Source organism: Hyperolius riggenbachi, chromosome 12 (genome assembly GCF_040937935.1).
Source record: "Hyperolius riggenbachi isolate aHypRig1 chromosome 12, aHypRig1.pri, whole genome shotgun sequence".
NCBI lineage: Eukaryota > Metazoa > Chordata > Amphibia > Anura > Hyperoliidae > Hyperolius > Hyperolius riggenbachi.
This window is the reverse complement of record NC_090657.1, coordinates 68,558,522-68,630,610: the sequence shown is the minus strand read 5'-3', so window position 1 is coordinate 68,630,610 and position 72,089 is coordinate 68,558,522. Positions and strand designations below refer to the sequence as shown.

The 72,089-nt window shown below is 45.0% G+C and overlaps 1 long non-coding RNA gene across 1 annotated transcript; it reads right to left on the bottom strand.

The window, feature by feature from the left end:
• Nucleotides 1-32,840: 32,840 nt before the first annotated feature.
• Nucleotides 32,841-56,686, bottom strand: LOC137542255 (uncharacterized). The gene is made up of 3 exons (XR_011025388.1): nt 56,610-56,686; nt 54,278-54,346; nt 32,841-32,913 (listed from the first exon to the last, which is right to left on the bottom strand). It is a non-coding gene; the product is annotated as an uncharacterized lncRNA (long non-coding RNA).
• Between the last annotated feature and the right edge of the window lie 15,403 nt (nt 56,687-72,089).

Sequence of the window (72,089 nt, the reverse complement as noted above, 5' to 3'; positions counted from 1 at the left end):
AAACCAGCTCTCCGAAGACAACTGCTTTTTTAAAAAGTTGTAAGGAGAGGAAAGTGATTAATGACTACTACTATTCAAGGCACATAGAGAGTTGGTCATTACCACTATAGCACCAATACAGAGCTAAAGGTCCGTACACACGCCGGACTGGAGGCAACGACGGACCCGTAGTTGCCTCCAGTCCGGCGGTGTGTACGGACCTTAATACAGAAACTGAAGCCAAGCCCTCTATTGCTATGCCACTGATGCAAGACATACACTTTATAAGTTGTAACTTATGGGGGGGGGGCACTGCAGGGGGCCCATGGTCATAGGGGGTACCAACTAGTCTCTATCCCTTCAATACACGGCCCCAACTGTGCTGTTATGGGGTCAGGGTGGTCACATTTGTTATATCGCCCTTGTCTTATGGGCCCGCTACCAATGCGGGGGTCCACAACAGTGCGGGATGGGGAAGGTGGTGCGACAGAAGTGATAATTGGGAGGGGACCAAACCTTAGTATTCCTTGGTGGCCATTGATAAAAACTTAACAAAATACCTTTTTGATCAATTTTCATTTTATTGGTCGAACAATGCCCAAAACATCAACCAAGGAGGAAGGCATCAACCTTTGTGAAACTCTAAATCCCTGTCAGCTTTGGATGGGAGAAAGCGCTGAGGAAGGAAGGAGCAATGCATCAGCCGAAACAAGTGAGATATAAGACTCCACTGTGCACTTTGCATTAAGCAGGAGGAACAGCCATATTATCCCAGGGTCAGGGCCAGGCTGCAACTGCACCACTCTGGCCAGAACGGGGCCCCACTGCACGCAAACGCTGGCCAACAGTGAAAGGGCAAAGGGCAGCCACGCCCTGGACACACAAATGCACAGCAGCTGGAGCCCTTGTGTTGTACTGTTCATTGGGCCCCAGACTCTCTCGGGCCCCATACTCTAGTCCCTGCTGTGATGCCCTGAAGGCGGCCCTGATGAGCACTGCATAAATCAAAAGTGCTCACACATTTTTGGCTTGTGAGGTACTTTAAAAAATTAGCAAGTCAAAATGATCTACCTATGTACAATTTTAGGCGCACACTTGTATATACAGAATGGAAAATGTAGTGGGGTCGGGATCTACCATGAAGTCCTTTACAATCTACCGGTAGATCGCAATCTACCTAATGGGCACCCCTGGCATAGATTATATTTCAACAGCTCATTGAACAGCCCTCAGCCAGTCAGTGAGGAGCAGGAATGTGGGAGGGGTGCGGACAAGCTTCCTTCTTCTCAGCAATGTACCAAATAGAGCCAGGCCGACTGAGATAAGATTTATCAGAGCAGAAACTTTTCTGATTAGATTGGAATGCTTGGAATACAGGGTCAAGTTGCAGGCTGCATAATAAACAGAGCAGTAGGTAAATGGGATTTGATTTTATGGCTGACAATCCCGCTTTAGCACCCCAGGTGTAACCCTTCTCATGGTGATGCCCAGTGTGTTCCACACCCAATAGTGATGCTGAATGGGGTGGGATTTCGAGGCCCCTAGGGGTCCTGGATCTCAGAAGGCTTCATACTAAATAAGCACACAACATTAGTAAAGCAAAAGACAGCACACATACACAAACCAAAGCACTACGATCATACAATGGGGTTGATTCACTATAACAAATAGCGTGCCTTATCAGAGTTATCACACCTTATCAGAGTAGCATAGTGAGTGCTACAAACTTATGCCTGCTAATTGGCAATAATGAGAGCTCCACTCGTCCTGCCCTGAGCACCTGCGGGTCAAATCACTTTAACCACTTCAGGACTCAGCCTTTACCCCCCTCCCCCCCCCCCCTTAAGGACCAGCGCTGATTTCTAAGATCTGTGCTGGGTGGGCTCTACAGCCCCCAGCACAGATCAAATAACAGGCAGAGCGACCTGATCGCCCCCCTTTTTCCCCCACTAGGGGGATGATGTGCTGGGGGGGAGTCTGATCACTCCTGCATGCGTGTGGGTGGCTGGGGGGGGGCACCTCAAAGCCCCCTCCATGGCAGGATTCCCCCTCTCCCTCTTCTCCCTCCCTGCCCCGGAGATCGGAGGCTGCACAGGAACGGATCTGTCCTGTGCAGCCTCTATCAGGCTCCTGCCTGTCATGTGACAGCGATCCCCGGCCGCTGATTGGCCGGGGATCGCTGATTTAGTACAACGCTGCTACTGTTAGCAGCGTTGTAAAAATGTAAACAAAGCAGATTATTATTGTGTTTACATTTAGCCTGCGAGCCGCGATCGGCAGCCCGCAGGCTATTCACGGAGCCCCCCACCGTGAATTGACAGGAAGCGTTTCCTGATTAATTAGCCTGCAGCCGGCGACGCAGATGTGTGTCGCTGGTCCTGCAGCTACCACTTTGCCGACGCACGTTATGAGTGGGCGGTCGGCAAGTGGTTAAAGGGGAACTGAAGTAAGAGGTATACAGAGGCTGCCATATTTATTTCCTTTTAATCAATACCAATTGCCTGGCAGGCCTGCTGGTCTATTTTTCTGCAGTAGTATCTGAATAACACCAGAAACAAGCATGCAGCTAGTCTTGTCAGATCTGACTTCAAAGTCTGAAACACCTGATCTGCTGCATGCTTGTTCAGGGGCTATGGCTAATAGTATTAGAGGCAGAGGATCAGCAGGGCTGCCAGGCAACTGGTATTGCTTAAAAGGAAATAAACATGGCAGCCTCCATATACCTCTCTCTTCAGTTCCCCTTTAAAGGACATTATCCCCGCACTTTGATTGGCCCAATAGGCTGCCTGTCACTAGGCCAATCAAAGTGCAGGGATAATGTCCTTTAAAGTGATTGGACCCGCAGGGGCTCAGGGCAGGACGAGTGGAGCTCTCATCATTGCCAATTAGCAGGCATACGTTTGTAGCGCTTGCTATGCTACTCGAATAAGGCATGTTCACTCTGATAAGGTGTGTTCACTCTGATAAGGCATGCTATTTGTTATAGTGAATCAAACCCCAATGTGTTGCCTACGCCTGAAACAAGTCAGCCTCAAATCTACAGCCATGTGGAGGAGGACACTAATAAACTTATAAGTAACCCCATCGATAACATAAAACATCATAGTATGAAGAGCAGTGCCGTTAAAGTGCTTCTGCAATACATCACTGCAGGATATTAGCATAATAAAGCATGTGTGGCATGCCAATCAGGGGAAAAGTTATTAAATAATAATTTGTGTTTCCAGATGCAGATCCGTGTCCTTCAAACGCTGCTCTAAAACCAACTAATACATGACAACAGTGCTCTCCGGCTGCACTAAGGGGGAATTATTTATGTATTCATCTAATTCATTGATTATTCCTCTGCTGTGTCTTCTGCCTAGGCATGACTTATAAAAGCACTTTCAGCAGAATGTCACTACTTGTTAGAGCAGCGGAGATGGCCCAGGTAATGTAAATCTGAACGCTTCGACTTACTCCATAGGAAACACAGCAGAGCAGACCAGTGTAGCATGTGTTACAGTGCAGGTCCTGGGAATAATTACAGGGGCAGGAAGCATAATAATGGGATCAGGGGCATCACAATGGCCCCCATAACCCCCACTATCCAGGGCCAGATTTCTGAAAAGGCCACGAAGGGCTGGGCCTTGGGCGGCTTTAGCCAAATAGGGCACATGGACATGAAAAAGGGGTTGCTACATATGAAAGAGGAGGCTGAAAATGGAGGACAACACATGAAAAAGGGGCACTGATGTTCAAAGGAAACTGTGCATGAAAGAGAGGGGCTGCAGTACATGGATGATACACATTGAAGAGGGGGCTGCACAAGGATTGGGGAGAGAGAGAGACTATACTTACATCGCTGACTGGGGTGTACCACTGAAGGTATAACCACACTCTGCCAGATGATTGTAATCTGCTAATTACAATAATGCAAAATTTCCCCATACATTTTAGCAACTACGGCCATATGTCATTGCGATTTGGATATTCAATTGATTCTGCGTTATCCACTAGTAATTTGCATAATTTGTGCTTCATTTAGTGCCAACTTTAGCAGTTCATAGCAAAGCCCCCATAGGCACTGTTGTCACCAAAGTTGCTATGTAATAAGGAGGAATAGTGGCAACAAGTCAAAAAAATATTTTTTCAAAAATACCTTGTAAGTTTTTCTATTTTTTTAAACAGATTTTAAGAATGCAAAAAAAGTGTTTTTTTTTAACTGAGCTAAATTAGTTTAACAATGATTTTTCCTTTCCATTTTTAAAATTGATTTTTTCAAAAACTACAAGGTCTTTTTGACCTTGTTCTCACCATTCTCTTTAACATACTGTGTGTAGAAATTGGTAATGATAGTATGGATGGGGCTTTGGTATTAACCCCTGATGTGGTCACAAAATTATGCAAAAATTACACTGAAATGCGAAATTATAATAGCATGACATTAATTACGATTTTCCTCAAAATTTTGCACTATGATTTTGCATCATAATTGCGAATTACGATGCAAAATTATGATTATGCAAAATTCATGCTCATGAATAATAATAACCAATATGGTGGGAAGGCTACATTAGTAAAGTGTAGTATAGCACTCTTGACTACAGCGCTGGGCCCCCAGTTCACATGTGGACCAGGACACTCAATGCATTAACGAGAGAAAGCGTGGCACTGTGTCTAAAAATGCACCTTTATTCAAACAGCGGGTACAGATAAGTGGTGTGCAGTGGGGGTGAGGGGAGCAGTTTCTAAAGAAGCGGATTACCCCCAAAACAGCTGCCAGGATCCCCTCACCTCCACTGCACACCACTTATCTGTACCCGCTGTTTGAATAAAGGTGCATTTTTAGACACAGTGCCACGCTTTCTTTAAAGAGAATCTGTACTGTAAAATTCTTACAATAAAAAGCATACCATTCTATTCATTATGTTCTCCTGGGCCCCTCTGTGCTGTTTCTGCCACTCTCTGCTGCAATCCTGGCTTGTAATTGCCATTTTTATGCAGTGTTTACAAACAAAAGACATAGCAAGTGATAGGCTGAGAGTAGCTCAGTGTGTGAGTCATACAGAGTGTGCAGGGGGCCTGGAGAGGGTGTGTATAGCTTCTATCCAATCACAAGCAGCACAGCATATTCCAGCTTGACTGCCTCAGCCCGACAGACCCGACAGAGGAGAGAAGATTAGATCATATAACAGAGATAATACAGTCACTGTGCAACTAGGAAAGGCTGCAGTTAGACAGACCACATTAGAAAAGGTATAGTACTTATAGGATAGAAGAAATAATGATGAAAATTTTGTTACAGAGTCTCTTTAAGCAATTAATGTTTCTCTGGTGTGTACGTGTTGAAGCACGTATATCATAGCCGCAGGTCTACATTGCCAGCAAGCATCTATTGTCAGGCTTTCGCTCACTTGCTGTGTGTATATTAGGACACTGTCTGCGTGGAGTTTGCATGTTCTCCCCATGCAGTGGTGTAGCTAAGTAGCTATGCGTTCCACTGTGAGTTTTACATGGGGCCCCCTCCAACACTCTTTACATAACTCTTGATATGGAACCCCAACCCTGTCATGGATATCCACAGTCTGAGAGAGGTGTGAGCATGGAGGGGAAGAGATTGTTTTGATTGCCACTATTCAAGGCACATATAGAGGTACACCAGGCCCTTATATTTGCAGAGTGATGCTGCGCCCGCATCTCAGCATTCATATGACCCTGTGGCATAACACCCCCCTGCACACCCCTCGCGCACCCCCCTGCACACCTTTCGCTGCCCCTCACCCAATGACGTACTCGCTGTTGGACAGGAAGTATGGCACTGGGATCCACGGGTTCCGCATCATATTGGCGTCGTTCCGCACATCCGCATTGCGGCCGGCAGCGCATTTACATTTTCTGCAACTCCCATTGACTTACATGCATTCCGTCACTCACCACGGAAGTCTGATGGTAATGCGCTGCTGACTTTGTGTTAGCTTGGCGCAACGCGATGGAATAAGTGTGTGAGGCCCCATAAGACTTACACTGCTGTTGCATTACCCCGCGTGGAGAATGGGTAACGCAATGCAATGAAAGCGTTGTAGTGTAAAAGGGGCTTTGAAGAAAATGTAATTAGTTGCTTTGTTGTGCAAGGGGTGTGATTTAAAAAATGGCGGAGGTTATAGGATGTGTCTAATTCTAAACAGCATTTCCGTAGTAAAAGCCCCCTCTTTTTACTCTAACTTGCCCTGGTGATCTAGTGGTACCCCTTGAATGTATTGATTTCCCTGGGATGTAATGAAGATTTCCGTGAGGTCTAGTGGCCCCCCTCCACTTCATATATTGTTCCCATGTAGTGTAGTGGTCCCCTCTGTCCCTTTAAGGTATTTGCTGGTAGTCTAGTGGCCCTTATCCTTTCTACAGTTCTCCCTGGAAGTCTAGAGGACTCCCTCTTCACCCCAACAGCTTTCTTTTATAGTTCAGTGGTTCTCCCCTTCCCCTTTAAGGCATTCCCTGGAAGTCTAGTGGTAACCCTTTACTGATAGTCTAGTGGTACCTCTGTCTCCTTTAAGGATTTCCTGGTAGTCCAGTGGGTCCCTTTTTCCCTCTAAGAATTCCCTGGCAGTCTAGTGGTACCCCCTTATCCTGGGCATACCGTAGAAGATTGTCTGGTTGTCGTCACTCCTCCTGGTGCCAGCTCTCGCCTCACTTATACTAATGTCAGGCTTATTTTGTCAACATGCATTGGGTCTTGGCTTGATGATGTGTATGGCCACCTTTCTTTACGCAGAGGAGGGCAGGGACATCTAATCTCAAGAAAAAGCCAGTAACAAGTGATGGTGTAGGATGGGGATTGGTCAGGGCAAGGCTGTTTCTGGGCACAGTCCATTCAGGTAAAAGGCCTGCGCTCTAGTACAGGACACAATAATATACTCCCTTGCCTCGTGATGTCTTGAAGATATTCATTGTTTCATATAGTGTAATCCTTGGCTAATGCTACTCCACTCAGTGTCAGAAATGACCCACTGGGTTAGGGCAGTCTAGTGAGTGGGGGATTTGGCGTATTTTTAGGATATCAAGGTTTAAAAATGAGCCCCAATATCATGCTCTTAAATCCAGTGCTGGAAAATCAAAACCAATCAGCTACAGCTATAGCTACAGCTATTTTGGGCCGAGTTCACTAAGCATTACTGCATTCGGTAATACAGAAAACAGCTGATTTTACCAAATATCAGGCCCATTTTCAGGGCTGTGCAGACCATGGCGGAGCAGCTGGGGAGTCCAGCGGCAGGGGACAGCGGGCATAGAGTTTAACAACTCGCCTTCAGCAATTCATGATTTTTCAATCTTCTTACTCCCAGGCCTCTGTCGCTTTGGTAACAGCGCCCCCTGTTATGGCGTAACCGCATGTCATCACAGGGGGCGTTGTTATCAACGTCGTGATGGATGCCTGGAAGGAAGGAGATTGAGGAAGCGTGCATCGAAGGTGAGTTGTTAAGTGCTATACTCGCTCTCCGCCGCCGCTGCCTAGCTACCTATACTGGGAGCAGCTGCCTGGCTATACTGGGAGCATGTTCCTTGGAGGGGGGGGGGTCTGGGCGATTTTTACATCCTTGCCCTGGGTGCAATTTAGCCTAGAAACTGCCCTGCCAAATATCTTGACAAATGTCAATTCACTAAGTCTTTTACCACATTGAAGAGTAAAAATACCGTCTAGTGGGGTAAATAACCGATTTATGCGGTAATAACCTCAATCAGTGTCAATTCCTAAGCGCCCTTTCTGTATTCGGTAAAACAAGTGAGACACTTGGTATTTTAAGACCAGCCTGGAGCTGGGGGTGACAGGCAAAGGAGATGGCCAATATGAAGAGCCACCCCATCCTACTACTCACTCCATTTGATCCGATGTACTGCAAGGTGGGACATTAGGAAGTAAGAAAAAAACATGAGATGCAGGAGCAGGGCACATCCGTAGAAGAGTTCTTGTATCCCTTTAGACATGCAGATCTATAGACTGATAAACAGAAAAGGGACCTCTAGTGGCATGCATATGCATCTAAAGGGATGCCAGGGAGGACTTTTACTCTTGTAAGCTGTCACAGGACAGAAGCAAGAAGGGCTTTTAGGTAGACCACCGATACTTGACGAATCTTTACAATTCTTGCCAGAAGTGAGAGAATATCACTGTAGCAGAACACAGCTTGCTACCAAGACGTTCTCCACAGCTGGTTAGAATTCTACATTTTACCAAGCAGGTGTAAGTGAATAGAAACAAATTTCTGGTTAATTACCAAACTATTACCACATTTGTTGAATTTTTTTTGTTAATTCAGAAAAAAAGTCAGTATTTTACCATCCTATTTTTTGTTTACTGAACAGCCCCCTAGTGCATTGAGGCTTTTGTCAGTAAGGAGGAAGTTTCAAATTCGGCAAAGTGTTTGGGTTATCTATTTGATCCCTTTCGAAAACCACCTTTTTGTAGGTTCGTAGCAGATTAAGTTCATCCATGAGTGATACGAGGGAATTCTTTTGTATGAAGCAGTACAAAACAGCCAGGCGGATCAGATTCTGAGGACTGTGAAAGAGAACAGCCGAGCATCCTCCTCTTGGCTTTCTGACACGGTCATTCAGACGACGGTTTTGTCGTGGGCCGTGGGATGTATTTTCCGATGTATAAGGTGGGGGGGGAATAAAACAGTTCAAAACGTGTCACATTTAGACAGAACTTCATTGGAAATACAGAGGGAGGGTGAATGGGAAAAAAACACACAAAGGTTCCTATAGAGAAGGTTTCAAAGAGAGTGTTTACTTTACTGGTACAGCCTTGACATTTCAGCTGGCTCGCCAACCTTCAGAATGTAATAACAAAATACAAAGAGTGACTACAGAAATCCTCCTCCACTCCATTTATCAGCATTCATAATTGACCCATTAAGTCAGATATATAGAATTACTTATTTTACTCAGCTTGTGCTATATATATATATATCTCAAACTGCAGACAATTGAAATGCCTGCCTATTAGCAATGTCCTGACACAAGTGAATCTGTGATTTTTCTTTCCGAAACAGTGAGAACGTTTCATTCTTCGTACCACGGAATGGTCTAATGCGTAATATTCTCATCAACAGTCTTCAGTGACAAAAGGTGTGAGGGTAGCTCCAATAGTCATGGCTTTATGGCTTAGTAAATTTGTAGAGAAACTGAATGAGAGGCACCAGGTTCGTGTATAATTGATATGGATATCACAATAATAGGAATAAAAGAGGTGACCTACCTCAATAAGGTATCTAGACTTTATGTTGAAAGAAAACTAATTTTTTGCACAATTCACACAACGAGTTTCGTGAGTCAAATGCTCACTTCCTCAGGTCAATAATGTGCCGGAAGTAATGTGTGACAGAACTCAGGGCGCCTCTCATCCAGTTTGTCTAAGAGCTTATTACCCTCCTTTGGAAGGATGGGCCTCTGGCCCAGATCTACTTTTTGTTTAGAGAGAGCGACTGCCAAGAGAGAGATTTCCTCCATAGCCAGAGTGTGGGACGGGTGTTCCCCACGCCACACGCGCAGAAGAATTATTTTCCTTAATTGTACTTTCAGTGTTACTACACCTCACTGTGGGAAAGGGGGAGGGGCACTATAGGGAGAAGCTCCTACTCCTGTAGAGTAGAACAGGTAGCAGTGTTTACCTGCTCCAGCGCTGGGGGTCTCCTCTGTACTTTACTGACAGCCACATGCTCAGTCATTCTCTGTATCCAACATCGAACCAGTTTAATTAAAAATGCTTTTGTGATTATTTTGAATTCAAGAGAAGAATCAGTAGAAACATTTATATTGCACTTTTCTCCTAGCAGACTCAAAGCACCAGAGCTGCAGCCACTAGGGCGTGCTCAGTTGGCAGTAGCAGTGTTAGAGAGTATTGCCCAAGGTCTCCTTACTGAATAGGTGCTGCCAGAACCCTGGTCTCCTGTGTCAGGAGGAATCTTTTGCATCTTTTATTTTTGCACTTCACTCCATTTAATGCAATACAAAATGGTTATGCGATGATACCAGAGGTATAAAAATATCCCCGACTGGGGAGAGAAGCAGATCCCGACTGGGAGAGAAGAAGCGGCATTACCTGCTCCTGGTGACAGAACAGATCCTCCACACTCGTCCTCAGTGTAGCTCATTGGTACACCGTGCAGCTTATCAGCATGTGACTCTTGATGACTTGCATCAAGAGCCGCATGCTGATTGGCTGCATGGCGCTGTTCTGCCTAATGGGTGGGTGGTGAGAAGCAACAACACTTCACTCTGTGACTTTTAGAGAGGTAATTGGAAAATACAGTCACTTGTCGTGGATGGGGGGCAATTGGAAGCCGCTACCACCTGGGCAGGGTCTACCGCAATATTTTTGTTGGGAGGCCAGAAGAACCATAGTTATGCCCCATGTAGGATACAATTCGTAGCTCTGCTTCTTTTCACATGCATAATCAGTAACGAGATGCCGGGGACATCAGGAGACACCTATAAACACTTTGAAAAGGTGACTGAAAGATTGTGTTGGGCAACCTAAGGGGCCTTAGCACACTTAAATTAAACCTGAACTGAAAAAAGAAGCATTAGATACAGGGCCGGATTTACCATAAGGCACTGTAGGCACGTGCCTATAGGCGTCTGATGATGGAAAGGCGGCTTACTCCCCTCCCCCCGGGCACCTCCCTCCTTCCCTATGCAGAGTCCTGATGAGATTGTAATAAAGGAGAGGTTACTCAACCAGCTCTCAGCATTCCACTGACAGGATCTCCCTTCAGTCAGGGACACCTCTAGTATCTTAATAATGATGTTCCTCTAGATACCTAATACTTGGGGGCACCTCTAGCTATTTAATACTGAGAGTACTTTGGCCACCTAATACTAAGGGGCACCTGTAGCTTACCTATGATGGGCAAGCCAAGTAAGGGAGAAGTGACAGCTGGGGCAGCCAGCACACTTGCGGTGCGATTCAGCAGGGGTTTGTAGGTTCATGGAGGGTGAAGTCTAGGGTGCCAGGACATCTGTGCATACAGGCTCCTGTGAGGTAAATCCAGGCCTGGTTAGATATTTACTTAATGCAGAGAGAAGGCTTAGGACCTTAAAGAGCCTTCCTGGTCCTCTTGCCATGTCTCATTCAACCGCTGTTCCCCCAGAAATGTTATTCGACCTGCAAGTTCTTGGGTACTTCTGAAGACAAGTGGCTCTGTACTGTGCATGCATAAGAGTGGACTCGTGCATGCTCAGTCCGGAGTTACTTATCTTTGGAAGCACTCGGGAACCCTAATATGTCCGGACCCTGCCCGAGGAGGGCAGAATACACAGTCGGGGTGAATTTTGAACAGGAAACAGCAGTGGAACAACAGAACAGAGAGAGGACCGGGAAGGCTCAATGTTATCTAGAGCCTTCCCTCTCCACAAGGCCAGCACTTCCATAGAGGCAAAGGGGACAATTGCCCCAGGGCCCCAGGTGCCCCTTCTCCCCTCTAGCTATGGTGACCCATAACAGTAAGGGTTCTGTGTGTTTACTCTGTATAGGAAAGGAAAATGAATACTGGGAACCTCAAAAATGCTTTTTAGGGGACATATAATGGACACCTAATGATATTGTTCTAGTAACAAAATTAACCTGGAAGGCCCCCAACAGACACCCCGACCAAAAATCAGCATTAGGGGCCCATTGTTGCAGCCAAATTTCCCTCCTGAGACCCTGAGCCGGGTGCTGACCCTCCCTCTCAATCACCTCCCAACTTCCCTGGGGACCCTGCGGAGCCTTTGGCAGTGCAGCATCTCACCTGCCCACCAGCACAGGTGAGACTCTACTATGCCAAAGACTCTGAGGCCCCGGGGAGCAACAGTAAAGATGGGGGGAAAGACACTGTGGGGGCCCCTACAGACTCTTGGGCAAGTGCCCCCTTTGCCTCTATGGTAGCGCGGAGCCTAATTGTGTGATTGGGCCCTGGTGGTGATTTGGTTGGAAGGAGAGGATCAGAGTGCCCCCAAAGTTACTTTTGTTCCAGGGCCCCATTGTAGCTAGAACCAGCCCTGCCTCTCCATAGGTAAGTATCAAACCTAAGCAAGTTTTCTCACTTTGGGTTTGCTTTAAGCCTTCACGTCTTCAATATTTCTGCTCTATAGGTAAGATTTTTCTTTCACGATCACTCTCACAGCGCACATTAACAATGTTATTTAAAGCCAGGCAGCCAGGTCCGAGAGTGAGAAAGGAACAAGTGAAAATCAGCTCCCAACTGTTCTTTTTGAAATCAAACATTTTCCACTCTCCATTAGAGAGGGGCGAACCTGAACTGACTCCCCGATTTCCCCTCCCCACGGGATACGGATCCACACCGGCAAAGCAGGATTCTGGAGGCACATCTTACATCCAGGAAGGTGATGCTTTTATGTCTCCAGCATGAGAGGGGAGCCTAAATAGCCCTGATTGAGGATCAGTCCTCCCCTGCCGGGAGGATGGGACAAATCTGCTGAGACGTTCTGGGTTCTCCAGAGCTCAGCTTAGAAATCCACATCGGTAATGCCGTGCATTCTCCACGCCGACAGTGCATGAGCCGGATAAGGCTGCGTTTTACGGAGGGGGGCTTGTAAATCTTGGTGTCTGCTGTTACGCTAGATTCTCTTCCTCCATAAGGCTCGTCAGCATCTTTTGTGTAAATGAGATCGTGCCTGGGAAATACACCTTTCAGTTAACTATTTCTGTAGAGCGAGTCTTGTTCATTGAAAGGCTGTGCTGCCTCGCGACTAACATTTCAGTGATGGGGAGAAGACATGTGGTAGAAATGCTTATATGTGACCAATACAAGATATCTTCAGGGAGGTTTAGGCAGTGCTGGGTGTAATGGAAAAAGCTACGCTTACGGATCATTACGCGTAATTTTACGCTATTACGCATTACGAAATTACGCTTACGGCGTAGACATTCAATTACGGTACATGTCTGTAATTACGCATAGACCTTACGCAATTATGCGTAAGAATACCGTAATTCAGATTGTTACGTTATAGGCTTACGCGTAAAATCCTACTAGCAATTAATGCGTAAGGTCATGCTGCCAAGCGGAAAAGTTGACGCATGGATCAATGTTAGGTAGCCGCCGACTTTAAGTGTTAATAGTGTTAAAAGTGTTAATGCTCTCTTGCTTGAGGCACCTAAATGGTCACCTAAACCCAGTGCTGGGCCGAAATTACGCATTAGCGTAATTACGCATCGTAATTCACTACAAATGCACCGTAAGCGTTACGTGTAATGTTACGGTATTATGCGTAATTAATTACGCGTAGACCGTAGGTTACGTTATTACGCGTAACAAATTACACGTAAGACAGTAAACTCCCATTGAAATTACACAGTCTGCCGTAATTGCGTAATATTACGCTCCCGTATAATATAAAAAAGCCGCCGACTTTAAGGGTTAATTGCAAAGCCCCCTTAATTGCTAAGAGCCTCAAATTTGGAGAATATATTAAGGAGATCAGAAGGAATAAGAGGAAAAAAATTTTTTTCAAAAAGACCTTATAGTTTTTGAGAAAATCGATGTTAAAGTTTCAAAGGAAAAATATATACATTTAAAAACCCGCCGACTTTAACGGTTAATAGCAAAGCCTGCTTAAAATTTAGGAACACCAAATTCACAGGATATATTAAGTGGATCAGTGGGAATAAGAGGAATAAGGGGGGGTGGGCATCTGGGGGACCCCTTTTTAAAGGGGACTCCCACATGCCACCATGAACCCCCCCCCCAGGAAATCGCGGCCTCCACCTCCACCGCCCATCGGAGGTGGAGAAGAGCCCCTTGTCCTTGGATTGGACAAGGGCTCGGAGGGGGAGGGGAAAGCTTGGCTGCCCCTCCCCTTCCGAGACCCCCCAATCCATGGACCATGCGGGCTGGTATAGTCAGGGTGCGGAGCCCCACGCGGCCGGTGCTCCGCATTCTGGCTATCCCAGTCTGCATGGGGGACAAGGGGTTAAAGAGGTCTGGGAGGGGGGACCCCACGTCGTTTTTTTTTAATATTTCCCACACTCAGAACGAAGTAAGTAAAACTCTTCCCACTTGGGGGAATCTATGAAAATAAAACACTATTGTTACCTGTGCAAAAAAAATTGACATCTTCCGCATTTAAAAGACATTTTTGCCCTTGAAACTTAAAAATCGATTTTCTCAAAAACTATAAGGTCTTTTTGAAAAAAAAAAATTCCTCTTATTCCCACTGATCCACTTAATATATCCTGTGAATTTGGTGTTCCTAAATTTTAAGCAGGCTTTGCTATTAACCGTTAAAGTCGGCGGGTTTTTAAATGTATATATTTTTCCTTTGAAACTTTAACATCGATTTTCTCAAAAACTATAAGGTCTTTTTGAAAAAAAAAAATTTCCTCTTATTCCTTCTGATCTCCCTAATATATTCTCCAAATTTGAGGCTCTTAGCACTTAAGGGGGCTTTGCAATTAACCCTTAAAGTCGGCGGCTTTTTTATATTATACGGGAGCGTAATATTACGCAATTACGGCAGACTGTGTAATTTCAATGGGAGTTTACTGTCTTACGTGTAATTTGTTACGCGTAATAACGTAACCTACGGTCTACGCGTAATTAATTACGCATAATACCGTAACATTACACGTAACGCTTACGGTGCATTTGTAGTGAATTACGATGCGTAATTACGCTAATGCGTAATTTCGGCCCAGCACTGGGTTTAGGTGACCATTTAGGTGCCTCAAGCAAGAGAGCACAGGTACCACCCTGTTAGATGGGGAATCAGGAGATTCCAGGACTAGAAAAACAGAAAGAGACAGAAAGCCAGAGCCAGTAATGCAATATGTAACTGCAGGGCCGGTTTAAGCAACAATGGAGCCCCAGGGCAAAATAAACCTGGGGGGCCCCCCCAACATATACCCCGGAACAAAAATCGGCATTAGGGGACCTTTTTTGCAGCTGGTATAGTCAGGGTGTGAAGTCCCAATCGGTCGGAGCTCCACATTCTGGCTATCCCAGCCTGCATGGGGGACAAGGGGTTAAAAAGTTTCAGGAGGGGGGACCCCACATAATTTAAAAAAAAAAAAAAAAACCCACACTCTAAACATAAAAAAAATTGGGAAAATAGGAAAAAATGCCAGGGATCTTCATACAGCCATATTGCGGCTGTATAGCGATCCCTGGCCAAAGCGCTGCAGCTGCGTATAGACCCCCTGGAAACCCCGTCAGGAAATTTATTGCGCTTTTATTTGATGCATGTAAAATTACACTACCGTTAGGTTTGCTACTAAAAGTGACATTTACCGCATTTAAAAGTATACTTTTTTCCTTCTAAACTTTAAAATCGATTTTCTCAAAAACTGTAAAGTCATTTTGAAAAAATGTTTTTTCCTCTTATTCCCAATGATCTCGTTAACATATCCTGCAAATTTAGGATTTCTAGCATTTAAGGTGGATTTTCTATTAACCATTAAAGTCGGCAGGTTTTTAAATGTGTATTTTTTTTTCCTTTGAAACGTTAAAATCGATTTTCTCAAAAACTATAAGGCCGATTTTAAAAAAAAAATGTTTCCTCTTGTAGCCACTGGGGGCCCCTACAAGCTCTGGGGCCCTGGGGCAGCTGCCTCCTTTGCCTTAATGGTAGCGCCAGCCCTGTGTAACTATCAGTAAATTACTCAAACTATTGAGGTTGCAAAAAATCTTCAACCACCAATAAGGCCTACAGAGGAATCTCTGCCTCCAGTCGGGTTGGCGAGGGTCCTCAGAGGCCGCACTCCTGGGAAATTTAAAGCTGTCTCTAGAGACTTACTAAAATACCACCTCCCAAAAGAGGTGTAACAGTAAAAACCGGTTAAAGGATGTACCCAAAAAATATAAAATACTTAAAGTGGTCTGAAACTCAGCATTTCTTCTTTGCTCTAAAAACTATTTACAGCCTTAAACCCATTACCACTAACACACAAAAAATTGTAGCAGAGCAGAATTCAAAGAGTTAATCACAGCATTTCGCTCTTCCATGGAAAGCTCCTTGCTTCAGTGGGCAGCTTCTGGCCGCATCCCAAGAGGTGATAACATCTTTTGTTTAGATTCCTTTGCCAGAGACATTTAGTAAACACACACACACACACACACACACACACACACACACACACACACACACACACACACACACACACACACACACACACACACACACACACACACACACACACACACACACACACACACACACACACACACACACACAATATGACTTTTCCTATTTTTATATTGGTTCCTATGCTTTTGGGTACCCCCATCCACTAGTTTTTATTGATATCACTCTAGTCATGCACTCCACCCAGGTGATGTCCTTGGTGTAGTTATGTCCCTGGGTCCTGGAAGTCCTCAGTGTTGTAATGGTCCTTCCTCAGGCTCTTAACTATCTGGCCATATATATGTGCTGCCATTACTGTATTTTTCTGACTATAAGACGCACCTTTTCTTCCACAAAACTAGGGGTGGAGGTGGAAATGGGTGTGTCTTCTAACATAAATAACATAAATATATGGTAAAAAGTGGTGCAGAGTGCGCAGGGAAGCACTAAATGCATCCAGCTGCCATGCTCCTCTCCCCCTCACTCCGGTCCTGGCTCTGTACACATGCTTTTCGTCTCCTTTGTCTCCAGCTACCGATATACACCACGACCACCTGTCATTATACACCCTTTAGTCCCCCTACTTCCTGGTGGGCTCCATACTTCCTGTTAGTGGATCCCTCTTACACGTGCCTGGGTCACGCATGACGTGTTGGGGAATGTGTGCCGCTGGGTTCACGCAGTAACAGGGAACCTCTAATCAGGAAGTATGTAGTTCACCAGGAAGTATGAGGACCAGAGCGTGTATACCAACAGGCGGCCACAGTGTATAGCAGCAGGTGGAGATGGAGGAGAAGAAGACTGCGTGTACAGCGGCAGGACTAAAGCGAGGGGGAGAGGAGGGCACTGACTGGATCAGGTGAGAGCTTACACTGAAGTGGTAGAGTAGTGTAGTGTAGCTTAGCAGGGGGGATTAGTTTAGTGTAGTGTGTAGTGTAGTGCACTGTAGCTTAGCTGGTTGGGCAGCAGGGGTTAGTGTAGTGTAGTGTGCAGTGCAGTGTAGTCAGTGGCGGCTCCATTTTGGGGGGGGGGGGTGCTACGCAGGTGCTGGACCAATTTCCGGGGGAACTTCGCGCGCCGCGGCAAAAAGGGCGTGGCCATGACCGGATGAGGGCGGAACTAACTGTAATTTAAAGTGAACCCGGGATTAGAGTAATATAGAGGCTGCCATATTTATTTCCTTTTAAACAATACTAGTTGCCTGGCAGCCCTGCTGATCTATTTGGCTGCAGTAGTGAACTGAATTACACCAGAAACAAGCATGCAGCTAATCTTGTCAGTTCTGACAATATTGTCAGAAAACCCTGACCTGCTGCATGCTTGTTCAGGGTCTATGGTTGAAAGAATTAGAGGCAGAGGACCAGCACGGCAGCCAGGCATTGGCAACTGGTATTGCTTAAAAGGAGATAAATATGGCAGCCTCAATATTATTCTCACCTCGGGTTCCCTTTAAAAGTGCAACGCAAAGACAGTGGGCTCAAGTTTTGGTGACCCTTTGCCCAGAAAATTCACATAATTGTGCAGGTTTTCTCAAGAAAATACACGTAATGTGAGCAGATTTGCCCAGAAAATACGTGCAATCATGTGGCAGATTTGAACAGAAAATACGTGCAATCATGTGGCAGATTTGAACAGAAAATATGTGCAATCATGTGGCAGATTTGACCAGAAAATACGTGCAATCATGTGGCAGATTTGACCAGAAAATAGGTGAAATCATGTGGCAGATTTGCCCAGAAAATACATGCAATCATGTAGCAGATTTGACCAGAAAATACGTTCAATCATGTCAGCAGATTTGACTAGAAAATACGTGCAATCATGTCGGCAGATTTGCCCAGAAAATACATGCAATCATGTAGCAGATTTGACCAGAAAATACATGCAATCATGTGCAAGATTTGACCAGAAAATACATGCAATCATGTGGAAGATTTGACCAGAAAATACATGCAATAATGTAGCAGATTTGACCAGAAAATACATGCAATCATGTGGAAAATTTGACCAGAAAATACATGCAATCATGTTGCAGATTTGACCAGAAAATACATGCAATCATGTAAAAGATTTCACCAGAAAATACGTGCAATCATGTGGAAGATTTCACCAGAAAATACAGGCAATCATGTGGCAGACCTGGCCAGAAAACACTTCAGTCATGTAGCAGACCTGGCCAGAAAACACTTCAGTCATGTAGCAGATCTGGCCAGAACATACGCGAATACATGATACACCTGGCTGCTAATATACATAAAAAAAACATTTACTCACCTGAAGCAGTGCTCCTGTCCCGGCCTTCGTCCGGCGCGCAGCTCCCATGATCCCCTGTAGCCAGCAACTGAAACTCCCGCGCTGAGAGCAGGGCTACGGGAAAATGGCGCCCGAAGCCCTGCACTGCAGACTCAAAGTCTCCAGAGCAGGGCTTCGGCCTTTTTACCGTAGCCCTGCTCTGCCGCTGCCGGAGCTGCCGGCTGCTGTTGCGGTGAACTGACGCCGAAAGTCAGTTTACGCTGGGGGGTGCTTTGGGGGTGCTTGGAGAATTTTAGGGGGTGCTTCAGCACCCAAAGCACCCCCCTTGGCGCCGCCACTGAGTGTAGTGTAGTGTAGCTTAGCTGGTTAGGCAGCAAGGGTTGGTGTGGTGCAGTGTAGAGCAGTGCAGTGTAACTGGAGAGGCAGCATGGGACAGTGAAGTGTAGTGCAATGTAGCTTAGCTGGTTGGGCAGCAGGGTTTGGTGTAGTGTATTGTAGTGCAGTGTAGTGTAGTGCAGTGTAACTGGGGAGGCAGCAGGGGTTAGTGTAGGGTAGCTAGGCAGTGTAGCTTAGATAGAGTAGCTTAGAGACAGTTTTGGGGTGAAAATGCCCAAAAAACTCCCCCGCCACATGGAATCACCAGATTAAGTATATTTTTTCCCCTGGTTTGTCTTCTAAACCTAGGTGATTCTTATGGTCCGGAGCATCTTATAGTCCCAAAATACAGTATGTTCCTTTATTATATTTACTTTATCACTTTATATAATAAGGAAAACAAAAGTTTGCTTTCTTAAACCAGAAAGAATTTGCGATAATTCAGGTTGGCGTGAGCTTGAGATGTCTCCCAGTGCATCACTGCTGAACAGGGCCGGCCTTTGACCTGAGCGACCTGTGCGATCGCTCAGGGCGCCGGCTTCCAGGGGGCGCTCCTGCCGCCTGGCCGCACGTGTTTTAATTTGGAAGCTTCAAGCTGGCAAGCTGCGCCCCGGCTGTGTCCGTCTCGCTCCGCTCCGCCCCCCCCCCCTGCCGCTGCTGGAGGTGATAAGGGGCAAACATGAATGATGCCCACCGTGATGGAGGGGGGAGCCGCGGGGAGAGCAGCCCGTCCTCTCCCTCCCTCCTCTCCGGGCGCTCTCCGTGCTCCCCCCTGCAGAGTGCAGACTGCAGCAGTGAGAACAACTCACCTCCCTGGTTCCGATCGCCGGCGCCTCTCACTTGCCGCTGGTCTCCTCTTGTACATTGTCACTGATGCACACTAAACTTCCTGCTTAGCAGGAAGTTTACTGTGTATCAGTGACAATGTACAAGAGGAGACCAGCGGCAAGTGATACACCGTGAGAGGCGCCGGCGATCGGAACCAGGGAGGTGAGATGTTCTCTCTGGCTATGCTGCAGTCTGCATCGGAGGAGGGAGCACGGAGGGTGGGCCGGAGAGGAAGGGAGGGAGAGGTCGGGCTGCCCTCCCCGCGGCTCCCCCTCCACTATGAGGGGAGGGGGGGCACCTACCTACCTAATCTATACTGGGGGCACCTACCTATCTAGCCTATACTGGGGGGGCAGCTACCTATCTAATCTATACTGGGGGCAGCTACCTATCTAATCTATACTGGGGGCACCTACCTATCTAATCTATACTGGGGGCACCTACCTATCTAGCCTATACTGGGGGGGGCAGCTACCTATCTAATATATACTGGGGGCACCTACCTATCTAATCTATACTGGGGGCACCTATCTATCTAACCTATACTGGGGGGGGGGGGCAGCTACCTATCTAACCTATACTGGGGGGGGGGGGGGGGCAGCTACCTATCTAACCTGTACTGGGGGGGCAGCTACCTATCTAATCTATACTGGGGGCACCTACCTATCTAACCTATACTGGGGGGGCAGCTACCTATCTAATCTATACTGGGGGCACCTACCTACCTAACCTATACTGGGGGGGGGGGGCAGCTACCTATCTAATCTATACTGGGGGCACCTACCTATCTAACCTATACTGGGGGGGCAGCTACCTATCTAACCTATACTGGGGGCAGCTACCTATCTAACCTATACTGGGGGCAGCTGCCTATCTATACTATACTGGGGGAACCTACCTATCTAACGTATACTGGGGGGCAGCTACCTATCTAACCTATACTGGGGGGGCAGCTACCTATCTAATCTATACTGGGGGGGCAGCTACCTATCTAATCTATACTGGGGGCAGCAGCTACCTATCTAATCTATACTGGGGGCAGCAGCTACCTATCTAATCTATACTGGGGGCAGCAGCTACCTATCTAATCTATACTGGGGGCAGCTACCTATCTAATCTATACTGGGGGCAGCTACCTATCTAACCTATACTGGGGGGGCAGCTACCTATCTAATCTACACTGGGGGCAGCAGCTACCTATCTAATCTATACTGGGGGCAGCTACCTATCTAATCTATACTGGTGGCAGCTACCTATCTAACCTTTACTGTAGGCAGATCCCCCCTTTAGTGTATATAGGCTTAGGCTACTAGTCTTACAGTCGCAGATCCCCTTTTAGTGTATTTAGGCAGCAGATCCCCCCCCCCCCCCCCAATTAGTGTATGTGTGTGGTGCGCTCACACGCGAAGAGGATGAATTTGGGGGGGGGGGCACCAAAATCTGGTTCTGCTCAGGGCGCTTTGAAACCTAAGGCTGGCCCTGCTGCTGAATACATGCAAATTAACCATTGTTGCCCTTAGAAGCTAAACACACCTCCAGAACCGCTGGAATGCAATGATGTGTCAGCTTGTTAATTTGTACAGAGCCATAATAATCCAACATGCATACATGCATGTTGGATTATTATGGCTCTGTACAAATTAACAAGCTGACACATCATTGCATTCCAGCAAGTAACATCATGCCTCCCATATAACAAGTACATTCATCATGTCTCCCGTATGACAGTGCCTTCAACTCACCAATATAAGGGAAGACACCTTCCTTTATATTGTGTATAAGTAAGGTGAGGTCATTGAAAAGATTTATGGGTCAACCCCCAATTCTCCGACTAGTGTTTATTATTGTCCCACATTTCCTGTTTCTGAGAATGCCAGCTGTCATAGCACAACCGCAAAGCTCCAAGGGTGTCCGTAGGACAGGAAGTGGAGAAACATAATTCCTGAAAACCCCTTTCCACACTTTTCAATGCTAAAACAAAACTGCAAAAAGGCTTTAAAACCTTCTGCCACATCAGTTTTCCCTGGAGTCCTCCCATTTGCAAGTTGCATCTCACTAGGAATCTTCATGTTATCGGTTATCAAAGCAGTTGCCATAAAGACCAAACCAGCAGTTTCCAGTCAGTAAATGAGCAGTGCATGATCACACAGTGCATGTAAATAGGCCAATTAACGGTTTAGCAAACAAGAGCGTGCCATGTGTCATCAATCAGCCATAGTAGGACACGAGAGCCATCTGGGAACACAGATATACTGCACAGTCCACACTCTGCAGTTGTCCAGGGACAGCAGGCTGATCACGGGAGCAGATTAGGTCTATACTGGTACTGCTCCGAGAGGAAAGACTCAATCCCTGGCCAAATTATCATCTGCAAATAGAAGAAAATGGAATAAAACACACACACAAAATTACCAAAGGCAACCTGAATCTTGCATGCATTGTTTGCTTTAAGTACCTGAGATCAATACAAAAATATTTATACTTATCTGGGTCTTAAACTTTTTGGAGGATAACACTACATCCACGAATAGTATCTTAAAACACATTCTGTAGGTTGGAGCTTCCCCTTCAAATAATCATAAATCAATCAATTAGAAGGTAGCACAACAAAGCTTATGAAGTCCACAAGAGCAACAGATCATCAAAGGTCCTTATAACACCTTGGTAGTCTCTTTATTGTAGGTTTTCAAGTTTTTGCATCACTCAGAGTATGGTCCTCTCCACGATCTACACACAAGGATAGCACCACCAACTCACCCTATGAGCTTAAACTTACAAACCGTAAGACCTCCACTCAGGTCTAAGCGCACATTGGGACACCTTGGGCCATCCCTCACCTCTAAGGTTTACACACGGGATAAGCATTAAATATCTTCCCTACATGCAATAATCTTTTCTCCAGCTTCCAGATATTTCATATCTCAAAGGAAAGGCCTCACATAGCGTAAAAACGTAATACATTTATTGGAATCTAAAAATGATTGCACTCACAACCTCCTTTCATCAAAAAACAGCGTAGAGTTTGGTTATGGGCTCTCCCGCCTTATGCAGGGCACCGGCTGGCTCTTGTAGTCCTTTCTGCTGGTGGGTCAGTGTGCACAACAGAAACCGATGTGGTCAGGATGCCGTTGGGGGTTCCCATGCTTCCATTTGCTCTCAGTTCCGCGTCCAGGCTCTGCCAACATGTTTCGTCATGTATGACCCATTATGGGTTCGGAGCCTGTTGCGTTTATAACAGTTAAATAACCTGTAAGGCCTCCCCCTACTTCTGCTTCCTCCCTTTTCCCCTTGCGTTCCACCCCACGTAAATGCGTTCCACCCCACGTAAATGCATTCCACCCCGCATAAATGTACTCTGTGGGCAAGGCGTGACCAGGCCTCACTAACAATGTCCCATCCCTGCAGCACCAACACGTCACCACATAAGTGACATCATCACCACGCCATCCCCGCCATCCCATACAGCCACCGTACTGTCCCCAGTGCGCTCCATTGAGCGAATAGTTTCCTGCTGTTTCCTTCCTAGAGTAATGGCAACATTGTTGTGCACTGTTCATACATTGTAATATAACTGCTGTTTGATGAATTAATGGCTATATGACCAAAGTATTTGAGTTTTAATATCAGCCCTTCTAGTGAATCCTCTGGCCTTATTTCTTTATGTATTGACTGGTTAGATCTTCTAGCAGCCCAGGGAACTCTCAGTAGTTTTCTCCACATTCACAGTTCAAAAGCAACAATTTTATGGTCAACAGCATTTTTTGTTATATTCTCAGATAGGCTAATAAGCTGTTAATCTTATAAACAGAGAGGTAATCTTACTTCTCTTAAAGGGAACCTTAAGTCTGCTAAAAAAAATGACTTTTACTCACCCGAGGCTCCCCTCAGCCTCCTGCAGCTGAACGGTGCCCTCGCCGTGTCCCTCCGATACACCTGGACTCGCCGGCGGCCACTTCCGGTTTGGGCGTTACCGGCCAACAGTTATTATAGAGGGCGCTATTGCGGCTGGGGACGCGGATAATCAGCCGCGTTCCCAGCCTGTCGGCCGGTGACGGCCAAGCCGGAAGTGGCCGCCGGCAAGTCCAGGTGTATCGGAGGGACACGGCGAGGGAACCGTTCAGCTGCAGGAGGCTGAGGGGAGCCTCGGGTGAGTAAAAGTCATTTTTGTTTTGCAGACTTAAGTATACCTTTAAAAAATTTAGACCAGTTTATTGTAAAAAGGTCTTTTATTCGAGCACATAAAATTCACAACACGTTTCGCGGGAGCCTGTCGGCTTTCTCAGGTCGGTGAAAAAACAGGTGCCTTAACTGCTATGGCTGTCTAGCAAACAATGAGCGCCTTTCTGTCCAGGGCTGTGGAGTCGGAGTCGTGGAGTCGGAATCGTGGAGTCGGGCAATTTTGGGTGCCTGGAGTCGGAGTCGGGAAAAAATGCACCGACTCCGACGCCTAATGAATTTGTAACTGTAATTAAAATAGAAAATATGATAAAATGTTCTATTTCTCAGATAATAGTCATTAAAAATAATGTATATATACAGTATATATATAGTAATAGCTGTGCTTAGTCCACAAAAATGAAATAAACCAATCAAAATTAGTTACTTGTGCTGCTTCAATAAAGCAGTCCCCGTATTTCTAAGGTCAGATATACATATCTGATTGTGACTGTATATATGATGTGTACACAGGAATCTCTTATATATACTAAATAACATCTATGCTGTAAGTATAAAGCCTGATGTGTAGCTGTGTCACTAATAGAGATGGTCAATGAGATGGAAATAATTCTGCATTGATGCTGATTTATGCAAATGTATGCACTCCCTTTGCTGATGAAATCAAATAATTTGATATGTTGTTAAAATTTGGTTTGGTGACTACAAATTAAAGGGTAACTGAGATGGATGAAAATAAGGAGATTGTAAACACACAACAACTCTGTGTTCAATGTGCACAGCATTCTCAGTGGATTCCCTGCAGCTCTGTGGTGAGTGCATATGTAGAGTATAGTACTACTGTGTAACAAAGTAAACCTGAGACTGATGAAATTAAAGTTTTATACATACCTGGGGCTTCCTCCAGCCCCCTTCAGGCTAACCAGTCCCTCGCTGTCCTCCACCACCCGGATCTTCTGCTATGAGTCCTGGTAATTCAGCCAGTCAGCGCTGTCCGGCCGCATGCCGCTCCCACAGCCAGGAACATTCTGCACCTGCGCAATAGTGCTGCACAGGTGTATTACGCTCCCGGCAGCGGAGTGTGTGCATGCGCACTACGCCCGACTGGCTCAAGTACCTGGACTCATAGCAGAAGATCCAGGTGGTGGAGGAGGACAACGAGGGACTGATTATCCTGAAGGCGGCTGGAGGAAGCCCCAGGTATGTATAAAACTTTAATTTCATCAGTCTCAAGTTTACTTTGTTACACAGTAGTACTATACTCTACATATGCACTCACCACAGAGCTGCAGGGAATCCACTGAGAATGCTGTGCACATTGAACACAGAGTTGTGTGTTTACAATCTCCTTATTCCCCTGCAGAGTACCTGCACATCATTCTTTTTTTTTTTTTAAACCAAAATAAAGGTTTATTGAAAACATTGCATGTCATATACAAGGCACAAATAGATTACAGTATTACAGTCATGGTGTAATTTTAGCAGTTGTAGTACATAGGTATTCACATGGATAAGCAGGAGGGATCTGCACACAGAAATCAAATAGACATATATAGCGAAGTCAGTGTATAGGTTATCCTAGCTTCTACATAGGTGAAATGTGGACCCATCTTGTAGCCTAACCGAAACAATATGGTTCAAGGGGTTTCAACATAGAGCTTTCCCTACCATCTTAAATCACCGGTTTTTCCACCTGTCCCATATCAAGTGGAGTTTCTTTTGTGATCCCCTGTGAATGTGTACCAGTTTTTTGTAGGGTATTGCAGTGCTGATACGTTTGATCCAATTGTCGTAGGAGGGTGGCGTGGGCGCAAGCCATCTGCACGCCACCTCTTGTCTTCCTATGAATAGCACTTCTGTCAGAAATGATTTAAGTGTACTTTACAATGCTTCATCCTGGATAACTCCAAGAAGACACAGTAGGGGATCATAACTTATGGGACAGCCCATCTTATCATACAAGAATTTAACAATTTGGGCCCAGAAGGATGCCACAGCTGGGCAACTCCAGATAAGGTGGTAGAATGTGGGAGATGGTTCTTGGCATTTGGGGCAGTTATTTGAGAATTGTGGGTTATATTTACAGAGCTGTTTAGGGGTTAGGTAGGCCTGGTGAAGTATATATATTTGTGTGATACGTTCTCGGATACATGGGGATACTTTTTTAGGGGCAAACAGGGCATCATCCCAGTCTTCATCTGTGATATCTAGACCACATGTAACCCATCTGTTGCGTGATTCGATGGTGAGCTCCTCAGCACCAAATTCTAGAAGTGTTTTGTATAGCTCTCCTATCATATGTCTGGTTGGTCCATTTTTAAGCATTTCTGTAATAGGGGAGCCATATAATGTAATGGGTGTTTTAGGGAATTGCTTGCAGAAGGCGTGCTTGAACTGCCAGTATCTAAATTCTTGATTAGCGGGGATAGAATAGGTGGAGATTAAGTAGGTAAAGGATACTATCTGGCCTTTAGTCGTAATATTTTCAAGGAATACTATCCCTTTAGTTATCCAAAAAGAGGGATCGGGAATGGTTTTAAATTCTGGGAGGTTAGGGTTATTCCATAAGGGGGTGTGCTTTCCTATACCTTTGGTGCTGTATATTTTGGTAATAGCTTTCCATACTCGGGCAGCCTGTAGTATAATAGTGTTTCGCTTTTTTTCTTGGGGTATATAGCATCTCAGAGTGTCCATTGCAGGGCTCTCCAGAGCAGGGTCTAAGGGGTATCCAAGTGGTTCTACATTGGTGGTTGAAGGGACTGTAAACCAAGCCGAAATATGTTGCAGTTGTGATGCAAAGTAGTATTTTTGAAATACTGGAAATGCAATTCCTCCTAGGTTCGTTGGGTTTTGCAATAATGCATTCTTAAGTTTAGCCCTGCCCTTGCCCCATAAAAAGCTCAGAAGTGCTGATTTCAATTTTTTAAAGAATACGCTTGGGATGTATATAGGGGAGTGATGTATTATATACAGTATTTTGGGGAGTAGAATCATTTTTATTAAGCTATTCCTGCCCATCACAGTTAGAGGCAGTTTTGCCCAGGTGTTGCATCTGGAGTGCACAAGGGGTAGCAGGTTATATACTTCTTGCTTTAAGTATTGTAGTGGATCAATGTGGATTTGCACACCTAGGTATTTAAAATCAGTGACTATTTGGAGAGGCGGTGGGGTATTTGAGTTGGAAGGAGACCAGGGGTCTAATGGAAGTAGGACTGACTTAGAGACATTGACCCGTAGCCCGGAGTAGTAGCTGGATTCCTCTAAGATTTCAAGGGCACGAGACAGGGATGAAGCCCCATCTGCCAGGAATAAAATAGTGTCATCAGCATACTAATTTTATCCTCCGTGCATTTAGTCTTAAATCCAATAATATCAGGTGATGCTCGGATACGACAGGCCAAGGGTTCCGCCACTAGAGCATATAGTAGTGGAGACAGGGGGCATCCCTGTCTCGTGCCCCTACCCAGGGGGAAGGATCTGGAAATCCAACCATTAGTACTGACTCTAGCTGAGGGATTTGAATAAAGAATACGAACCCATCTCTGGAAGTTTTCACCTATAGCAAACCTGGCAAGGACCGCTGAGAGAAACGACCATTCAACTGTATCGAAGGCTTTGGCCATATCTAATGAGGCAATAACTCGTGCCCCTTTATTCATATGATTGGCTTGTATATTGGTGAATACCCGTCTGATGTTTATTGCCGTGTTTTTCCCCGGCATGAAGCCTGTTTGGTCTTCATGCACAAGGGTCAAAATTACCTCATTAAGCCTTATAGAGAGTACTTTTGCTAGTATCTTAACGTCTGTAGGTAGAAGTGAAATTGGTCTGTAGGAATCACAGTGAAGCGGGTCCTTGCCAGGTTTAGGTAGTACGACTATTAAGGCCTCGTTCATAGAGGAGGGGAGACTCAGCTTCTCAAAGGCTTCTGTGAATACCTCTAGGATGGGCTGGGCTAGTATTTCTGAATATTTTTTATACAGATCTATAGGAATGCCGTCCAATCCCGGGGCCTTTTTTGAAGGGAAACTAGCTATGGCCGCTTCTATTTCTTCTAAAGTAATAGGAAGGTCTAATTGAGTGCGCTGGGCTTCTGATAATCTAGGGAGATTGATTTCAGCCAAATATATTTCTGAGTCTGCTTGAGAGGCTAAAGTATGACTAGTGTATAAGTGTTGATAGTAATCCGCAAATGTGGAGTTCACCTCTTGAGGGGTACTAACTAAGATACCTTGGCTAGAGGTAATTTGAGGGATAACTGGTGGGGAGGAGTAGGTTTTGGCCATTTTGGCTAGTAATGTACCTGCCTTTTCACCTTGTTCATAGAACCTTTGCTTATTAAAGAACATTTTACTTAAGGTTAGTTCTTCAATTAGTTCCTTATGGGCACACTGGGCAGCTTTCCATGCCTTTTTGTTAAGGGGGGAGCTGTCATTGTGATATATGGTTTCCGCTTGGGTGGCCTGAATGGCCAAGGAGTTCAATCTAGCTTTGGTGTCGCCCTTGCATCCAGCCACTGCCTGTATCAGAGCACCCCTCAGGAATGCCTTAAAGGTATCCCATACCAGGGCTCGATTTTCTTCATCTCTATGGATAAAAAAGAATTCTGTGATTTGCTTTATAAGCGGGTTATCATTAGGTAGTAGATCAAGCCAAAAAGGATTGAATTTCCAAAATTTAAAGGGGGGCGAAATGCCCCATTGCATCTTGAGGCATAACGGGGAGTGGTCCGACACCAGGCGCGGCAAGATGGAGATATCAATCACCAGGGGAGGGAGAAATCTGGTAAGTAGGAACATATCTAGGCGGGAGAAGGAGTTGTAGGTGCTAGATTCACATGTATAGCCAGGATTTTGCGGATGCTTGATCCTCCAAATGTCAGTTAGATCTATTTCTTTTAAAAACTGGGAGAATTGAGTCTGTTTGTTAGCCTGTGGGGGAGATCTATCTAGAGCTGTATTGCAGACATTGTTAAAATCTCCCATCCATATTGCGGACACACCTGAGTGCTTGAGCATAAAGTTTAGACCTTCTTTCAATACTTGGGAGCTGTATGGGGGAGGTATATATATTGCCAAAAGCAAAATAGACTCGCTGGCTATAGTACAGTGAATAAATATATAACGACCCATGGGATCCGTCACCACTTCCAGTGCCCTGAATAGGAGATGTCTCCCAATAAGAATCGATACCCCACGTGAATACTGTGAATAAGGAGCATGGAAAGACCAACCAATCCAGCCTCGGCGTAGGGCTAGTAGTTTAGTGCCTGTAAGGTGAGTTTCAGTAAGGGTAATAATATCAGGTTTATGCCCTTTTAAGTATTGCAATACAATATTTCTCTTGATTTTGTCATTGAGCCCACGTACGTTCCAATTGATTACGCTAAGTGACTGCATTTTTGCCTATTTGTTGAGGTAGTAGTGACAGATCCCACTGTGTCCATGCTATCCCATTTAAACTGCAGTGATTTGTGTTCTGATGCTTCTTGCCTTGTATTATTGCATTCAAATACAGTTTAGCCCGAACAGTACCCACCCTGCTCAGCCACAAAACTAGGCCGAGCTTGAACCCAAAACCCAAACAGAACCGAAATACAGCTAGGAACAGGTGCAAAGGCACACCTACGTACACCTGCTGGGGAACCGGTCGATGTGTGGCAGCCACATCTCCTTTTTGCATTAACAAGCGAGGAAATGGAGAATGCAGAAGCACATGTCTACCGGTGCAGGACACATATTATAGTACATGAATCATTAATTATATTATTTCAACCTTTAACCTGGGATACATTCAGATGGTAGCATGAGTCTAAATGAAACAAAAGGGAAGAGGGAAAAAGGAGTCCAGTGACGGCAAGAGATTACAAGATCTCTGCGGTGTAGACAAATGGATAGGGAACATGGAGGTTCGACATAGGGTAAATAGCATAGGATTATTATAATGTACCTTATACAACAGAGTTATCATGTATAGTTTCCCATTGTAGTATTTAGAACATATTTCGACATTATTGCAAGGTCAGCCCAATATCCTGAGTAATAGTAGTGTCACAGCAGCAAACTCCATCACCCCGCTCCCCCTCCATCCACGAACAGAGCACGGGACCTGCAGCGTTCTTGTTGCCGATTATGTGCTGTGTACACGCCACTGTACTTTCCCTCCCCCCCCCATCACCTGCCACGTAGTGTATGTTATATAGCTTTGCAGGGATTAAATGCAGAAAAGCGTCACAGATCGTGTCCACTGTCATTTGTACATCCTGGGAGCATTTTCGTGCTGTGTTTATAGTGGAGTATGCGGATCTATGAGAACCTCGCATTTCTTAACACATATTTGAAAGTCACATGGCGCATTTACGGGGGCAGTTCGGAGAACACAGCGCCTTGGGAGTGTGGGGTGGACATCCCATGTGTAGATAGGTATAGAAAGGGATGCTGACTTGGTAGTTCCACGGGTGTGGAGGGGGGGGGGTCCCTCTATAGAACAAGTGGGGGAGGGCTGGGGCGATAACACGTGGATACGCTGCACGGCCTACAAGGCCTTTTCAGATACTCAGGCACGGGTGAAAACTCACGATTAGTGTTCAAGTATGGAGGATGCATCAGTCTTCTTCCCTGGTTGGAGAGCGGCGAGCCTTGGGTTGTGCTTCCAGCCATTTGGAAACGTCTTTAGGGTGCTCAAAGAAGTGCGTTTTACCTTCCACTTCTATACGCAGCTTGGCGGGAAACAACATGGCGTAAGAGATGGAGGAATCACTTAGAGAACGCTTCACAGAGGCAAACTGCGCACGCCGCTTCTGAACTTCAGTTGAATAATCCGGGTAAAAGGAAATCCTGGTATTTTGGTAAGTAATGTCGCCCTTCATTCTTGCTGCTTTTAGCATCCCGGTCACGGTAATTCAGAACTTTGAATATAAAAGTTCGTGGAGGTAGGCCGGGAGCCGGTACTCTTGGTGAAATGCGATGGGCCCGTTCCACGACGAACACCGCGGAGAAACAGTCACGTCCAAATGTATCTATTAGGAGCTTTTCGGTAAATTCTTCCGGTGCCGTTCCCTCTGCTTTCTCTGGCAGCCCGACTATACGTATATTGGATCGACGGTTACGGTTTTCAAAGTCCTCCTGTCTAGTGCTTGCCATCTTGGCGTCTTGCTGTATAGTACGTATAGCAGAGGGGATAGGTTTTACCTCATCTTCCAGCTTCCCAATGCGGTCTTCCGTGTCCGTCACGCGGGTACGAAGGGTGGACATATCTTGTCTTAGGAGAGACACATCGGTCCTTACCTCCTCCAGTTTAGTATTTATTTTAGCGAGGGTAGTTTGGCAACCCGTGATGGCCTCCATTATTTGCCGGAGGGAAGGCATGGGCGGCTCCTCTTCCGAGGAATCTTCACTGTCTTGGCCGTGCTTAAATTTTTGAAGCTTGGAGGCGGCCTCGGTGTTGCGTATCCGTGACATCTTGGTATCAATTTGTTCAGCGGGGCGAGCGGAGTGCAAATCCAGGATGTTTTACCAGGTAGAGGAGAGATTTAGAGGAATATTTCAGGATTTTGAGTGTCCTGCACGGGAGCTCTCCGGGAAAGCGTCCTCACATCCCAACTTCCGGTCACGCCCCTCCACCTGCACATCATTCTTACATGTTCCCACAGTTACATTGCCTAGGGCCTGATAGATGTTCTTTGTTCCGGTTTGTACCTTTTACAAGTACTCTTACCAAGGACTAGTTTTAGTCTAAAGGGAATAAATATAGTAGTCTACATATCCTTCTCACTTCAGTTGTCTTGTAAAATTCCTAAGCGTTGGCAGTTAAGAGACGAATTTCACGTTACATACTTTTAATCAACAAAATTGTAATATGCAAATTAGAGGAGTCGGAGTCGAGGAGTCGGAGTCGGAGTCGGTGGAATCCTAAACTGAGGAGTCGGAGTCGGTGAATTTTTGGACCGACTCCACAGCCCTGTTTCTGTCTATTTGTGTGAACTGCCTAGTTGTAGAGTGTACCAAGACTCTGGAACCTGTGGGCGAGGACAGGTTGGAGCCGGTGCCAGGAGGCCTTTGTGTGCGGGAGAGAGATATAAGAAAAATGGGCAGCTGATAGGATAAATGCATTTCATAAATACACTTATCTTTTAAAGACCAACTGCAGACAAGTAAATTGAATTATCAATTTTCTATGCATCCGAGTTACTCATAATTCAGTGCGGTTACATCCAGAAGGCTTAAAAAACAACAAAAAACACTGAAACATTGGTTAGCAGTAGCACTTGAAAAGCCATGCAAGTCATTTCTATTATTAAGATTTTGGTACTCAGGGCATTCATTTATTGTTGCCTTATAATAACTAAACTCGTAACATTTCATTAAATCTTATCACAGCCAGCAGCACCCAAATGTTTTAATCAATGCAGAAATACGGAGGCATAACCAAGAGAGCACAACCTCAGGTCAATTAAAGGACCACTATTGGGAAAAATTGTAAAATATAAAATACACGTAAATACATACAAATAAAAAATGTGTTTCTCCCAGAGGAAAATGTGCTATAAATTGCTTTTCCCCCTATGTTGATGTCCCTTACAGTAGGTAGTAGAAATCTGACAGAACTGACAGGTTTTGGACAAGCCCATCTCTACATGGGGAATCTCAGGATTTCCTTTATTTTACAAAACCACTTAGTGAACAGTAGTTGCTCAGTCCAACTGCCAGAATTATGTGCAAACAGGAGGTGGGGATGGGGGCTACATCTTTCTATAGATTGTTTTCAGGAAGTGCTTTTGTAAAGAATAAATAAAATACTGAAAAACCCCTATGAGTAAAAGGACTAGTCAAAAACCTGTCAGTTCTGACATTCTCAGTGAAAATAAAGATGTTTCACGTTTTCACGAATATTAGCCATATTGCAAAAATATAATGTATTTTCGTGAACATTTTCTTGATATCTTAAATGCCATTTTCAATGCAAAAATTACTTTGCCGAAAAATTGCAAACAACACAGGGCAGGAGGCTTAGAGATCTGGTTTACTGTAGAATAGAAGACATAACCTCTAGTCACCTGACCTGCTGCCCCATAAAAGACTTGCTTCAGTAATGATTTCTACATAGCACCACAAACGACAACTCACCTCACTACTATGACAACCTCTGAGGTCCCATCAAGATCCATTGCTCAGAAATCGATTAAATCAGCGTTTATTGCTATCAAGACGACAAAACAAATAGAGATGAATTGATCAAATATTGACAGGAGTTTTTACAGCAGCACTTAAAGGAATGGAGAATGTAAAGGTTGTCCTCTATTGGCTAGACATATATAAAAGGGCACTTCAACCTTTAAAGAGACATCGAAGCGGATAAAAAATTATGATATAATGGGCTTGATTCACAAAAGAGTGCTAACTGTTAGCACGGCCGTTTTCGCGTGAATTTTCGCATTGCGCGCGATCGCGAATTTTCATGCAAAAACGATATCGATTTAGCGGGAAAAATTGCGTTTGCGCGCGAAAACGTTATCGTTTGCAAAAATGCAAAAATTTGCGCAAAAACGGCCGTGCTAACAGTTAGCACTCTTTTGTGAATCAAGCCCATTGAGTTGGTTGTGTAGTACAGATAATTACTAGAACATTAGTAGCAAAGAAAATATTCTGATATTTTTATTACCGTTATATAGTTTTTTTTAATAACATTGCATCATTCTCTTATATTTGCAGTATACACACTACTCAGCATTCTAAATTATTTTACAGAGCAGGCTAGTGATCTTTTGAACTGTCCTCAGCAGAATAAAAAACAATACATTGACTGACAGTTGAGATAATAAGCTTCAGAAGACAGAGCTCTCTGCCACGTTGAAAGTCATGGTGCTCAATGGCTCTTTTGCATAGATAACAACTGGAGTTTTTTAATTCTTCCTGTACTGGAAACAATATTAGACTCATGTCTCTGCTCCTAATGTTTTATTTCTTAGCTGTGCTACACATACAAATCACTATGTCATAATTTTTTTTTTTCGCTTCAGTGTCTCTTTAAAGAGGCTTGTTTCCCTAAACTTCCCTAATTTTGGCAAAATTAATTAATGTATCTATTCCTATTCTTTCTTTTATCTCACCTGTGAAAAGTACCAAACAAAAAAAAATAAATACATAAAATTAATATATTAGTACATAGCAAGGAAATGAGCAGCGCTACTTAAAAACAGACTAGTGCCTACCTGCAAAAGAGTGCAAGCCCCACTTGTAGGGTCGAATACACACCGAGCATACACATGACCCGTCTACCACTAGAGGAGGATGTTGGTTTCCATTAACAGCTTGCATGCAACCTATTAAGTACTCGTCCCTCCCACTGCGAAGAAGTCAATCCTCCATGGGAGGGGCCTAACACTAACTAAATCCTAACCTATGTATATGCATAGCCTGGGTGCGGCTAATCAAATAAAATTGAAAATTGCGCTAAAGGTGGATCAGCGCAACACCAGGCCGCCTCCGAATGGCCTCCATCAGAGATGCGCTGAGCCCCCCCAGGAACTACAAACGCACCTTGAACCCAAACAGAAGCTCTGCATATACACCAAAAGCATGGCTGTTAAGTGGGAGCAGCTGGGGGGGCTCAGCGCATCTCTGATGGAGGCCATTCGGAGGCAGCCTGGTGTTGCGCTGATCCACCTTTAGCGCAATTTTCAATTATAAAATTAATATAAAAAATAAAAATTGTGATAAATGTAATACTGAAGTTAAGTTAATAAATGAAAAAAACTTTTTTGATTGATCTTAGAAAAAGCTTGCTAGTTATTATTTTATAGATAACACGTTGTTCCTGGTTAGTTTAACTTGGCTATTACTTTTTCCACTTCAGTTTTAGTTTTGTTTAATTTTTGTTTTGTTTTATGGTTAAAAGCTTAATATAGATCATATAAATCAGGTAAAAACATGGAATAGTGAGCTAGATCAGGGGACAAAATGTTATCAGTCAACCCATTTAACCTGTGTAGTAATTTGACATATTTGAGGATATGTACTGCTAATTGAAAAAAAAGAAAGAACCAAATGTCACACACATACACCTATTTTTTAAGCGCCGACAATTTGCAAAATCGCCCTAAAAGCGCATGTGCAATGATTCCCTTTGAGAGTGTTCGCATCTGAGCGGTCTGATCTGCTCACCAAATCGCTGCCTGTGCCATTTTCGGGGTGATTTGTCTCAACGGAAGGTATAGGGAAATCGCAAAGCGCTTGAAAAAACGCTTTGTATAACGATTTCCCCAGCGCTTTCATGAATAAATACATCGGACTTGATTCTCAAAGCAGTGATAACTGTTATCACTCTGTGAAAAGTGCTTCGCGCGAAATTTAGCATGAAAACGATTATCGCAAGCAACAATTCGCATGGTAACGCAACCTTTTCACGCGTTAACGTTTTGTGTTCGCGCAATAAATTTGCGTTATCGCGCGAACGTAAACGTTAACACGCGAAAATTCGTGTTTTTCACAGCCGTGATAACAGTTTTGTGAATCAAGCCCATTGTATTTATTCATTTCCGGGTGAAATAGTTCACTTCCTGAATGACGTCTCAGCTGAGCTATCTTGTAACAGGGCACTTAACCTGAAACAGCGGGTTGTAGCTGCTACACAGCATTTTATGGCTCTTCAATAAAGCTGATTTTTATTCGGAAGTGGTGTGGACCTTCAACTTCTACAAGGACAGCTCATGCCTGTGCAGTAGCAAGGCAGCAGAAAAAGCAGAGCCCATTCAATACCACGTTACTGCACAGGTGCAAGCTGTCTGCACCTGCGCAGTGAGGCCATGCTCTATGGACAAGCTTCAGGCGTCCCAGCGCTGGGATGTTAAAGGGGGAAGGGGACAGAGAAGCCTCTAGATTATTCAGGGGCTTTCCTCTACCTAGATAAATACCCATTTTAGGCAATTTTTTTTAATACAGGTACATTTTAAAAGCACATACAAACATAATCCGTACCAACATACAGTAGCACTAATGAAGAGCTAAGACAGCAGTTGAAGGACAGCCGGTGGATAACGAAATCTTAATAACGTTAAATATCATTGTCAAACTTGGTTAACAATAAATACAGTTTTAAAAACAGACAGGAAATAATAACGAAAAGATATTAACGTTAAAAATCATTACACAATTCAACAATACAGCCAGGGCCGGTTTAAGCAACAATGGGGCCCCAGGGCAAAATAAACCTGGGGGCCCCCCCCCCAACATATACCCCGGAACAAAAATCGGCATTAGGGGACCTTTTTTGCAGCTGGTATAGTCAGGGTGTGAAGTCCCAATCCGTCGGATCTCCACATTCTGGCTATCCTAGCCTGCATGGGAGACAAGGGGTTAAAAAGTTTCAGGAGAAGGGACCCCACATAATTTTTTTTTTTTTAAATTCCCACACTCTAAACATAAAAAAAATTGGGAAAATAGGAAAAAATGCCAGGGATCTTCATACAGCCATATTGCGGCTGTATAGCGATCCCTGGCCAAATTGCTGCGGCTGCGTATAGACCCCCTGAAAACCCCGTCAGGAAATTTATTGCGCTTTCATTTGATGCATGTAAAATTACACTACCGTTAGGTTTGCTACTAAAAGTTACATTTAAAATTATACTTTTTTCCTTCTAAACTTTAAAATCGATTTTATCAAAAACTATACGGTCTTTTTGAAAAATTGTTTTTTCCTCTTATTCCTAATGATCTCCTTAACATATCCTGCAAATTTAGGGTTTCTAGCATTTAAGGTGGATTTGCTATTAACCATTAAAGTCGGCAGGTTTTTAAATGTGTTTTTTTTTCCTTTGAAACTTTAAAATCGATTTTCTCAAAGACTATAAGGCCGATTTGAAAAAAAATGTTTTCCTCTTGTAGCCACTGGGGGCCCCTACAAGCTCTGGGGCCCTGGGGCAGCTGCCTCCTTTGCCTTAATGGTAGCGCCGGCCCTGAATACAGCTTAACCCAACCCTATTCTCTAACAGAACCCTCCCCTGGTGGTACTTAAAGCTAACGACTCCGCTGGTGGCGCCTAGTGATGCTCGGATTTCCCCTATCCACGGATTCGAAACCACGGCCGTGATTAAAAAAACCATCCAGAACCGTCGTGATTGCTTTCCGGATTTGAAACTGATCCACGAATTCGGCCGGACTTTAGCTGTGAATGAGTCAATCACGGCCGGATTCACGTCCGGACATGGATTTTCTTTTAACGTTTATAGCAAAGCCCCCATACTTGCTACAATCCCCAAATTTGCATGCATTATAAAGGTGATAAGGGGCTAAAACTTAAAAAAAATCTAAAAGAACTTTAGATCTAAATGGATTTTAAAGTGAAATCAACACTTGAAATGCGGCTATTAATTGGTCATACTTGTTTTTAAACAGGGAAATACATTTTAAGCAGGTGATGGTGGTTCCCAATGGCACCTGGCAGTGGCGGTACCACTGGAGGAAGGAGGATGAGACAAGTGGGTGACGCCACAAAATAAACTCAGAGGTTTTTGTCGATTTTTTTTCTTCCTTGCAGCGATAGCAATGACATGGCAGCAGAGTTGTCACCCTGTTGGACCCTGAGAACGCAGACTTTAGTAGCGTTTTCAGGAGGACTAAGCGGTCAGTGCGGCAGCACAGAATGACCATTGCACCTCACTGGTAGTACCACAGTTTGATAGTGCTGCCCAAAAAAATGATATGCATCCGTGGACCTGGACAGTGGGGACACAGACTTTAGTAGCAACTGAGTCAGGAGGACTAAGCGGTCGGTGCAGCAGCACAGAACAACCATTGCACCTCACTGGTAGTACCATAGTTTGATAGTGCTGCCCAAAAAATTATATGCATCCGTGGACCCTGGCAGTGGGAATGCAGACTTTAGTAGCGACTGAGTCAGGAGGACTAAGCGGCCGGTCAGTGTGGCCGCACAAAAGGACCATGGCAACTCACTGGTAGTACCACAGCCACAAAAATTAACCAAGGCAGGCAGATTCTAGCTTGTTTTGGAAAGGCAGGCATGGTTAAATTGCAGCAGCCACTTCATGTCCCCCTGTTGCCGACAATAGGGGCCAGGAACTCACCTTCCACCCAAGCCTGGTTGATTTTGAGGTAGATGAGTTTATCCACAGAAGCGTGGGACAGCCGAGAGCGCTTCTCTAAGACCATGCCACCGACCACACTGAAGCATCTCTCGGAGAGGACACTGGAAGGGGAGCAGGACAGGACTTCCTGGGCGTACTGGGCAAGCTCACTCCAGATGTCTAGTCTCTTGACTCCATGGGGTCCACGGGGCTGTCGCCAGTGTCAAGCCCGCTGAAGGACCCCATGTAGTCTGTCACCATGCTGGTCAGTCGCTGTTGCTGGTTGGAGGAGGATGCTGTGTCTGCTGGCACCTCTTTTCTGAGCATCTGCACTGCATACAGGCTCTTGCTTAAGCTCCTCAGGTCTCCAGGGCGCCGGCTGCTGCTGGTGCGGCTGGTGGCGGTCTCCGGCACCTGTTGCTGGGTTGGCAGAACAGCAGCTGTGGGGGTGGAAGGCTGGGGGAATGCTTCCAGTAGTCTGCACACAAGGGCCTCCTGCAACTTCCTTGTGCGTTGCTCGGTGGTGGATGGCGTCATGAACTTTCCCAACTTCCCTTTCAGGTGCAGGTCCAGCATCAAGGTGATCCAGATGTCCTCCCTTTGACGCATCTGGATCACCAGGGGATCCCTACGAAGGCAGCGCAACATGTGCACAGCCATGGGGAACACGTGGGCATTGGCAAACACCTCTTCGTCATCATCAACTAATTGGACATGCCTGTCCTCTTCCTGTGCCATGTCCCCCTCCTGATGCCGCCATCCCCTTACAACAGCAGCGGCGCACTGCTCCTCCTTCTCCTCCTCCTCCACATTCAGGTTAGGGACCTCCAACTCCTCCTCCTCCACTATCAGTAAGCCCTCCTGTGAGCTGGACTGTGCTGCCAACTGCTCCTGCTCCACCTGGCTCAGGGCTGCCTCCCCCACTTCCATCAGAATGCACATTGCCCTGTCCAGCAGGCAAACCATGGGCACCCACTTACACCTGGAGGCCCGCTCCTCACTGACCATCTTGGTTGCCTCCAGGAAGGGACTCGGCACCAGGCACACTTGCTGCATCAGTGTCCACTGAGTTGGAGTGATCATGGGGACTTGCTGGTTGCTGGGGATGCTTTGGGCCAAAATGTAGGCCCTGAGAGACACCCTGTGCTGGGACAGCCGCTCCAACATGGCCAGAGTTGAATTCCAGCGAGTTGGCACATCAATTATTAGGCGGTGTTGTGGCTTGCCATATTGCCACTATAGGCCGGACAAGTGGCTTGCTGCTGCTGCGCTCTTGTCCTCTCCCCCTTCCACCAATGTCACCCAGTGCGCCATAAAGGACAGGTAGCGGCCTGCCCCAAATCGGCTGCTCCACGAGTCCATGGTGATGTGCACTCGCCCACGGCGTAGTCCAGCGAACAGGCCACATTTGCCACATGAGTATTAAATTCCAACATCAGCAGCAGGAAGAGGACTAAGGACTCAGAAGCAGCAGCAGCAGCAGCACAGAATGGCAAGGCACCTAACTGGTGGTACTTTATAATAATTGTGCCCAAAAATTGTAAGTATTCGTGGACCCTGGCAGTGGGAACACAGACTTAAGTATTGAATTCCAACATCAGCAGCAGGAGGACTACTAAGGACTCAGCAGCAGCACAGAAAGGAATGGCCCCTCATTGGTAGCACCACTGCATGAGAATTGTACCCAAAAATTGTAAGTATCCATGGACCCTGGCAGTGGAAACACAGACTTTAGTACCTAAACACAAGATACAACATGTTGTCCGGGGTCTGAGGCACATAAAAATGGTCCCGATCATCATCATCATCATCATAGAACTCTTCTCCTAACCCCCCACCACCTCTGCCGACCCAACATCCCCAGACAAAGACCCCTCGACATCTTCAACACTAACTTGGGATGCTGGCCTGAGCCCAACCTCCTCCTCCACATCAGGTCCCACCATCTACTCAACGGCAGCCATCAATACTCGCCCAGATGCTGAAATGAGGGACACACACAGCGCTCTCGTCCGGGGAGGACTGCTGACCACTGGCTGCTGGGGTGGATGTCACAACTTGCGTGGGTGTTGGCTGTTGCTGCTGCTGGGAGTGCTGCTCACAGTGGAGGTCTGTGAGAAACTCGTAATGGGCTACTCCTCTGTCGTCATGTCCATCAATGCCTGTATGACAAATATTTGAAGGTGGAGAAAGTGTGCTGATTTTTACAGTCACTATGTGTGTGGGCCTGGGGACAGACGGAATAGAACAGGGGGCTTTTATTGATTTTTCTGTTAGGGAAAAAAACAAAAACAAAAATTTAAAAAAATGAGTACAGTAATAGAACACGAAAATCAGTGGACAGCGCCGCGGTCTGCCTGCACTATGCACAAAACAAATGGTTGCACGCTAGGAGCGCAGTACAATGTCACTGACTTAACTTAGTGACTGAACAACAGTGGCAGTGACTGTCTGCAAGTAGTGACTGAAGATTATCACTGGCTAATGAGCTGAATATAAGTGATCAGCGATACAGTAAAATAAAATAATAAAGAGCACAAACAGTAGTGGACAGCTGTCTGCCTGCACTATGCGCAAAGCAAATGGTTGCACGCTAGGAGCACAGTACAATGTCACTGACTTCAATTAGTGACAGTGGCAGTGACTGTCTGCAAGTAGTAAGTGAAGAGTATCACTGGCTAATGAGCTGAATATAAGCGATCCGTGATACAGTAAAATAAAATAATAAAGTGCACTATGCGCACAGCAAACTAACAGCCAGGCTGCACACTAGACTAGTACTACACAGTAGAAGGTCACACAATAAACTTAGCGACAGACCAGTGACAGTAACTGCAACTAACTGAAGAGATGATCACTGGCTGACTGGCTGTCTCAGCTAGCTAACAAGTATACAGTACAGCAGTATAAGCAGTCTGAACCTGCCTGCCTGCACTAAGCACAGTAATCACTAGTGCACTCTCTCACTATAACTACACTCACTGACTACAGCTAACTGAAGTACAAACTCACTAACAGGCTAGCTAACTAAATACTACTAACAAGTACCGTATCAGAGCAATGTAAGGACTGAAAACGCTGGGTTTTCACACACAAAACGCTCTTGCTTTAGCAACAAGGGCCTGGAGATGATCCTCTCAGTGCCACAGTCTCAGCAAGGGCGGAGCTTTCCAGTATGGCCGCCGCTTTATATACAGGTGGGGAGGGCATAGCCTCCCCTCCTATGATTGGTTGCTAGGGCCTGGCTGGGGGCCTCTGATTGGCCCAGGGACGTCATTTTCGCCCAATCATTCATGACCTAACCCGGATTTTTGCAGCGTCTACGATCATGAATGGATCCGGATTTTAAAAAAACCACGGCATGTCATGGCTGTGATCCGTGGTTCAATTTCAATCCACAATCCGGATTCCGGAGCTGAATAGTTAAAAAATGCTCGTGTTCCACGGGTATCCGTGGACCACAAGTTTGTGGTGGGCATCACTAGTGGCGCCTAACCCTAACCACCCCTTGAGTGGTGTCTAACCCTAACCTTTACCCGGAGGTGCCTAACCCTAATCCCCCGGGTGGTGCCTAACCCTAACCACCCCCCTGGAGGTGCCTAATGCTAACCACCCCCCTGGTGTTGCCTAACGCTAACCATCCCCCTGGTGGTGCCTAACGCTAACCACCCCCCTGGTGTTGCCTAAAACTAACCACCGCCCACGTGGTGCCTAACCATACCCACCCCCCTGGTGGTGCCTAACCCTAACCACCCCCCTGGTGTTGCCTAAAACTAACCGCCGCCCGGGTGGTGCCTAACCCTAACCACCCCCCTGGTGGTGCCTAACCCTAACCACTCCCTCTGCAGAATCATTCTTTTACACATAGAAATGATAATATCTTTGATAATGTAAAATCTGTACATACAAATGAAATAATATGACAAAAACTGTAAGCTGCAAGCTTCTAAAATGATAACATACTTCAAAAACTGTAATGTTCTAATGCTGTTAAGGATATTTATCAGGCCATTTTTTTCTGCTTTTTTCACCGTATTAACGATACCGTAATTGCATTAGAGTCTATGGTGGCGCCCCTTTCCTCCACCCTCAGCCGGCGCCCTTTTTTCCTGCTCCCGTTTCAACCTTTTGCATTTCCTATTGGTACTCAACTGATAATCCCCTTTCTGTACTGTAGTTGTTTTCATCCACAAACGTACTGAACAGGGAAAGAATCACTGACTTTCTTTACCTTACAAGAGTCATATCTGACCATACCCATATTAGGTTGATATTAAATCTCTTCCAAACTCCCACAGATAAAATGTGGAGACTCTACAGTTGGAGGGTGTAATCATAGAATCAGTAGAATAATATTAGGGATGTAACAATGACTGGGCTGACCACGATATTATCTGAGATGCAGCTGAGCCTGTGATAGCAGGTTTATATATATTTCAAATAACTACTTCAAGAAGAACAGCGCAAATAATTCAGGACTGAACAGAGGAAAGCACAATAAAAAAGAGCAGAAATACAATGTACCAAAAACAACAAATCTTGCTTATAAAGAGTGACAACTTGTATAAGCAGAACTGTCACATAGACAAATAGACACCACAATAAAGGCCTTACTGTCACAATCACAATGCGTATATGGACAGAATGACAAATCAGGGGAATTACTGGTATGGTTAACAGGAGGTCACCACTTCTCAACTAACAGATCCTTTATTCATGACTCTCTCAGTGTTGAGATTTTTCAGATACACAAGGAATCAATTACGTATTTATATCAATTTACCAGCATGCTTTAAAATCACGCCACTCGCCCGAGGATTTACAAAGGAACTATAGCAACATATAGTAGAACGTAATAAATTATTCTTAACAACCATTTTTGCCTTGTTTATCCTAGTTTCAGCGTCAAAAATGCTTTCTATGCCCACATATTACTCTATATTGGTATGTAACTCCACCCTCCCTGTGGTGTTTAGCCTAGGTGGTGATGTCATGCCGCCTTCTCTCCCAGAGGATTCTGGGAGATCATGTGATGTTCACTTTGCCAGCAGTAAAGATGGCAGCATCTTTGATAAATTTTAAAGGACTTACGAGCCCAAATATCAAAAAAAAGACAAGTACCTTAAACACTATTAAATGCACGGAGGACACCGTCCGCGTCCTCCGTACAGCTCCGCCGGGTCCCCGCAGTCTGATTGCCCCCCGTGCCGCTCTCGACTCCACAGACGGGGTCAGGCTCCCCTTCCTCTCATAAGATGGCTGCCGGAGCTGGCCGCAGCTGCACAGTCCGCATACACGTTAGTGCGGCTGCGCAGCTCTAGGGCCTCCCCCCTCGATCCACGCTACTGTGCGTGGATCGGGGGGAGGGCCCTAGAGCTGTGCAGCCGCACTAACGTGTATGCGGACTGCGCAGCCGCGGCCAGCTCCGGCGGCCATCTTATGAGAGGAAGGGGAGCCCGACCCCCTCTGTGGGGTCGGGAGCGGCACGGGGGGCGATCAGACTGCGGGGACCCGGCGGAACTGCACGGAGGACGCGGACGGCGTCCTCCGTGCATTTAAAAGTGTTTAAGGTACTTGTCTTTTTTTTTATATTTGGGCTCGTAAGTCCTTTAAGAATACCTGATGAGAGGAAAAGCTACCTAGGGTAAGAATAGAGGTAAGTATGCTTGTGTTGTATTCACATACCTCTTTGCATTGTCCCTTCCTCTCCTTGTTGCCCCCGCTCCCCATAATCACTCCGTGAAAATGTTTAATTTTGGTTAAAGTTGAATTATCAGAATTTCAGTAGAGCAGTTCATCTCAGCAGCTACAAACATTTTCAAATTGTCTAAATGAAACAACCACTGGGAAATATCATGGAAAATACTATTTAGATCAGGGGTCTCAAACTCAATTTACCTGGGGGGCCGCAGGAGGCAAAGTCAGGATGAGGCTGGGCCGCATAAGGAATTTCACAATCGCGGTGCATCGCCGCCTCTGCCCGCCCCTCTCACTCTTCCTTCACAGAGAGGGGCGGGGCAAGGCAGCGATCCGTGCGGCGATTGATGTCAGGAGGGGCAGATCTGAAGCTGAAAACTCTGCCCCTTTCAGGAAATGCCGGCGGATTGCCCCCCTGGGCGATTTGGGGGCTCTGCAGCCCTCGTTTAGCAGCGGGGATGCGGCGGATTACTTGGGAGCACTGAAGCGAACTATAAGGAAGCTTTTGCCGGCGAGGGCCACAAAATATTGTATCGAGGGCCGCAAATGGCCCGCGGGCCGCGAGTTTGAGACCCCTGATTTAGATGGTATAGAATTCCAAGACAGATAGCTTCATTTTCTGAGACTTCCTAAACTTGTTGGAAATGTAAGAAAGAAATAGGAACATACCTACATATGTTCTGGAGTTGTCACATAATTTCAAGTCTATGGGCCAAAGTTGAAAATTTCATTTGTAATGCCTTGATTCCTAGTTTTACTCTAAGTCCCGAGCTAGCCCTGTTGCTGTAGATATAAATAAGCTTCCTACCTCTACACGCCCTGCGATATGTCACATTATTTGCAGTACTCTATCATTGATCACGGCCAACTGCAAGTCAACAGAAGAATTCTCGTTTTCTCAATTACTAGCCAATACTATAACAATACTATGACTCAATATATCAATGGAACAGAAGGTAAGAGCAAGACTAGGTCTCGGTATAGATAACTATAAATTCCCAGACGGTTATCATTGAAGTCAACCCTAGATAAGTAAATATTCCCAAACAATCATACATTCCATGCTAAGATACACAATCGGGCCATATGCAGAACTACAGAAGAGAAGTTGATTTAATAGTCGATATAATAGTAATATTTTACTAGTTGTTTTATTTAGTTTCATATGCTGTAAAGCAGTTGCTACAACAATGCGGTAGACTCATTTGTTTTCCTAGTCTTTCTTTTTGGGTATAGACTTTAATTTGTTTATGTTTTCTGATACCTAAACTTACCTGGTATTATCAAGCTGAAGTCTGTTACAACTGACAAGGGTCTGTGCTGGCCCACTGGGTTTGTCAGTTTAAGTAACTCTAAAAGCAGCTTTCCCGCTGGCTACCTATTAGGTTGAGTCAATGCCATTGTGGAAGTATTCCGACATGTGCTCATACTTAGGCATAAATGAAGATTATATGCACTGTTACAAAATGATCATTGCTATACCTTACTCTCTGGTCAAGACATTGACTTGTTATATTTGAAATACTTATCATTTGATGTTGTAACTTAATATGTTATATTATTCAATAAAAAGATTATGATGGAAAAAAAAGTTAAATTATCAGACAGGAACAGGGAGGCTTGCTTAGATATTTCCTATCTCCCACCTGTCAGACCCTTTCATACCAAAAGTGCCCCTAACTGCTAGAGGTGGGCAATAAGAGGCAAATAAATCTAGGTGTATGCAAATGTAGTACTGTACTAAGAAAGATAAGCAGATTCTCCCAGGTAGAGTTAAAGTGGCCATACTACAGGCGACTTGGTGGCCGATCGACCATCCAATTCAATTATTATAATCGAATTGGATGAAAATCTTCGCCACCAAGTGCATGCCCAACCAACAATGCGAACAAGTCTCGGGACAGAAATTGTTTGCATTGTGGATTGTGCATGCTGCAAGATGTTGGGCCGACTTGCTTGATGGGGTGCACGGCGGGAACGGTGTGCAATTTTGTGATGATTGATGAACGCCATGAAACCCCGACACTGTCCACCTAATGAAAAATGTCCCCCCGGTGCCGAGTATAAAGTACATTTTTCATTAGGGGACAGCTTGGGGCAGTGGATGCGGCGAACAAGGCCAATTCCGGATCGATTTCAGTATGAAATTGATTGGGAATTGGCATGTGGTGTATGGTCAGCTGACAGATCGCTCTCTAATCAGGTTTGATTAGATTTGTCTCTTGGTCAAATCTACCTATAGTTTTTTTTTATTCAAGTTGACCCTTTGTAATGCTGGGGGGTCATACTTTCTGACCACCCAGCGCAACAAGGCTAAGAGCTGGATAATGGAAGAGGCTCCACAGATGGACACAGGAGTAATGAACAAGGGAGCAAGATTGCCCAGAGCAACTGCAGCTCTGGGCCGCCTGTCAGGCTAGAGCAGGCATGGGCACACTTGGCCCTCCAGCTCTTAAGGAACTACAAGTCTCACAATGCATTGCAGGAGTCTGACAGCCACAGTCATGACTCATAAAGGCAAATGCATTGTGGGACTAGTAGTTCTGTAACAGCTGGAGGGCCGAGTTTCCCCATGCCTGGGCTAGATGCTATGTGATACAATACACAAAAGACGTAGTCGGTAACAGGCTTTGTATTGTATTGTACACATTGTATTGTGTACCGACCTTTGCCTGTCTCTCGACTACGAATCTGCCTAATCCTTCCAATACGACTGACATCATTAACGTGTATGACCCAATACACGTTAATGCAGATGTCAGTCGTATTGGAAGGATTAGGCAGATTCGTAGTCGAGAGACAGGCAAAGGTCGGTACACAATACAATATTACAATTATACAATACTGACTGACTAGAGTACATATATATCGTGCTGATGTGCAATATATGAAATGTAGCTCTCAAATAACTCACTAGCTAAAGCACAAGTAATAATAATTAACAAGGCAGACAACAGACAGATAGACGGAATGCTCAGCCAATTCAGCGACGGGGACGGCAACATTCACACTGAGATAGACAAGACTAACAGGTAGGAGCGAACTAATGGCAACCACTGCTATAGTTCGTCTTCAAGACAAGGCTAGAAGGAATACTGCCAGTCACCAACGTGGTGCTGGCTGAATCTAACTATCAGGATCAGAAGGACTTCACTGACCCCCGCATGTCAGCAAACGTCCAGCAGACATGAAAATACAGAGCAAGGTATTATACATTTACAATAACAGCTTTCACAGCATAGACCCAACGACAACTCAGAGAGCTGAATGCTATGTCAGGTGGGGTATGAAATGGGAGGCATACTTTTATGCTGGCATCAGCCAATGGATGCAGGTATGCAAATTCCCACACAGCTGAATGGTAATAAATCAATCCTGAGCTGGCTTGATTACCATTTGGTAGCCGGCTGTGAATGCAAAGGACTCCCATAAGAAATACATGCAGTATTACGTAACAACATGCATGCAGGAAATCCAGAGCTATCGGGCCGCAGCTCAGCTGCAAAAAGCAATTGGTGGAATGATGACAGCATCCTGAGCTTCCCAGAACTGCAGAGCGATTGCAAATGACAATGAGACTTATTGCGAATGCACAACCGAATGCAAGCAGATAAGCCAGAACTATTTGTTGCTCCACTGCAACGGGCAGAATACGCTACAGGAGGGATCCTTACACCCTGGTTGTCTTTGGATCTGCCAGTCAATGAGTTTGCCTGCTCTAGGAAAAGTCCTGGTGGTTTTGAATTCCTTCAATTATGGATGATGGAGGCCACTGTGCTCATTGGGACCTTCAAAGCAGCAGAAATTTTTCTGTAACCTCCAGTTTTTTGCCTCAAGACAATCCTGTTTAAGAGGTCTACAGACAATTCCTTTGACTTCATACTTGGTTTGTGCTCTGACATGAACTGTCCACTGTGGGACTTTATAAAGACAGTAGTGTTTGCCCTTCCAAATCATGACTATTCCACTGCATTTATCACAGGTGGACTCCAATTAAGCTGCAGAAACATCTCAAGGAAGATCGTAGAACACGGGATGCACCTGAGCTCAATTTTGAGATTCATAGTGAAGGCTGTGAATACTTATGTACATTTTATTTATTTATTGTATTTATAAAGTGCCAACATATTATGCAGCGCTGGACATTAGTTAAAGTTACAGACCATATTTAGGGGTGACATACAGCAAAATACAGGACAACTGACAATACAGTAATACACGCAAACCAGATCACACAGGACATTATAAGTACAAGGTAATGCTTAGTCAGTCACCGGATGGGAGCATGGAGATTAGGCAAGTCGAGTTCACTTAAGAGTTCACTCAGATCCATAGGATGGGTGTACGGTAATGGAGGTGCATGAACTGGTTGGAGACATAAGGAGGAGGACCTTGCCTGAAGGCATACCATCTAGAGGGAGAGGTTGGGACACGAAAGGTAGGGTACCAGAGTTCAGCTGCGGGTTTAGAGCACAAGTGGGTGGGGGGGGGGTGTTTGCCAGAGTGCAAAGGTGAGTTTTGAGGACCTTCTTGAAGATGTTGAAGGAGAGGGAAACCCTAATGGGGGGAGGTAGGGAGTTACATAGTGTTGGAGCAGCTCTTGTGAGGTCGTGGAGGCATATATGTGCTTTCTCATTTTTTTCTTTCTTTTTATTAAATTTGCAAAAATCTCAAACTTTTTTCACATTGTCATTATGGGGTGTTGTGTGTAGAATTCTGAGGAAAAAAATGAATTTAATCCATTTTGGAATAAGGCTGTAACATAACAAAATGTGGAAAAAGTGATTTACTGTGAATACTTTCCGGATACACTGTACATACTCAAATGTTCTGAACGATATCAGTTAAGGATGAGAACACTGTACTTTCCACTTCTGTGCAAGCTTCTGGTGAGAAGGAGACCAAAATCCATGAATCTTTGGCCTCCTATTTATTTATTGAAATTATTTTATCTTCATTTTAGTTTTTTTGATGCAGGCAATGTGAAATGTCATGCACACACTATGATAACACATTTTACAATAAGACATAGAATAAGACCCCATCTAGTCACATCAAACTCCTCCCCCTCCCCCCTCAACTGCTCTCTTGATTCAGAGTCTCTGATACTATCATGTTCCTGAGAAATATTAAAAAGACAATCTAGATCACTGCCGGGGGGCCCAAAGTGCCTAGAAGTTGCTTGGCCTTATATTTTACAAATGTGCTAGCAGGCCACCATCTTGCCTCTGTCTGTGTGTGTCGAGACACGTGCACTATTGTCCTATGCAGTCTTAGGCATGGTTGCAGACGAGCAATAGCTAACACTTATGGCTATATGCTGCCACGTGTCTACTGCTTAGGCGACCAGTGCAGGGGCTAACCCAGGATTTAAGGGGGAGGGGGGGTGGATACCTGAAAGATCTCCCTCAGCCACACACAATACAGTATAATAATTAGGGATGCTCATTCGGATTCCGCGGAAATGCAATTTCCAAAATTCCGATCGGAAATTGCATTTCCGCATCGGAATGCGGAAATCGGTGATGCAAGTGCGGTAGGCGGATTTCAGCCGGAAATCGCGGAAATTTCCGCCGGAAAACGCGGAAATTCCACTCGACTTTAACATCGATTTTCTCAGAAACTATAAGGTCTTTTTGAAAACTCTTTTTTGCATCTTGTTCACAAGATTCAATTTAATAAACCCTGAACATCTGGTGTTTCTTGGACTTAAGGGGGCTTTGGTATTAACCGCTAAAGTCGGCGGATTTTTACTGTAATGTAAAACGCAGAAAATCTGCATCTGCCTATTTTCTGCATTTTACATTACAGTAAAAATCCGCCGACTTTAGTGGTTAATAGCAAAGCCCCGTAAGTCCTAGAAACACCAAATTTTCAGGGTTTATTCAACAGAATCTTCTGAATAAGATGCAAAAAAAAGTTTTCAAAAAGATCTTATAGTTTTTGAGAAAATCGATGTTAAAGTCGGGCGGAATTTCCGCGATTTCCGGTGGAAATTCCGCATTGGAATGCGGAAATTGGTAGCGGAAAGCGGAATCGGTAATTGGCAATGGAGGAATGTGGATTTACCGTGGAATCGGAAATTGGCATTCCGACCATCCCTAATAATAATATGGTAGGACATCAAGCTGGATACACGTAATTCAATTTCCTGTCTGACTGACAGGATTGATTTGACAATTACTGTATTTCCTAAATGTCCGATCTGCTCCCGATCGTCAACGGGATTGATCACGATCAGTTTGGATACAGATAATAATGAGGATAGCCGACAATGCTAATGAAGGGAAAAGTGAAGCATTCACACAGCAGGGCACAGGGCTGTGCTCATACCTGACCCTGTTAAGTTCCCCAGAGATGCTTCATGCTGTGTACACACGCTGCTGCTCCATGCTCTGTACACACGTTGCTGCTCCATGCTCTGTACACACACTGCTGCTCCATCCAAAAGTCAACTGTAGCAGGGAAAGTAAGGGGGCTCTGCTGTGAGCTGCAGGATGCTTGCAGATATTCTGGTGTCTGAACTTCTGCCTCACCCTGGTCTGAGGTGGGATTCTTGGCAGCTGTAATCCCCCCTGCGTTTACCAATGCAGGGCTGCACTAATACAAGTGACTGAGCAGTGCCATTCTTTGCCATTGTAAATCTCCTTCAGTTTTTTCATTATACAGATTAATGATTCTTTCACTGCTTGGATTTAGGATGTATTGTCTTTTCTTTCATTTAGGACCTTCCTTTTCTCTGCCATCCTCCCACCTATGGCTTCTCTTTCTTGGCCTACAGTAGTTCATCCATCCTCTCCTCCCTCTCTTTCCTGTCCCCCTCTTGTTCTCTCTTTCTTCCTCTCTTAATCTGGCATTTTGGAATATTGGTTAAAGGAGACATCAGGGAAATCAGATTTACTTACCTGGGGCTTCCTCCTGCCTCTGGAAGCGTATGTTTCCCTTGCCACAGCTCCATTCCCAGCCGGTCTCCCATGGTCCCCTCCGTAGCAGATGCATGAATTCCGCATAGCTAAACAGCCTATGATAAGCATCAGTGGGATAACTAGGCTACATAACAATATAAAGCAATATATAGATATAGGAAGTGTTTCTGAAGAGAGACCGAGAGCCCACAAAATGTAGTATATTCAAGTCAAGGTGGGTGAGACAAATTGGGTGTGAATAAATACTCATAAAGATGGGTTACCTCCAAGGCAACCATTGTGTAGGCAGGCGGAGATTGGGAGATTCGACCCAACTCTGAATGGGTTAAGAAGTTGCTCTCTGTAAATAAAAGTGTAGAAGGTAACATCCTTCCACCAGGGGTGGACAGCTTGCAGTTGACAGAACAAAACAGAAGCGACAGGAAGATTAAAATACACTAAAAACTGTTTAAAAATAGGCAGTAGTGGTGGAATTACCTCCCCATTGAAGACTCAGATTATCTGTGAAGGTGCTCTTCCTGCTGAGAGTTTGTATAAGTTACTACTGTTATTAGCCTGAGGAAGTGGATGAAATATCAGCAAAACGCGTTGCATTGTTTGCAGCGTTTACAATAAAGTTTTTTCCTGATTCAGGCAATCCTTAGTCTTCAACGGGGAGGTAAGTCCACCACTACCTTTTGTTTTTAAAGTGTCTAAGTTTGGGGAAGTTAAACTAAGATGATCCTTTAGATACTTTTTTATAATAATTATTTTATTATGATTATTATTATTATTATGTCCATGCCTGGTCTGCACTGGCTTGTTTTCCTCACTGTTAAAACTTTCTAAGCTTGAGTTTTTCTCAGAAAGAGAAGGAAAAAAACAAAACAAAAACTAATGTGTATGATGTTCTTGATGGAGCAGAGTGGTCTATACACACAGACAGGCAGGCACCCAGTATAACAAGTTAGAACTCTTTACTGAAGAAAAACATGCAGAAATAACACATACACTACCATCAGGTAATGCAGCTTACTTAGAACAGAGAGGAATACATGAAATCACAATACCATAAAGATCATTGCAGCACATTTTTACAGTGACATCCTATGGTTGCTTTACTATGCTACAGTTTAGGTAATAATGTTGTTAAACCTCTAACAGTTGTGACATCATCACTAAAATTCTCCATATGGTGAAATTGTTAAATTTGTAGTTCAATATACTTTTCTATGAATGTTGTTGTTCTCGGCTATCCAGAAGCTAATGCCACGAGCAGGCTGAAAGCAGATAGAACACTCAGAGGAGATACAGACTCTCACGGGTGTATCTAGATGGCGTTCCTTTGACTTCAACAATCAGAATTCATTATCTCCTCTCATGATTACATATCCTCTTGGAGAATCGGGATAAGCCTGCAAAACTACCTAATTAATGCAGTCTACAGTGACCGTTGCAGCTGTGAATAGCAGAACAATTTGTTCATTTCTGTTGCTAACCTCTAAGCAATTTTGGCTGCTGTAGCAACCATTGTTGGCCACTTGTTAACCATGTCCCTGCTATGATGATTGATCATCCGTGGGTTTAGAAAGTGCTGAATTATCTTCATGCAACCTTTGAGCTAGGTTTAAAAAAAAAAAAAACGAGCGGACCATCTTCCCTTTCTGCACAACAATGAGAAGATCAATGTGATAAGGGCCACTGAAATATTCTGTTTTTTGTGCACTTTAAAAAAAAGCTTTTTATTCAAGAGGAAGCAGCTGGATGTCTCTCAGTCCCAAATGATGAATTCACATCAGGCACAACCTTTGTTTGGCTCTCACTGACAGACTATCAGATGTAGTGGATTGCATTCACCATCTGCAGAATGAATCCTTCATCACATCAGGGATACTGGTGTATAGGCCGGAATCAGACCTTGGCTGACCTTCTAGACGCCTAAATCAGCCCTTTTGTGATCAGCTATAGACTTGAATCGGTTGAAATCAGTCTAAAGCAGCCCCATGTGGCTCTGTACACGGATGATCAAAGTAGTGGTATCTGCCAGTTTTCATTTGGGCAAGCAATTAGTATTGGGTCGGCTTTGTCCTGATGGATACCACTACAATGTATCGGGTTACAAATGTCAAAGAAAGCTCAGACAGTCAGGGTTATTCTAGAGTTTTTGCCTTAGGTTAAGGGACATTTCATGTTACATTTGGGTTTTACAGTGGGCTGAGCGGTGGGATGGTATTAGACATCATTTAAAGAGTTACGGTTAGGGTGAGATGAACGTTTAGGGTATGCAGTTGGTGAAAAAGGAAGGTACAAGTGCTTCAGGTTAGACGTGATAAAGAGGGACACCAGGAGTAGGCATAGGGCATAGATTTAGGTTGATGCTAATGTAGTGCTGGTGGTGTCCAAAGGATTCATGGCTACTACAAAAAAGAAGTTTGCCTTCTTAAAAGAGAAGGTATTTGTGATTATTCAGGTGTGCGTGAGCTTTGAGGTGCCCCACAATGCATCACTGCTGAATATGCAAATCATCTCCTAGTTGTCCTTGATAGCTAAACACACCTCCAGAACCGCTGGAATGCCGCGATGTGTCAGTTTGGTAATATTATGCATGCTGATTGGTCAGTAGCAGTGGCCAGTTAGAGCTGGGCGATCCCTGATCATGTCACTGATATGCATAAGAACACATTAATCTATTGTCAAGCTCCCCAAGGATGACTTTGAAAGAGGAGACTATGCTGCCCCATAATCTAAAAGCTCCGGTAATACTGAAGAAAGAAAACATTATGAGGGCTGGGGCACTCTAGAGCGATTTTGAGCAAGTTTTTGAAGCTCTGACAATTGTCAACGCTTTCAAAAACCCTTTGGTGGTGTAAGTCAATGGTGTTGAACCCCCTAGAGCTCTTGCGATTTTGGAAATTGCAAATGCAGGACATCAGGGGCGTTGCTAGACCCAAAGATCAGTGGCACATGCTCTAGATCTATCCAGGGGTGCCCAGGATGTCCCCTATGCTATGAGGGGACGGCCAGACAACCTCACAGCAGGCCAGGGGCCCAGCAGAAAGCCAGACAAGCCAGCACAGAAGCCAACAAGCTCTGAACTAGTCATGTTTAAGTTTTACTGCCTATTTATGTGGTATGCTGCATTTTTTTTCTTGTATTAATGGATCATCAAACATTTTGCTGTGCAGACCTACTTAGACTGCTGTTAAGTTCATATAAATTTGGCTCCTAGCTCCACCCATGACCATATCCACATTCTGGTGCGTGGCCACACCCATTTTTCAACTGGAGCGCCCCAACGTGCCCTGGATCTCTTACGATCCTAGCAACTCCCCTGCAGGACATGCAAGATTTTGTGAGTGTTTGGGCTCAAAAACAAAGTATATGAGTTACTTAATCGCCGGAAACTACACTAACCTGAAAGCTGGAATAGAGAGTTTCCACCTGCATAAAGGTAATGAGGTGGCACAATGGACCTGTACAGGAGCAACTTACTGACAACAGAATTCAGATGGTTTAGGATGTTTGGCCGGTGGCTTCATTTTCATGTTAGCACTACGGTAGACAATATAGCCGCAGAGAATGGTACAGAGATGAAACCAGTATGACGTGGGTAGAGAAACAAACAACCAATATCAGTGATGTGCACTTTACAGAGTCCAGTTCTTTTGATTTACCATTTGTATGTTGCCTATATTTAGCCGGTTTTACTTTTTGTAATAAATGTCTGTTACACTATGAGATGGAAGGTGACCGGAAGCCTATGCTTCCTAAAATAAAAGAGAAGAAACGCAGAAACAACACAATATAGTGTAGTATATAAAGCAATATGAATACTGTAAATACTAGAAACATGAGATAATCACAAAAAACTTTACTTTACCCAAAAGACTTTCTTGCCTTGGTTAGCATGGCCTCAAATATGGTAATGAACTGAAGTAGCAGGAAATGCCTGCAAAACAAGTTGTCGTAAAAGTGTTCAATATAGTTCCTTATTATTCAATTCCATAGTCCATCATTGAGGTACATACTGTAAGCCACCTCTTGACTGTTTTACACAGTTTTAAGGTATTTTATGTACTTGGATGACCTGTGAGAATTTTTAGGAGCTTTGTTGGTTCCAGTGGATGATATTGAGCCTACGTCAAGTAAGTCCGGCACTCTTTAAAGATGATTCACCTGAACACTTTAATCCAGAATGCAGATTACAGCTATAGTGAATATGCTCAGGGTACACAAGCAACCCCATAGATTTCCAATAAAAGGCATATGTTTCTTTTCAAAAATCTAGCACTGTGCATATATAGGTAACAACAGCCATGGAGGCTACAAAGTTGAAGGTTCACAAGTCCATAATTTGTCCAAAATTGATGTTGACACATGGCCAAGGCTGTTTGGGGCCAACCGTCCATTCTGAAGTCAAAAAGTGTGCACATTTTTTGGCTTGAGTACGGACAGTCAGCCCAAAAGAGCCTTGGTCATGTGTCTGTTGTCATCATTACTGGACAAATTATGGACTTGTGAGCCTTGAACCTTCTTGCCTCCCTGGCTGATGTTACCTATATATGCACAGTGCTGTTTTTTTTTTAAATGAAACATATGCCAATTGTTGGGACTATATGTAATTACAAGTGACACTTTGAGAGTGTGACCAAAGATTGTTATTTACTATTTGATAATATTGAGCCTGATTTGTATCAATTGTGAAATTCAACATTTTTTGTTTGCCTTTGAAAGTGAATTTAAAGTGAACGACCAGGATTTTTCCCCTTTGAATTGCCTTAGAATTTCCACCTTCCTCCAAAAACCTGATAGTCAGCAAAAAACTGCTGGTGAAAATCAGGCAATAACTGTAATGGATAGCGGAGATATGGCCGCAACAGCAAGCGGCATGGCGGCTATCTCCGCGTCACAGCCGGCGGTTTCCGCCGCGCAGTTACACGCTGATGCTTTGACTGGTCCTTCTATTGCTCATAGACTAAGGGCTACGCGCGCGCCATGCGACAGGACCTTTATGCAACTAGAAGGGGAGTCAGCTGATCAGGCGATCAGCTGACTCCAGCTATGCTCCGGATAGGGTGAGTGACTGGGGCGGCGCCGTGGAGCGCTTGCGGTATATATAGGGCAGGTCATTCAGTTGCTCCGTGTCTGCTGTTGCAAATGCTACGTGTTAGCACTCAGACCTAGTCAGATCCCAAAGTGTGCTAGAATCAGCCAGATTCTGTTGATAGCTTAAAGTACTAATTGAATTGTATTATTTGTTATGACCTTCTGCTAGCCTTGACTACTCTTCTGTTTACTGATCCTGTACCTTTGCCTATCTGATATAGTTGCTGACTCTGCCTGAAACACTACTCTGATCTAGATTTCTGTCTCTGTACCGTATCTGTCCGCTCGTTGCCAAACCTGCTTGTCTGACTCTCCTAGCTACTGGTGAGGGATTCTCTGCCAGTATCACCTGCTTCACTGGTGAATACTAGCTGCAGTACTATCTGAATCACCTGCCCCTCAGGTGGTCAGTAGCTGCAGTACAGCCTGAATCTCCTGCTTCTCAGGAGATTACTAGCTGCAGTACTATCTGAATCACCTGCTCCTCAGGTGGTCAGTGGCTGCAGTATAGTCTGAATCACCTGCTCCTCAGGTGGTTTGTAGCTGCAGTACAGTCTGAATCACCTGCTCCTCAGGTGGTCAGTTGCTGCAATTCAGTCTTTATCACCTGCTCCTCAGGTGAATAGTCACTACAGTACTATCCTCTCTACCTGCCCTTCAGGTGATAGTGGCTACAGTACAGTCTGAATCACCTATTCCTCGGGTGATCAGTACGCTTGTTGTAACATAGTTCCACCCGCTCCTCGGGTGAACTATCTCACTATTGTCTGTATCTCCAGCTTGCTGGAGATTGTATTCCTGTGTTATATAGATATATTCCTATCTCCCAGCTCCTCTGGGAATAGCGAGTATCTCTCTCATTACTGTTGCACCAAACACATACCCTTACATTTGTTGTCCTGTGTCTGGCTATACCAGTATTATTGGTGATTCTGCAGATCACACATAATCAGGTATAGCATCTGAATTATTGGTGATACTGCAGATCACCAATGATCAGAGAAATCTGTTCTCGCTGACACCAATCGTTACAATAACACCACATAACATCTTCCATCCAAGGTTCTGGGGTATTCTGGACATGAACCACCATGTTATCAAAGTACCTTGACCTCCTTCGTTGCCATCTTGGTGAGACCATAGCGCATGTAATTGTGACTGTGTGACTGTTACAGAAACTGTCTCTTCCTCCAACTGTAAAAAAATGTACTGAGAATGAGCTATAGTAGTATAGTGTGGTCAAGGAAACATCAGACTAAACAGTAGAGGACAGTGTATTTTCCAGACATTTCACCAAATAAACCAAACTGTGAAATGGTACTTGAAAAATATAAATGGGAAAGGGACCACAAGCCCACTATAGTGTAGTATGGAAATACTCAAACACTCAAAGAATTGTGAATCATGGAATGATCATTGATATGGCTTTGGTTAAGAAGTCGCTTTCTCTAGAGCTGGAAATACGGGTAGACAACCCTCCTCCAAGGGTGAACAACAGATACTGATATAATCGATAAACAGAGGTGCAGGCAGTAAAAAATGCTTCCTCAGGAAAAAAAAGATTGAAGTGTCTGAGAACTGGTCTCTGTGAGCTCACAGAGGCACTGAGCTCAAAGAGACAGGTTCTCAGACACGCCAACCTATTTTACTCTGGGATGCAGGCTTTTTCCTGCGAAATGCATCCCATAATGGATTTGTGTTGAAATAAAATTTGTGTTCTTTGAGATCTTTTGTAGTGTTTTTTGGAGGTAAGTTCACCGATAACTCCTTTTAGCATACAGTATTTTATATTTGTTGGTGCATCTGTTTATCAATTATATCACCAACCTGTGAAATTATTATATTTGGTGCCAAGTGATGTTATATTAACCCTCCTGGCGGTCTATTAGAAACCGCCAGGGGGCAGCGCAGTACTATTTTACTATTTACTATTACTATTTTACATGATAGCCGCTGTACAGCGGCATCCCTCCGCCCGCTTCGATCGCCTCCGGCGATCTTTGATCAGGAAATCAAAAGAACGGGATTTCCTGAAGCGCACGGGGTCTGGGGGGGGGCGGCACGGCGCGGCGATCAGCGGCGATTCAGTGCGGAGCGGCGGCGATCGGAATGCACACGCAGCTAGCAAAGTGCTAGCTGCGTGTTGCAAAAAAAAAGGATGCAAATCGGCCCAGCAGGGCCTGAGAAATCCTCCTGCGTGGCATAGCCCGAGCTCAGCTCGGGCTTACCACCAGGAAGGTTAAGAAGGGCTTATATTTGAACCACCTGTGTTCTTGCTTTAAGAATTTTCTCTATTACACATGAAAGATGACAACTAGAGTTCCATCTATTTGATTGCTTCATTCTAGTGGTTTAACTATAATTCATGACGCGCCCCAGCAAAACTTTGATGGGGCCCCAAATGTTCACACCCCTTCCCTTGCCTCCCTTTGGTGCCCTTCAAAGCCTTAGGACCCATGTCACAAGAGTAATAAAACAAGTGTGGCCATCATCATCTTCACACCTAAAATAAGTGTAGCCACAAAAACACCTAGGCCCATATGCAATTAACTTTTTTTCCTGAGTTTTCATCTTCTATTAAGAATAATTTTTCAGCACTTTCAATTGAAAAAGTACCAAAAAGTAGGATGAAAAGTATTATCAAAACAATTTAAGTATTTTCTTGCTTGCTGGTGATTTAAAAGGTATTTTATTGGCAAGTTTGAAAATATCACTTGGGAGAAAACTCAGGAGAAACTCCTGTATCGGAGAAAGGGAAGGTTGGTAGTGCCCCCCCCCCCCCCACAGCTCTGGGCCCCCCTGAGATCGCAGGTGCTGCAGCCCCCTAGTTACGCCCATGCTTCATTCTTTAATTTTATCTGTAAAAAGACTTTTGGTATAGCTCTTTCCCTATTATGGTTCATCTGACTACACTCTAAGACTCTGATGGTCTACATATGAGGTCACGGTCACAGTCTCTTCTATGCGTATTCTCAACGTCGAGTAGGAGAGGCAGGAGGACCACAGATTCCAAAATTGGTGTGTTCTCTCATATAAGACACTTGTCAAATGTTCATTAAGAGCACTACATTTTAAAGAACATCTAGCAGATGGTATCCCTTGAGGGTGGTTGGGTCATGCTTGCATGTCCTTCTGTCCTCAAATGCCCACAGATAGCATTACAGAACATTCCCAGTAAGGTGCTAAGTGCTGCCCTTTTATCTTACTTTTGTACATAAACTAAGTTGTAATTCAGATTTATCAGCCCTTTAAACACATGTCGTTCTTCTGTAGGCCATCTGTGGATATTTGTCTACCTGACTGATGACGGTAACAAACTTTTATTCAGAAGGAGACTTCAGAGCACTGGACCTATTTATCCTGCGCCGAGGCGTACCTGGAGTTCTCACCCTCTGTTGTTCCAGATGATTAATCTGTGCTGCTGCAGGCAAAACTCTCCTCTCCAGTTGTCTGTATGGCTGCAGATTATTCAACAGGGCCAAAGCAGGACACCAGCTGCTTCTGATGCTGAGCTGATGCTCTCGGGGACGACGCTTATTTCATTTCTGTTACATATCAAAGTTCAAAGTACACAACAGAAAAAAAGCAAAACAAAACAAAAAAACTGTTTAATGTTCTTACATCGGTGCCGTGAAAAGCGAGCTGTGATTTCAGAGCTTCTCTTTATAGAACATTCGCTCGTCCTCCTCTGTTTAGGTTGGACTAGCTGGCACTGGTAATGACCAAGCCGTAAGGCTTAGCCACATACCGCTATTTGTATTGATCTTCAGTCAGACACAAAGGATGCATCCTTACAGCAGAATGACTAACGTCAGAGAGGCAGGTACTCAAGAGAGCAAAAGTACTTTGTAGTTGTTGGTTAATAGGAATGTTTGATCTGTTTATCCAAAATTGTCATTAAACTGATGGCCTCCTCTCCTCCCACTGATTAAAAAGCCCAGTAAATAACATTTAGTAGTAGTGGTGATCATGTGACCATTGCTCATGGTCACAATAAGGTCCTCCACCTCCAGCACTTACAGAGGAACTCCAGTGAAAATAATGTAGTAAAAAAAGTGCTTCATTTTTACCATAATTATGTATAAATGATTTAGTCAGTGTTTGCTCATTGTAAAATCTTTCCTCTCCCCGATTTACATTCTGACATTTATTACATGGTGACATTTTTACTGTGGGCAGGTTATGTAGCTGCTCCTAGCTGTTTTGGCTGTTAGAGACAGCTGTAAACAGCTAATTCCTGTCTGTGAACATTGTTACATTGTGGCAGTTTGCCCAGAGTACCGCGGTACTCAGAGCTTCTTGTGGGAGGGGTTTCAGCACAAAATCAGTCATACAGCGCCCCCTGATGGTCTGTTTGTGAAAAGCATTATATTTCTCATGTAAAAGGGGGTATCAGCTACTGATTGGGATAAAGTTCAATTCTAGGTTGGAGTTTCTCTTTAAGGCAGAGATGTTAAAATGTGCCTCACTTCTTTCCCACCCAATAGAACTTGATTGCTTGCTCGATGCCCAGAGAACTCCCTCCTGCAATCACTTGTTTAGGCTTATATCATTAGGCATTCCCCAGCAATGCCCTTTTTTTCCTGTCTCACCTTCAAAAACCCTGTAAGACCTTGATAACTTGGTCTGTCAGAGGTGCTCCAAGTTGACCCTGTAACAGCTTCTGGTCTGCACACTGTTAAACTGTAATATCGCCCACTTGAGCCATAGGGAAACATTGACATTACCTTGCACATCAGTGAGGTAAGTACCATATTTTTTGGACTATAAGACGCACCTAGGTTTAGAGGACAAAGATCTGGAAAAAATATATACTAAACCTGGTGCGTCTATAGTGCACTGCAGGGGTTTCTTGTAGACCTTTTTCCCCCAAGCTGTCCCTGTCTAAGCTTCAGTGCCCAGCTACACTAGCCCCTGCTGCCCCTACCAGATAGACCAAGTACCCTTCACTAACCCCTGATGCACCACCAGTAACATTGCGCTACACTACATTAGTCCCTGATGTCACCACCAGATACTACACTACACTACACTAACCCAGCCCTGATGCCCCACCAGTAACATTAGATTACATCATACTAACACCTGCCTCCCCACCAGCTATACTATCAAAACATTACAGCAAAACATTACAGCTGCAAAGTGGATGACGTCACCTATCCAGACGTCCATCCATACGCTCTCTGTCCTTCTCCAGCAGCACGATCCAGGCATCTCAGCATACCAACGCCTGTCCTCCAAACTCCCTGTACTGGTGGCTGTGGGGCAGAAGAGCGGCAATCCATGTGGCTGGAACAAGTACTGATGCCTTTGTACTACCTTGTTTACCGGCTCACCCGCATGACGTGTTATGCACATGCGGTGTGGTCACGAGGGGGCGCCGGTAAACAAAGAAGTATATAGGCAACAGTACTCATTACAGCCACTGCAGCCACAGCTTGGATTGCAGCTATTCTGCCCCACCACCGCCAGTACAGGGAGGTTGATGACAGTCGGTTGTAGGTAGCCGCTCATCTTCCCCACCGCCTTCAGTACAGAGGGTTTGATGACAGCCGATGCAGCAATGTGGATCGCCGCTCTTCTGCCACACCACCCCCAGTACGGGGAAGTCAGAGGACATCGGCCGGTATGCTGAGATGCCTGGATCATGCTGCTGTTGTTGTGGATTGGCCTGCAGTAAAGGGCCACAAGGAGCGCACGGATAGGTAATTGCTTCCGCTGCGCTTTCTGCATCTGGCGTTAGGGGACACATTCTTCAGACTATAAGACGCAGGGACTTTTTCTCCCCACTTTTGGGGGAGAAAAAGTGCGTCTTATAGTCCGAAAATGCGGTATTTAATAATAATTCGCAAGTACAAAGTGTTTATTTTAAATCATTTCACTCGGTTCAGGTTCACTTTAATGTATAGTCCAGCTTAGGGAAGGGGCATCATTTCCAGCAATGCTTTTGGGCCAAGGATTTATCATAGGCCAAATTTCTTGTGTCTCTTCTTCCACGTGCAACAGCCCCCTCCTATTACATGAGCAGCCCGCTCTTCCATGAGTTACATCCATGTGCAGCAGCCTCTCTATAGCGCCTTTGGGCATCAGCCCCTCTTCTATGTAACTGCTCCACATTTGCAGCCTTCCGGTACTATTTGTAGCCTCCTCTTTTCCATGTCCTATGAGCAGCGGCTGCCATAGACCTGTGCCTGCGTGGCCTTTCCTGAAATCCAGCCCTGCTTTGAGCAACACCAAGGAGGCAAATGCCACTAAGGCCTATAATTCATGCAAGTCTGCCTAAATTAGAAGCCTCTTCACGTCTGCAGCTCCTGAGCCTGTAAAATGATCTCCCATTTTTCTACCTGTAACAATCTGTTGCCTTCACCGATAACATTCATTTTGCGTTTTTACGTTGCTACGTTTTATACTCCCCTCATTTTTATATGTGCTCATCTTATCTTTTTTATGTATGTGATCTTCCTTGCAGCTGTAATATGTTTTACTTTACTATTTCATTAAAATATGTCATTGCACTTTGCTTTAAATATGATGTTATCTGCAAATTAACATTACTTATTTATCAAGATTACTATAGTTTAAAACGAAGGTTTAAGGAACACTTCTCAGAGTGACACAAGGCAATAAAATGCCTTGTTGCAGTGCTTTTTTTTCTTTGTTCTTAAAGCTAGGATATTTATTTTGTTATGAAATACCAGAGCCGGGACAAGGTCCTCCAGCACCCAAGGCTGAGACACCAAAGTGTGTCCCTCTATCCCTCCCACCCCAGCCGTCACACACTGATTGCTATTAGAGTAAGAGGCTCCCAGGGCCCCCAATCACCCCATCACCCCCCCCCCCCCCCCCCCGACACCTTAATCTCTAGTTATCTGGCTTGCAGTCACTGCCATGTATCCCCTTTTCTTATTTCTTTCTGCTTCATACACAATTAAGAAGGACAGCTGAAAGAATTGTGCACCCCCTCCTACACTGCGCCCTGAGGATGGAGCCTCTCCAGCCTATGCCTCGGCCCGGCCCTGTGAAATACCAGTGTAGCTTTAAAGCAGGGGTCCTCAGACGTTTTGGGTCGGAGGGCCGGGTCAACACACTTCAGACTGCTGGGGGGCTGGAGTATACATAAAATGATGACTTTGTGGGCCAGACACCCAGGTGACAACCTGAAATCCAATTGGACAGCAGTGTCACCTGATGTGGAATTTGATTGGAAACCAGCGAATTACTGCTTTCTGGCTTCCATGTGGATGGGTGGTGCCAGCACTGCTATTCTATATGTGGACCACTAGTATTTAAAAATGTAGCTGACCGCATCTATAAGTAATACATTTTGTGTGTGGGGGCCGGTAAAAAAGCCTCAGGGGGCCGCATTCGGCCCGCGGGCCTTAGTTTGAGGACCACTGCTTTAAAGGATAAACAAGGTGACACAACTAATGTCTTTACTTACCTGGGCCTTCTTCCACCCCTAGCAGTCACACGTGTCCTTCGCCGCAGCTCCGGTCTTCTCCCGGGTCCCACTGGCAGTCTCTGAAGATCGCGGACCCCTGATGGGTGGCAGCTTCTGTGCATGTGCAGGCGCAATACGCTCCTGATGACGTTGGTGTGTTCACATGCGGCGTGCGCCTGCGCAGAGGGGACGGCCCATTGGGGTCCACTATCTTCAGAGGCTTTCAGCAGGACCCAGGAGATGACTGGAGCTGTGGATCTGGAAGAGGCCTCGGGTAAGTAAAGATTTTTTTGTTGCCTTGCTCATCCTTTAAAAGACAATTGTAACCTTTAAAAAAACAAATGTTAGATACTCACCTAAGAGAAGGGAAGGCTCTGGATCCCTTAGAGCCTTCCCGTTCCTCTCTGTGTCCTCTCGTTCAACCACCAGGCCACCTGTTCTAACCTTTACTTAATATTGAAGACTTCAGTAGAGATGTAGCGAACAGTTCGCCGGCGAACAGTTCCAGGCGAACTTTGGTGGTTCGCGTTCGCCTGGACCAGGCGAACTTTTGCGGAAGTTTGATTCGCCCCATAATGCACTATGAGGGTCAACTTTGACCCTCTGCATCACAGTCAGCAGGCACATTGTAGCCATTCAGGCTACACTAAGCCCTGGGCCCCCCCCCCCCCCCCCTTATATAAGGCAGGCTCGCTGGCCATGACACTCACTCGTGTGCCTGCTGCAAATAGACAGACTAGGAAGAGCTGCTGCAGATTTTTTCTCCTAGGGAAAGATTAGTTAGGCTCTTGGCTTGCTCCTGGCTGATTGTTATTGCTAAAATAGCACCCCTCAACAGCTCTTTTGAGAGCTAATGTTTTCCTGATGTGTTTTTTGTGTGTGTGTGTTGCTCACTGACACTTACATTATACAGCCCTATCTGTTGCAGCTGGACCTTGGTAATTGTTATTACTGTGCCAGCCAGGCCCTGCCTCACTATCTATACTGGGACACCTACCTATGCCTACCTAACTACTGGGGCACCTACTTACCTTTACGGGGACACCTACCTACCTACACTAGGGAACCTACCTATGCCTACCTACCTATGCTGGGACTCCTACCTATGCCTAGCTAACTACTGGGACACCTACCTATGCCTACCTACCTATACTAGGTCTCCTACCTATGCCTAGCTAACTACTGAGGCACCTACCTATGCCTACCTACCTATACTGGGACTCCTACCTATGCCTAGCTAACTACTGGGGCACCTACCTATGCCTACCTACCTATACTGGGTCTCCTACCTATGCCTAGCTAACTACTGAGGCACCTACCTATGCCTACCTACCTATACTGGGACTCCTACCTATGCCTAGCTAACTACTGAGGCACCTACCTATGCCTACCTACCTATACTGGGACTCCTACCTATGCCTACCTACATACAAGAAGATAATAAGGTTGTTGCTTCATTGTGGACAGACCAAATTTGATCAGCTGGACAGTCACTGTTGTTCTATCATTGAGCTACCACAGCCCGGCGACCATATGGGCTGGAAAACTGCCACGGCCTGCACTCTCGCCACAGTGCCAGTCCAGCACGGCAATCACTACGCAAACAGCTGTTTGCGGTGCATTACACAGTGAGTTTGGTGTGTCAGTGTGAAGCGGTACTCTAATTACACTCCCTGATTGATGCATACACATGCAAGATGTTTGAAAGCACTTTAGGCCTGCAATTTATCATTCAATGTGATTTCTGCCCTTAAAACGCTGCTTTGCGTCAAATCCAGATTTTTCCCCGAGACTTTGGGCATGTATCCCACTCCGCCTTGCCCCCCTCCAGGTGTTAGACCCCTTGAAACATGTTTTCCATCACTTTTGTGGCCAGCATAATTTTTTCTATTTTTCAAAGTTCGCCTCCCCATTGAAGTCTATTGCGGTTTGCGAACTTTTCCGCGAACCCAGTGCTGGGCCGAAATTACGCATGAGCGTAATTACGCATCGTAATTCAATGTAAATTTACGCGTAAGCGATACGCGTAAATTACGGTCTTACGCGTAATTATTTACGCGTAAGCAGTAGAGTGGTATCGTAATTACACTGTCTACCGTAATTGCTAGGTATGCGTAATTTTACGAACACTTACGCGTAATTTTACGCGTAATTACTAACGTAAAAACTCCCCTTTTCTAAGAGTAGCCAATCAGTCAACATCCTAAGCAACCAATAGTATCTTCTCCCGCCCTTCAGTATAAGCGTACGTTTTGACGCATACGAATGATATGTACGCAATAACTGTCACATTGACGGCTATTGCGTACATATCGTCCGTATGCGTAAAAAAATACGCATTAATGGGTATTACAGCACTACGCGTAACATCGTAGTGTAAGCGCCTACATTACAGTATCCTTACGCGTAACTGCGTAAGTTTACGCGTAATTACAGTGATGTACCGTAGATAATTTCCTACGCCGTAACCGTAATTGCGTAATGCGTAATAGCGTAAAATTACGCGTAATGATCCGTAAGCGTAGATTTTTCCATTACGACCAGCACTGCGCGAACCGAACCTTCCGCAAATGTTCGCGAACCGAAAATCGGAGGTTCGCGACATCTCTAGACTTCAGGTCTCCTCTGATGGCCACAGGAGGACTCGGGCCTCCAAGTACTTTCAAAGAGGTGCACCTCCATACTACGCACGTATGAGCATGGACTTGCACGTGTGCAGTATGGAGCCACTCATTTTCAGAAGTACACGGAGACCCAAGTACTTCCAAGGAGAACTGAAGAAGCAGCCAGTGGGAGATTTGAATGGGGGCCTCCGGCGTAACGAGGGGGTGCAGAGTGGAACAGGAAGGCTCCAGGTGCCATGAGTGTATGGCGATTTTACTATTATTTACAGTGACAATGTAGCACATGATGTGCAATTAGTGCTACCAACGTTACCTAGGTAACATGGGCATTGTTAGAATAATATGTGGTACATACGGTAAGTAGAATGTTACCCGTTACCCTAGCAATTCTCGTGTTACCTAGATAACATAGGTGTAAAATTTGCAATGGCACCCATGACTCTGTAACTACATCATTAGTCAGTGCCCGTTTGTTCCTGATCCATGTTATTATAGAGCAGGAACCCCTGCCCTGATTTCAAGAACCGACCATCAACATGTAGCATGACCTGGATGTAATGGCTGCTTCTGGCCCTCTCAGCCTATACTGTTCCATCAGTCACTGCTCCCTCCCTCTCACATGCCTGTCTGTTCACACTGGTGAGGGGAAGGTTGCTGTAATGTGGGCTGACGGGGGCTGAGCCAGATCAAGATAGCTGTGGGGGCCTCTCCTCCTCCCTTCCCCCCCCCCCACCTGCATGCAGAGTACCGCAACGGAGCACTGTAAGGATATTTACCTGCTCTTGCGGCGCCTCCTCCTCCCAGCAGCCACTTGCTCTATGCTGTCCCTCTGGCTCCCAGTGACATTACATGCATCTGGTACCAGGCATGCAGCATGGTTAAGACCACCGGAACACTTGAAGAGAAGAGGAGAACTGACAAAACGGGAGCAGGTAAATGTTTTACACAACGCTTAGATGTGGGTCTTTGTGCTTAGTGTTTTACTGGGTGTCATGATGACCTGTTTGCAGGGACGTGTAGTTGTGCCCCTGCTGGTGACTGAACTAATAGTCAGATTTGTAAGTACAGCAAAGTCCTCGTTATCTGGAACTCAGGCAACTGGAAGTTAAAACCAGTGACGGCCACGTAGATGCAAATAACTTCGAGTTGATGCACATTTATGCAAATTTGTATGTAAATCTATGCAGCTTGAAAATGAACCAATCGAATTTTACCTCAGCAGGATTTGATTGGTTCCTTTTCAAGCTGCATACATTTGCATATAAATTTGCATCAACTTGAAGTTATGTGCATCTACATGGCCATTACTAGTTCTAAACTAACCGTCACACCTGAGGGAATGATAGGCACTGTGTTTTGGGATTTGTTGGGGAGGGGGGTGTGCAGGGACTCACTGAGCCTCTAACGCTGACGTCTAACCTTCATGCAGCTACTAGAGGCTTTCCATCATCTGTGTGCAGCTCCCGGCGTGTCACCTGACCTAATGCGGGTCAGGTGCCACGCCGGGAGCTGTACACGGAGGATGCTGGAGAGCTGCTAGGAGCTACAAGAAGGTTAGAAGAGAGGGCTGGAGGCTCGGTGAGTATTTTATGCTGCACTTGTGGAGGTTTGTGCTATTTTCGTCCAGTTGCTTAAAGGACATCCGAGGTGAGAATAAACTGATGAGAAAAACAATTGTATCTACCCTCCGTCTCCAAAAAAATGAAGTTTTTTTTTAGATATCCCACAGTTTTATTTTATATTTAAATCTAGTTTTTCTGTTTTTTCTGTTTCATTGTCTCTGCTCAATGACACCTTCATTGAAGTATGCCAGAGCTCAAATCTATGGATTTTTCATCCTTTTTATCTCTTTCCTGCTCTCAGGAGCCATTTACTGACAGGAAAGTGTTTTATGGCAGTAATACTTATCAGCGAGGGTTATGCTATAGCCTGACCCAGTCCGACCCGGACCGAAACCATCACTTACATAACTGATGTTTAACTCTTTCAGGCAGAAAAATAAAAAAAGGGAGACAGCATAGTTATTTGTGTGCTTGGCACTGTACATACACATGTCTATCTCATCATGTCACATGTTACCTCGGTTGTCCTTTAAGAAACATGTATCCGGCATCAGGCGATCCCAGCTGCTGCTGGATACTGGGGATTTTTCTGTAGCTAGATACCAGGGGATACTACACTGTGTTAATGCAGATCAGGTAACACAGACAGTATTAACTGTAAGTACAGTCAGTGTGCTACATGCAGCAGTGCTTACTCTCATTATTTTACTGTCACTACAGGGTACCTTTAATGCATACTTGAAAAAATGTGACATTATTCTCCATGCTAAAGTAACAGCCACGTTTATCACAGTATGTTTCCACTTCTGCGTCTCTCCCATAGATGATGTAGTGGATGGTGCAAATTGCAATATGCTATCTGGACACATAGCTGTCATCCTGGCCAGATTATGCATATTTCACTGTTAATATAAAGGAAAGGTGAGAGCATGTAAGAGTAGCAGCTGACAGATATCCTAAATGAATATAAACTTGAAATTGAGGGAAAGGAAAGAGGGATATTTTTCGCTCTGGCTCATTTATTCATATTAATTAAAGTGTCATACTGACATATGTAAAAATGTTAACGTTGACAGCAGATAAGTCTATATACAGTTCTCCGACAACAGTTTATAGTTGCCAATGGCGTAGCTAAGGAGCTATGGGCCCCGGTGCAAGTTTCACATTGGGCCCCCCATGCACTCTATACATAACAATTGATACGGTGCGCCAAAACCTGCCAATGGCAACTACAGGTGCAAGAAGGGTATGGGAAGCAGTTTCTTAATGATTACCACTACTCAAAGTATCTATAGAAGTGATTATTACCAGCACAGGACCAATAGAGAGCTAATACTGTGGTTGAGGAAGGGCCCTACCTGGCCCCTCTGGCCCAAGGGCCCCGATGCGGTTGCTACCTCTGCAACCCCTATTGCTACGCCCCTGATGTGTTATTCAGTCAAAAAATGTTCCTGCTTCTTTTCCCTCAGTCGGGGGTTACCTTATGTAGAGATGGCTCCAACCTCCGATTTTAGGTTTGCGAACCTCGAACGCGAACTTCCGCAAAACTTCGGGTTCGCGCGAACTTCGTGAACTGCAATAGACTTCAATGTGGAGGCGAACTTTCAAAACTACAAACATATTTGCTGGCCACAAAAGTGATGAAAAAGATGTTTCAAGGGGTCTAGCACCTGGAGGGGTGCATGGCAGGGTGGAATACACGCCAAAAGTCCCCGGGAAAAAAATCTGGATTTGATGCACAGCAGCGTTTTAAAGAGAAACTCCAACCTAGAATTGAACTTTATCCCAATCAGTAGCTGATACCCCCTTTTACATGAGAAATATAATGCTTTTCACAAACAGACCATCAGGGGGCGCTGTATGACTGATTTTGTGCTGAAACCCCTCCCACAAGAAGCTCTGAGTACCGCAGTACTTTTGGCAGTTTGTTACAATGTAACAAGGTTCACAGACAGGAAATATTTGTTTACAGCTGTCTCTAACAGCCAAAACAGCTAGGAGCAGCTACATAACCTGCCCACAGTAAAAATGTCACCATGTAATAAATGTCAGAATGTAAATCGGGGAGAGGAAAGATTTTACAATGAGCAAACACTGACTAAATCATTTATACATAATTATGGTAAAAATGAAGCACTTTTTTTTACTACATTATTTTCACTGGAGTTCCTCTTTAAAGGGAAGGTTTAGGGACTGTTTAAAAAAAAAATAAAAATCCGCATCCACTTACCTGGGGCTTCCTCCAGCCCGTGGCAGGCAGGAGGTGCCCACGGCGCCGCTCCGCAGGCTGCCGGTGGTCTCCGGTGGCCGACCCGACCTGGCCAGGCCGGTGGCCAGGTCGGGCTCCTTCCGCGTTCCAAAATGCGCCTCACGGTGGCGCGCTGACGTCATCGGACGTCCTCCGGGCTTTACTGCGCAGGCTCAGTAGTTCTACTACTGTAGTATATATCAGCTGTCAGGAAGGAGGTTACATTTTAAGAGCAGGTTAATTTAGGCATAAGGAAAGGTGTCTTATTAAGGAGATGGTTAGGCATCAGGAATGGTGTTTCATTAAAAAGGGAAGGTTAGGGTTAGGCGTCAAGAAAGGTGTTTCTTTAAGGGGGGAGGCTAGGGTTTAGCCTTGGGTAGGGACTAGGGAGTTTCATTAAGGAGGAGGTTTTGTTGGTTAGGCATCAGGAAGAGTGTTTCTTTAAGGGGGGAGATTAAGGCTGGGTGTCAGGAAGGGAGTTTCATTAAGGGGGAAGGTTAGGGTTAGGCATCAAGAAAGGAGTTTTGTTAACGGAAAGGTTAAGGTTAGCGGTCAGGAATGGAGTATTATTAAGGGGAAGGTTAGTGTCACTGACCGCTAGGCCGGTCTGTGGGTGGGTCAGTCGATCAGCGTCAGAAATCCTCTTACACGGTCATTTGTTCATCACGAAGGGTAACCCGCGTTCGCAATTTGATGAACTGACTCGCGAAGGGAGCGTTCTGATACCAACTGAATCACTCCACACACATATATAATTCAAAGATCTGCCACCAAGCGAGGTATACAGCCCGCTACTGTAATTTTATGAGGACTTGGAGAACGCTCTATTAACCCTTAGCAGTATGCAGGAACCTGGGTCAGATCTTTATATCTGGGCCGGGTTCTCGCATATGGGTTATAAAGGTGTATACTTCTATTAACACAGGGTAGCGAGTTGAGGAGAATAGGTACGATTGTGTATGTTCAGCAACAGGTCATAACCGCTAAACGATTTTTAAACTTTTAATAACACAAATGCATTACATACAGTTATATACACCTATTAACATATAAAACACAGAGCTTAAAAATAAAAGGAATAAAATCAGAAAGTTCTTACTTAGTTAGCTGAGCAGTCCATTTAAAGCATGAAGAAAATAGTCCAGTTTAAAAGTAGGCATTCAGTTTAAAAGTCCTTTGTACACTGCAGGCGCTGGCTCTCCTTAGCGCCTGCATAGATGTTCCTTAGTCGATGGAATTTGGAGAACTGGGAGGAGTTCCTTGCAAACGCTTTTTACTGACCAGAGTTTGGGGGCGGTCACTACCTGGAAAGTAGGTGTGTTTGAGGCAGGGTTACCTCCTGGCAGTCAGGTTGCCACCCACAGACTTGGAGCAAGGAATGTACCAATTATTAATAATTTGTGTAATTCCGCCCCAGATGGGTGCATCGCAAATCCGAGACCATATTCATAAGCAGCATGCGACTCTGTATTAAATGAGACTATACACGCCTAGTCTGTCGAATTTGCTCTACGCAGGCCGGATAAAGTGGTCTCTCTATTGATTCCTGATAGCCAGAAAATTATAAATCATGTGAGTGATAGAACTGATTTCTGGGTATCAGGAAATGTGTTTGTTGTCTTTCTGTGCCAAACCCATCTTGAATTATTAATAAAGTAAATGTTCCCATTGTGTGAAGCTATAAGCTTGGAGGGAAATTTGAAGTTCAACCAGTTTGAGCTGGTTTGGTGGAACATGAGCTGTGTGACCAAATGGCTGCTCCCCAGGTGGTCTGGCCACTTGTGAATTCTTTCCTGACCTGAACAGGATGTGGGGGAGGGCTGTACTCCTGCCATGCTCTCAGAAGAAGAGCAAAGAAAGGCATTTTTTTTTATTCTACCCAGGGCTGACAGTAACTGTGTGGGGCCATACGAAAATTGTTGGCGTTTACGCGCACGACTTTCCGTAATGTTCGTCACAGTTAGGCTTAGACATCAATAAGGGAGTTTCATTAAGGGGAAGGTTAGTTTTAGGCAACAAGAAGAGAGTTTAATTAAGGGAAAGGTTAGGGTTAGGAGATTGGTTAAGGTGGATGATGATGGATGGACAAATGAAGACTGCCGGTGAAAACAATATTGCATACAGTAGCTGAAACAGTAGTTGAACCCAAACCATGTAGCTGAAATGTGGCATCAGCATCTAAGCCACCTGCACAAAAAAAAAACAAATGTATGCATTATAAAAAAAAAGTCAGTCCAAGAGTTTGTTTTTGTAGTTCTCCTTGAAAATGGTGAGAAGAGGAAGGTCCCATGTTCTGCAGTGACAGATTCTCTTTGAATGTGCATGGATGCCCATGTAGAGGCATAAAATGCTTCCTACCATAAAACAGACGCTGTCCCAGATTTCCGAAGTCAGTAGCGCTCTCCAGGCCTGATTATTGTGTCCACAGAGGAAATACACATTAGACTGGATACCTACCAATTACTCTGTGTACAGATGGACTTAGTGTTCAGCTCAGCAAGAATAATCCTGACTTGGCAGTTAGTGTTCAGCTGCGGCTGTCCGGTCCTGCGGTGCACGTGATGTTACAACGCAGCCGTGGGTCTATGTACAATAATTAATGATAAAGTGTCTATGGAGTGTTAGAAACGTGCAATGAGGTTTTGGCACCGTGGGTTAACATGGTTATTTGTGACCAAATCGGAGTAATTTCATTTTAAGTGCTTGCTTTG